Here is a 68,793-nt window from a genome sequence, read left to right on the forward strand (position 1 = left end):
ACTTGCATGGCAATGGCAATGGCAATGGCAATGGCAATGGCATTGCCAGAAGAGTCTTGACTGGTGAGTCATGTGGGTCGTTTTCTTTCCGCGTACACTAAGGTATCGAAGGATGTTGTTGGATTGACTTTGACAGATTTAATTAGAAGGTTGACAGAGTCATTTGCCTGATGATTGATCGTGTCTTTTCAATGTATTTCAAAGGAAGGGAAGTGGTAACCGGTAAGGGACAGGACAGGACGCTCCTCTCGCCTCTATTCACGGGGACCCCTTAACGTGAATGCCGGTGTCACGCTGTGCTGGTGTCTTTTCAACCTTTTAATTGACAACGTTTAAGCCTGTTTATTAATCATTAGCCGCTTTAAGCTTCCCCCAACCAAATTTTGACTTAAACAACATGCACCAAAGTAACTTGTACTTGAAAAATGATGTTTAGTTACCACTTTGCAGGAACTCTTCTGTTAATTTACAATTAGTCAAAACACTAATCCATACAATACAAGAAAATATATGTTGAAATTGGTATGTTTATTTCAAATATATATAATTCAATAATTCAATAATTGCCTTAAATTATCGTTATTAATAGGAGTTATTTTCTATTAATATGGGCTGATTTTCTCAACTGATGTATATGCTATCTTTAAAGTCCATCAACGTCTCTTTGTGCTATATATGATATAGCTAGGAGAGAAAGGATATACATACAACAGTTGTTGCCTTCTTCTTCTTCATCTCATGAAATTCTATCTTTCTCCTATTTCCTAAACTAAGTTTTCTGAGCAACATAGAAACGTGTTTGTATTCAGGTCCTTCCTCAATTCAAGGAAGAACCAAGACAGAGGAGATTCTAGGGTTGTTTTATCCAAGGGATGTAGTGGCATTCTCTGAACTGCTAGCACAAATTTGGCAGAGCCGCGAAACGTCTAAAGAGAGCGACTTAGTACGCAACTCATCCCAAGAATCGTTCACAACTTCACATCAAATTTTTCTAGGTAATATTGTTCTTTTAACTTTCTCTGCTTTAACAATATATCTGAGAACTTTTAGGTTCTCGTAGAAAACTATATCCCCCTACATTTAAACCCTGCACTTTTCTTTGTTCACCCCAATACTTAAATCATTAAGTCTTAAGTTATATTATTGTGTAAAAAGACCAAAAAAGTCATCCAACTTAATACTTCACTCTAGTACATCTATACACACACCCCACCACTTTTCATATTAAGTTTTAGAAAAACACAAACTCCTCTACACCTTATTTCTATATTACTCCTCTTTTAATTCATTAAACCTACTACACTCATATTCTTTTCACAAAACCTCTTAGTTCATTCTTAATGCTGCTACACATTTGACAACAGTGTTTTTATTTCTTTAAGTATGTGAGATTGATATGAACTTAGAGTGATGAGAGGCAAGATAGCAGGGTGTGAGGTCGATGAGTTTTTTTTTTTTCATTTTTTTTCTTTATGCTGAGTGTATATATGGGGTGAACTAACATTTCTTTTGCCCTAAACCAAAAAAAAAGAAACAAAGATTGAATATGAATATTACTCTTATTCAATAATATCACTCAAATTAATATATCCCACAAACTTATATATGTTGTAAATGCATGAGTTGGTGGATGACCACCATACCTCTTAATATTCCACCGTTGGATTTTATGTAACCTATGCACTAAGTATTTGTAATTAATGCTTGTAACCTATAGGTATATTGTAAATGATGGTATTCAATCTCCTATCTTGTAAGCCTATAAATAGGTGGTTCTACCAAAGATTTAGTAATGAATAAACATGGTGAAGCTTTATCTTTAGCATATCACTTCTCTCTATATTTTCTCCCTCTAGTTTTATAACACGTTATCAGCACGACATTGCTCTTGGTATGTTTTCTTTCTCTGAATTTTCTTTCTTCTTATATGAGCTAGAGTCATCACATGGTATAGAGTTTCTTTGTACTCACCATCAGACTTCATCATGCTTGTTTAAGAAAAAAAATTCTTATTCTTATTACACATGAATATAATGCCATGTTTTTATTTTTATTTGTTTGTTTATTTAATTTTAAGTATGATCTTAATTATTATGATGAGTTTGAATTATACAAAAGATCAGGGGCCCGAAGTTCCGTGATCCTCATCATATAACTAGATTAGGATATAGAGTCCTTTTGATTGAATCAGAACCTGAAGTTCTTTGATTCCAAATAATTGAGGGCGTGAAGTTCCGCGAATTTAAAGAGCACATAAGGACATAAAACTCCTCGATTTTGTATTAATCAAAATCGGAATTCCATGAGGCCTACATATGTCAAGAACTTGAACCAGAAGTTTCGAGTGCATATACATCGATTTGAGTATGAAGTTCAAAGCACAACTATTAATTCAATTTATTTAGATCTACGTATTCGTACCTGAAGTTTCGAATATATATTGATATGAACCTGAAGTTCATAGTTTTTCATGGATCTTAATACTATATATGAACTTGAAGTTCATTACTTATTTGTGCCTATATGAACCTGAATTGGTTGGAAATCCAATTCTTAAACTTGTAGTTTTATCTACATATTGAATCCACATTAATATTGGATTATCTTGGAATTTCATAATCATTAATTGATTTATTTTATTCCTTGTTTATACCACTTTACTTATTTTATTTTATTATATTTTATTTATGTTAGGTTATTAATTAATTTCGTTTTACAATGGTAATGTTTTGTATTACCGCCCCAATATTGATAGCCAGAGGAGTCTATTGGAGAAACTTCCTACTTTCTTTTGTGGGTAGGAAGTTTATGATGTTATGAACCAAAAGTTCTTGAGGCCCCAATATTACACAACTATTATAGTTGAAGATTTTGATGTCATGAACTAGAAGTTCATTGACCGAATAACTTTTATGTTGTGACATGACTATCTTGGCAATCCATGTCCCACAATGATGCATAAGATTTTTATAAATTTGTAAGGACATCGTTTAAAGACTCGAATTATTGTCTTGTCCAACAATATCATTACAAAGAACGCTCACAAATAAAAGCTGTCATAAGATCATCTCAGTCAAAAATTGACTTTGAGCCATCTTTCCTGAAATAATTCAAGGGGATATTTGTGAGCCTATACAACATCTAATTATGGATCACTTCACCAGTTTTACTGAATGTGCCTACTAAAATGGTCACATATTTGATAACGACTGTGAGTTTATTTTCCTACATTTTGAGACAATTTTCCCGCCGTTAGGGGGAGAAATGACAATTCCTAAAGAACGTCGTGAAATAGTGTTGAATCAATCCACTTTTGTCTCATCAAGATAATTCATATATAAGTTGTACATATGCTAACATGGATTGATATTCTCGTATCACAATCCATTAACATGGTGACTATATATATAATGCATGCCTGAAGCATGTCAGGAATATAGGTTCTAAAGACTTAACTCCTCAGAAATGGAGATTATTTGAAAAATTCAAGCCCTATAAAAAATAACGCTCTATAGGAGGTTATGATCCACATATTCTAAATAATTCATTGTAAAAGAGATGTTTGTCCCATAAGTGACAACATAAACCCCTGAAGAGGCATTGGTACCCCAAAGCAATGAGATGATTATAAATTATGCATGCGCATGCACATAAGAATTGTGGGATCATAAAATTGATGATACATTTGGTTTATTAGTAGCTACTATAATCATCAAGGGCTATGATTATATTAAATCACGTTTCATGAATGTCGACAAGTTAAGTGATTGGCCAAAAATGGAAATAGGCAATTCCATTTATCACTAAATAAGAAGAGTTGGATATTGAACCTATAACTCAAACACCAAATTACAAATGTTCAGTATGAAGGTTACGAATTGGTGTTTGTGAAGTGAAATAAGATCACTAATATGACATAAGGTTTCCTGGGAGAGACATGTGGTTTTAGTCTCCAATTTCATCGTAAATGCATCCACATTTCTATAAGTGCGGTTGTTACTTTAACGCAAAACTTATAGTATGTGTTAAATGCATATTTATTAAGACTATATGGTACATGGAAATCCTCAAAGCTCATGAAATATTTGAGATATATCGGATGAAGCAACCTCTTGAAAGATATAAAGTACCACAATATTCTTAATTAAGAGTTAACACTAAGAGTTTGAGTATTTTGAATTCAAATTTGATATTGTTGTAACATATTCTAACTACTAAATTAGTTGTTGATACTCCTAAAGATTTCAATTTTGAAAAGTGAAAAGCAGGTTGAATAGTGTGATAGATGATCATGTATGAAGACAATGTTGCTTGTATTGCTCAAATCAGAGAAGGAGAGATATTAATCAGGGGGAGATATCAATCAGGGGGAGCATCCCAATTCTACTACATTCAAGGCAGATGCGTGTTGTACTCTTTTTCCCTTCGACTAGGTTTTTGTCCCACTGGGTTTTTCCTAGCAAGGTTTTAACGAGGCAATATAAGCTCATCCATCACCATATCAATGATTCAGAAGAAAGTTTCACTCTTTTTCCCTTCGCTTTGGTTTTGTCCCACTGGGTTTTCCAAGCAAGGTTTTTAATGAGGAAACAATGTCATTGTATGGTGGACATCCAAGGGGGAGTGTTGTAAATGCATGAGTTGGTGGATGACCACCATACCTCTTAATATTCCACCGTTGGATTTTATGTAACCTATGCACTAAGTATTTGTAATTAATGCTTGTAACCTATAGGTATATTGTAAATGATGGTATTCAATCTCCTATCTTGTAAGCCTATAAATAGGTGGTTCTACCAAAGATTTAGTAATGAATAAACATGGTGAAGCTTTATCTTTAGCATATCACTTCTCTCTACATTTTCTCCTTCTAATTTTATAACAATATACAAATTTTCTCCTATGCATACATTATGTATTTTCTACTACTCGTCTTTTTTTTCCTTCGTTTTTACAATGACACCCTATGCGGACCCATATATATGCACAAAGATTTGAAGATGAGACATATTTTAACATTGAGTATTGAGAAGAGAAATATAATATTGTAGAGCTAAAGTTCCTTTCATTAGTCGTTTAGAGTTTGTGAGTTTTTCAACATCGTTAACATAAATATCTATATTTATACGTCATCTGCTGTTAATATTTCAGTGCCAACAAAATCCAATTTTGAAAGAATTTCAGTATAGATATTTTTGCAATTTTAACTTATACAAACAAAAACCGGGAAAAACTTTTGAGATAGAAAAAAAGACGATAAGATATTATTAGCATGACTATCTTGTCTTTGGCATATGTCCTTTTCTTGAGTGACAAACAAACTATATTATATATATACAATCCCTTTTTATAAAGGAATTTTTCAAATAATTTTATTTGAGGGACGTCTTTTAGAGTCCTCTACGAATTTTTTTTCAACGATCCAAACAATCTATTTTTTAAGTTTATATTTATGGATCATCTTTGCAAAAAATTAGACAAATCGGAAACCGTTTTGATATCCAATTGTATTCTACAAAATCAATAAATATGGTGCTTTAAGAAAGTATAAAATTTCAATAATTTCAATTGAGTGGTCAAATGATATTGGATTCAAGTGATTTTTTTGTAGATATGATATTTGAATGAGTATCTACAAAATACACAGTTTGGATTAGTGAAATACATTATAGAGTGGGCCTTACAAGAGTGTCCCTTAATGAAAGCTCTGTGTGTATATATATATATATATATATTTCTGAAATAAATTAAATAACAATTTATCCAATTACCAACTAAATAAAAAAATTAATATTTGTTAAATTTAAGTTTAAAGTTGCTATGTTAAAGAATAAAGGAGAAAGGGACGTTGGTGATGATGGCCATTGGCCATGTGCTTGAAAGCGGCGCAATATAATTTTATAGCAGAAAAGCTCAGCCTTTGAATTTTTTAATGGATGGCTGGCTTGCTCTTGTTCACGTCAACTCTGGATTCTGCACTTCTACTCTATTATACATGTCGTTTACCACCGCTGCTGTATGAACTATATGACTATTACCCACGTAAAACGCGCACATATTAATGTCGTCCACATTTTAAAACTGGATTAAATCTTAGTCATGATTTATCCCTCACACGTGCACTGTTTCGCACGCACACACTTAAAAATTCTAATTAAATTCTGTGTAGTTGGAGAGAGATAAATTTTGTTGATGAACTTTGATATGTAATTTCAATTTTGTTCTTCAACTTTGAAAAGTATGTTAAGCTTTCAACGTAAGTGCGGAGCCAGATTTAGGCGAGAGATGGAAGGAAAATTGATATATTTTATAGCTCTCTTTGTGGAAGGAAATTGATATAATCCTGCTTTTAATATAAATGGCTGCCAAATTTCCGTAACAACACGAATATATAACAGTAAATTTGTACTATATATATATATATATATTACTTTATAAGAATTTTTTTTTTTGCATATCGCGTGATAACACTTCCACATGTCATAGTATTATTGGTCGGAAGATAGCAAAATAATATTATTCCCGTATTTATTTATTTATTTTTGAGAAATGGAATTCATTTATAGAATCAAAGTAGCGTACATAGAACGATATGAAATAGTAGCCTCGTTAAAATCTTCCTGAGGGACAAATCCTAGGGTAGGAAGGAGTACCACACATGTCATTGACTAACAGGAGAATATGAAAGAGTCACACAAGACCAATGCTAGAGCAAGATAAAATAAAACTGCAAACTGACACATAGACCTCTGATGCATGGGCCTCCAACGAGAACACTACAACACAATCCAACTGTCAAAAGAGTCCTGCTATGAAATCATAGTCTTTTGCTTAGCCACAAGACATTGAGAGCATCTGACAGAAAACACGATACGTCAAGAAGAAAGAAAACATCCACTAAGCACACCATCTCCAGCCACCTCCAATAGCAATTGGCGATGAAAGAAGAGAAATCTGCGAGGAACAACGCAAAGAAGAAACTAACCCTACAGATAGGCTAAGAAAGAAAATAAAATAAAAAAGCCTCCATGCACGCCATATCATCTCCACACTGACAAAGAAACCTCCTATAAAAACATAGTCCTTGAGACATGCGGAGAATCAAAGATCAGCTAAGGGGAAAAAGAAGAAAACACCACACAACAATAACAAAACTGGCCTAGCCACTTAACTTGAACACGGGGATCAGGAGTAAGAGCATTCGTCTGATACCAAGCCCACGAATGCTCCAAGAACACATTAAGGAAGGCACCTCGGCAATTGGGCCAATCTCCGTAGGTTTGTTAGGAGGGACACCAACATCACCCGGATTCGCAGTCCCCATCACAGAGTAACCAGCCAAACCCGTAAAGATGGGTAAAAGGAGGGTACCCAACAACCCTAGTAGTTGTTGACTTGGAGACTATCGGCACAATAGCAGTAGCAGACCCGTTGAAACCATCACACTAAGGCAACCACCAAAAATGTCGACGCACTGAGGAGAAAGTGAACGGCCAAACCAACACCCATGATCTGAGAGAGACAACAACGAGATTAGCACCCCAGAGTCAAAGAGAGGAGTGACAGTGGCAACTCGACGTAGAAGAAAAGTGACTCGACATTGTCAAGTCAAGGAGGGTGACGACGGTTGAACATGGATGAAAACGAGCGTTCTTAGGCCGAGAAGGGGATGCCGGCCAAACGTGAAAACCTAAACCTTAATATTTGATGAACGTCTCTCCTCGCATAGCGAGGGAGCACCCATATGAAAAATTACAATAATTTGAGAATTATAATATTGATTACTAATATAACATTCCATTATCCCATTTTAATTAAGTTTTTCTCCTCGTGTAGGTAATGGTTACTCAGTAAGTGAAAATGATTATATAATTAAACTTTGTATTTCATATTTTGGTCTCCACCGCTACTCCTACTACTGTTCTCTTAAATTAGTTTTGCAAGATGATCGATAAGGCTGGAAGGTCTCGGTCTAAAATGATAGTTGCTTAGTTAGTTTTGGCCTTTTCCACCATGTAGATGCAGCCGAAAGCAAAACATAGCTAGCAACCGAACAACAACACAGTTTTCACCAACAAAAGAGAGCATATAAATTTCCACTTGTAGTTTGTCTTCTTAGACTTATTTTCTTTAGAGTGTTGGAAACAAATGTTGAATTTGAACTACAATATGATGAATAATTAGGAGAGTGAATAACAACTAGCTAAAACAACTAAGGTCTCATTTGATGGCCTATTTGGATTTTATTGGAGTTGAGTCTAAATCAGTCTTTATCAGTCATATTCTTCTAGGTGCGGAATTTGTAAGATACAATATGTTGAACTGTTATCTATTTTAACAAGTCCAGTTCGAGCGCACCAAACAACGGCCAAAACTCTTGTCCATTTTAATTGAAATAGTGTAGTCCAGTCTCACCCACCAAACATTACCTAAAGGAAATAGGGTATGGTAGCTAAATATAGTTTCACTTGACTTATCATATTTCATTAAAATTTTAGGTGGAATCCTTCACAAATAGAAAATTAGGTGGAATCTTACAATTTGGTAAGTCAGTTTCCTATGATTAATTTCAATTCATACTTGTCAGTATGATTCAATGGTGAGGCCCATTATGCATGTGATACAGTTGTATAAAGACACAAACGGTAATCAAATAAAAGATTGACAATCCTCTATATAACACGGTTTGCCAATGACACCGCATGCATTTATTTTATTTGTCATTTGGCGATTTTTATATGTCCTATCGAAGAATAAAACCAAATTATAAATAAATCATCTCTAATCTTTCGTTAAATTCTAACTCAAGTTTAACTATAAGATAATATCGCTTAAAACCTAGCTTCACGTCTCCAAGTTGTCTAAACTCTTTTCTAATCCTAAGCCTAATCTAATCTTCTCCAAGAATTAAGATACCAACTATTTGCCGTATGTAAGAATATAAAAGCATCTCTAATATTTCGTTAAATTCTAACTCAAGTTTAAGTATAAGATAATATTGCTTAAAACCCAGCTTCAAGTCTCCAAGTTTTCTAAATTCTCAAAAAAATTAATATAATTATTTTGGGGTTCTCTGGATTTAATTCAACCACTGAAATGTTCTTTCTCAAAATTTGAATTTTCACTCGAGTGTGTATTCATATTTGAAAAAAGAAAAAAATTTGTTTGGAGGCTTACATGGCTTTCTCTCATGCTTGACATAAGAGGATATTAATTTTCTCTATGACAATTTGCATAAGGCATTAGTGTTCATATAAGGTGTCGCATGATTGGTAATGGAAAATGAATTTAATTGTAAGATATGTCAATAATTTATACCCACTTTTCATCAATAGAAACTTTAAAACTTATTACAAATTTGGCCAAAAGTTCATAATTTTTTTTGGTGAAGCAAATCAATACTAAGAGAACTAGTTCTAGTTCTTAGCAGAGCTATACAATTGTGGCATAATTGGACTGGGAAATCACATAACTTGTGAAGCCTAGAACTTGTCGAAAAGCTAAAGCCAAGAGTTTTTGTTACCATTGGGTTTGAACTATTTGTGTGTATATACTTTTTTTAGAAGGAGAGTAGTTTTACACACATATGATGTTATGGGAGTTCGAATATGAGTTTGAAGTATTTCTGTTGAATGTTGAGTGTGTGTTATATTAACCGAAAATAGCTCTTTTTTCTGAAGTAAATTAATATATTTGAGTTTTGAAATATATAAGCCAAAAACAATACATTTTTCAATATAAGTGCTTAAAATTTTCTTTTTAAAAAAGTATCCAATTTTCGTGATCTGAAAAAAGTACCCAATTTTCGTGATCTCACGCTGTTAAAACGCCGTCAGAGAAGAACACAGCCGCACCAAACGGTCCAGTGAACTTTTATCAACTCTGCCTCCTCTTCATCTCAAAGCCGCGTAAGTGCGGGTCCCAGTGACTCTTTGGTCCCAGCAGAGCAACCATTCTGTTCAAAGTAAATATTAGGTTATCAGACAAAAGAAATCTCTTGCATATTTATGAACCTTCAAAAAATAGAAAAAGAAAAAGAAAGAGAAATAAGTTGACAGTGCCAAGGCTCAGTTACAGAATTTTCATGGCGTTTTCTGTTATATTATATTCCAATCTTTCTAAAGATTCTGAGCATCAAAATCAAACTACAATATCTATTAACACAGCTGGTTTCATGGGAGGGATATGAATTTTTGAAGTTTCATATCCATTTTTCTTCTTTGTGGGGTCCTCCTCCATATTTTGGCACTGTAATTGACAGCCTAATCAACAGCCTGGAAAGGGTGGTTATAACCGCACTAAAAGGCTCGAGCTTGATGGGTTTTTGTGGTGGGGTTCACGTATTCTCAACTGGGTTTCTCTTTGGCACAGACCCAATTCACTCTGCAGCAAATTGTTTCCATTTTGCTCTCCCATTGAGGTAAGAGCTCTCAGAAGGCTCAAATCTTTGTCTGTTTATGTTGGAGAATTTGAGGGGCGAGTTCAACTTTGCTCTGCACTTGAGCAATGTTGGTGTTTATGACTTTTTTGGTAATGCTAGGATTTTACTACTCGGTTTTTAATTGGGTTTTTGTGTATTGAGTTGGATAGATCTGGGGTAGCTCAGTTTTTGGGGTTTTGGGTTTGAGTCATTGGAGAACTGGGTTTTCGGCATTTGGGATTGTGAGGACTTGCTTTTGGTGAATTGAGTATTGTAGGATTTGAGTTTTTAGATCTTGGTTGATTGATTGGGTTTGATTGTGGCAGCTTTTCGATTGCTGCTTGAGAAAGTTGGCATTCTTTTCCTTCATTTGCCATTGAGGATCTGGTTTATTTGACATGGTGAAGATGAAACTAGTAAAGTTGGTACCTTTGGTTCTTGCTCTTGTATTGCTTATGAGTCTTAGATCATCTGCTTCATTCACTCCTATCGATAACTACTTAATTGCTTGCGGTTCTTCGAAAAGTATCACATTTCAAGGTCGAACCTTTGTTCCTGATACACAACAATCTTCCCTTGTACTAAAAAGTGCAAATTCTGTAGTTGCTAGCTCCAATTCTACTGTCCCTTCTCCAATTTACCAATCTGCTCGAGTTTTCAAGGCAGCAGCTTCTTACAAATTCAAAATCCAGCAAGAAGGCCGGCATTGGGTCCGCCTTTATTTTTACCCTCTTACAAGTCCTGGCCAAAACTTGGAGTCTGCTCAATTAACTGTGGTTACTGATAATTTTGTACTCTTGACCAACTTCACTTTCAAGAACTATAATGGTTCTTATCTGTTCAAGGAGTATGCAATCAATGTAACTTCAGATACCTTGACTCTCACCCTCATTCCTTCAAACAATTCAGTTGCTTTTGTTAATGCAATTGAAGTTGTATCTATCCCGGATGCACTGCTCCCTGACCAGGCATATGCTGTGAATCCATCCGCTCCTTTTAGTGGCCTTTCTGACCTTTCCCTTCAAACAGTTTACCGGTTAAACATGGGGGGTCCTTTGATCACTGCTCAAAACGATACCCTTGGAAGAACTTGGGAGAATGATATGAAATACCTTCATGTGGACAGTTCTGCAGTAAATGTATCAGTCAACCCTGCGAGCATTAAATATCCACAGGCTGTCACAGCCGAAATCGCACCAAATTGGGTCTATGCGACTGCCGAAGCCATGGGAAATGCAAATGTGCCCAATGTGAACTTCAACATAACTTGGGTCCTTACGGTTGATCCAAATTTCTTGTATCTTGTTCGGGTGCATTTCTGTGATATTGTCAGCAAGGCTCTGAATAGTCTTGTTTTCAATGTTTTCGTGAATTCTGACAATGTGCTCTCGAGTCTTGACCTCTCTTCCATTACTGGTGACTTGGGTGTGCCTTATTACAAAGATTTTGTGTCCAACTCCTCAGCAGGAACTTTGACTGTCAGTGTTGGTCCAGATTCAATGGCGGATATCACTAATGCAATTCTGAATGGGTTGGAGGTCATGAAGATCAGCAATGAGTTGGGGAGCTTGGATGGGTCTCTATCAGTGGGGAATATCCTTCCTAGTTCACCCTCGAAGAAGAATAATATAGGAATCATAGTTGGTTCTGCTGTAGGAGCTGTATCTGTTATGGCAATTATTGGTCTCTTTTATTGCTGCTTGGCATTCCGCAAGTCAAAGAGTACTAACCAAGGGACATGGCTGCCTTTGCCTTTGTATGGAAATTCTCAAACCATGACAAAAATGTCTACAACTTCACAAAAGAGTAACACAGCAAGCTGCATTTCATTAGTTTCCTCCAATCTTGGCCGCTTCTTCATGTTCCAGGAAATTCTGGATGCAACCAACAAGTTTGATGAGAGCCTACTTCTTGGAGTTGGTGGTTTTGGTAGGGTTTACCAGGGAACACTTGAAGACGGGACAAAAGTAGCTGTTAAAAGAGGAAACCCAAGATCTGAACAAGGTCTTGCTGAATTCCGAACTGAAATTGAAATGTTATCTAAGCTCCGCCATCGCCACCTTGTGTCTCTGATTGGCTACTGTGATGAAAGGTCAGAAATGATTCTGGTCTATGAGTACATGGCCAATGGACCCCTCAGGAGCCATTTGTATGGAACAGATCTCCCAACCCTATCATGGAAGCTACGGCTCGAAATCTGCATTGGGGCTGCAAAGGGTCTCCATTATCTCCACACTGGTGCAGCTCAAAGCATAATTCACCGAGATGTGAAGACAACCAATATTCTCTTGGATGAGAACTTTGTAGCCAAAGTTGCTGATTTTGGCCTCTCAAAAACAGGTCCAGCTCTAGATCAGACCCATGTGAGTACAGCTGTTAAGGGTAGTTTTGGTTACCTTGATCCTGAATACTTTAGAAGGCAACAGCTCACGGAAAAATCAGATGTGTATTCATTTGGGGTAGTTCTAATGGAAGTTCTGTGCACAAGACCTGCTTTGAATCCTGTTCTTCCCAGGGAGCAGGTCAACATAGCAGAATGGGCGATGACCTGGCAAAAGAAGGGCATGCTAGACCAAATCATGGACCCAAATCTGGTAGGGAAGGTAAATCCAGCTTCTCTTAAGAAGTTTGGGGAGACAGCTGAGAAGTGCCTTGCTGAGTATGGTGTTGACAGGCCATCAATGGGAGATGTCTTGTGGAATCTTGAATATGCTCTTCAGCTTGAGGAAACGTCATCTGCACTCATGGAACCTGAAGATAATAGCACAAACCACATACCTGGTATCCAATTAACCCCACTTGAGCCATTTGATAACAGTGTGAGCATGATTGATGGGGGGCACTCCGGCACAGATGAAGATGCAGAAGATGCTGCCACAAGTGCTGTGTTTTCTCAGCTTGTTAATCCTCGCGGAAGATGAGAAGACAGATCATTTGCCTGTCTGAGTCTTGGTCCCATTAAAAGATACTAGTCATCTTGGCCTTGAGAGTGCTCAGTGAGGGAACAAGGTTCTTTCTTAGTTCATTATTCTTGTTGTTGCCACAATTTTCTGTCTACGATTTATTTTGTAATATAGTTTTGGTGGGTGCCAATTAATCCATCAGCAGGTAAGGTGCCAAAGGATTTTATTATTGTCTTCATATATAAATCCATCTGGGTTTCAGAGCTTCCCATGTTTTTACAAAAGTAAATGATGTCTTTGTATTCACATATTTTATTGTTCATAAGATATAGAGAATAAGCAGAGTATGTGACCTCTGTATACTTACAAGTTCCAGAACTCGTTATTATTTCCTTCATACAAAATTTCTGATATTATATTAAATTATTTTCACATTATTATTACCAGAATCTTGTTCCGGGGGGAAACACTAAAAATATCCTGAAGGATTATCTAAGAAATGACTACAAATTTGGCATGCTCTCAGATAACTACTGGGAAACAATTTCTTCTAGTTATGTAATAGACGAAAATTTCTTTGCCGGCTAGCTGAGCAGATCTAAGATGGGAAGAGAACAATTTGAAATTGTTTTTAGGTCTTGGTATGTAGGACTTCGTAGATAGGGGTTTGAAGAATGCAATTATAGGTCAGATTAAGTGCTGAAAAGTTGCCACACCCACAGGTAATGCTTCTGTCTTTCTCAGCATATATTTAGGCCTGCCGGACTTTAAGTAAATTTAGGTTTTACCCATAAAAAAACTTTCACTTTTGGAAAAAGTCAAAGCTTTTTCAAAAAAGACAGAATAACCTCTCAACTTTCAAACCAAAGACATGCAAATGTAAAGGATTTCTTAGGAAATCAAAAAATAAATAAGGGCAATTTTGTCCATTTTTGCTTCTTTTAAAAAATTTCTCTCTCCTTTGGGCTTTTCCAAAGTCTCCCCGGACTTTATTACTTGACATGTTTGAAATTCAATGTCCCTGAAGCCTCCTTGAGTTCCTAAAGAATCAAATCCCTCTTTGCCTGAGACCTCAAGCTAGTTGTTGCACCGGTGGTCCACGAGCAGTATAACTCCTAAACCATGAAGTACCTTTTCCTCTAAACTTTGAGTTCTTGGCAAAGACAATTAGAGTGCTGTAAGAGCAGCCTTGGGTAGAAAGTTAAACTGTACTACTTTAGGAACTATGAACACTATTCACTTGCTTAACCAGGCCTGTATGCTATATTGCCTTTGTTTCCTCTGTTTTCTCATAAACCAAATGAGTGGTTGAAAGAAAGGTTTCTGAATTGTCTTGAAATGGAGTTTCCAACTTTGGTAGGCTTTTGGTTTCTCTTAACATCTTAAGAACCGATACTTCTCCTAACCCTTATTTTTATTTATTTATTATTGTTCCTCTCCCTTCCCAAAACTCAAGTTATAGACCGGATCTCCCAAAACCACGGTATTCTTCTCCGGCATTTAAAATTTTACATGTCATATATCTCCATTGTTGAATCTCAATTATAATACATGAGTTTACAAGTGAGTTATCATTCTTTCTAAAGGTATTTCCTATGCTGATAGAAAGCATGAAACTTAAATTTCTTCATCAACTGCACACTTTCATTTATTTGGGGAATGCAAAAATTTAACATAAAAGGCTCAGCCAAACTTACTGAAAAAACAAATTGTAGAAATTAACAGTACACACAAGAGAAACACTTAATTAAATCTTGACTATTATATGAAATCATCAATAAGCACCTCTTGACCACACAACTTTAATTATCATCTGAGAAGTTGAAACCTTCACTTATTCCTTGAGAATGTGACAATAGCAGTTATTTCCTGCAAACTATTCCATTTCCGCCGAAGGAATTACCAGTACAATCGAGCTTTCCGTAATCCATCACCCTTGAATCTGTTTGGTCCAGCTTCCCAGATTGAGCGAACACACAAGCAATGCAATCTGCTGAGACAAGTGATGTTGTTCTGTACTTTTGTTCACCACCAACCACTGGCATAGCTACTCCAGGCTTTGCTGGGTTCTTGAAATCTGGCTGGTAAGTCCTTCCAAGCACTCCTTCAACATTTGAGGATAGGCCATAGAATCTGAACTGTACTTCCAGGTGAGCAAAACAGTCATCTGATGGTATCTGATAATTGTGGATCCTGTCATCTTCCTTTGTCACAGGCACCACATTTACTGAAATCTCAGCAACTTCTGGGAGAGTGATTAAGACACTGTTCTTGCTTGATGTTCGCTCCACTCTAATGACATTGCCTGGAGATTGCCACACAGAGAGATGGGATTCTGGGATGACTAGCTCCTCTCCATTGTAAGTGAATGTCAAGAGGTCAATTTCATCATCCCATGCTGATGCTTTGGTGGCCTCAAGGGAGAAGCTGTTAGAGTCAAAAAGGAGTCCGAGGGCCTGAATCCAAGTATAGTCCCTGGTTCGTCCTTCAGGGCGGAGACCAATGAACCGGGCATTGATTTGGAGGTTGGGATCAGAAACTAAGCTGAAGTACTCATTTTTCTTGCCGTGGAAGTAAAAGACAATGCCATCTCCACCAATGAAGCGAGGGTCCATGCATGCTGATCCAGGGCCATCGCAATTAGGCTTGCGCTCTATGATTATCACCAACAACAACAACAACGACAACGAAACCCTTGTCAGCAATGATTTTAGCCCAGGTTTGTTGAATTTTAATACATTCCGAAACCAAAAAAGAAAACAGAGAGTGAGATTACATTATAAAGACATAACAGTAGGAGTAACTTACTTTTGCACTCAGCTTTGCATATGGGCGAGTCACAGTTGAGGTAGCAAATTTTAGCGTTCTTGTCTGTTGGTGAAGCAAATGGACATTCCTTTGGGCAGGGTATCTGCTTGAGAAAGCAGCGGCTTTTCCGGCCGTAGCAAACTTTGATATCTGAAGTTCCCTTACTCTGTGCTAGAACAGCAGCAGATACAAAGAGTAGCACAATGATCAGTGTCTTTTTGTTGCCTAAGAAATCCATGGCTTCTTTTTTCCCTATTCAATGGGAATGAAATGCTGATATATATAGCTCACACCCCTTTAAACTAATCTAACAAGTGGGTTTTATGGCATTATCTTTTTCGAATGTACACATTCCAAGTCTGGTAATACGAAGAACATGGGCTCTACGTGGTTCCCTTAAATACTTTGCGGGATGGTTAATCTTGGTCAATGCTTTGGGGCTGGTGATTGTGATTGAAGACATAGCTATTGTTGACAATTTGATGATTTTTTTATTTATATTTTTCTCTTTTGTTTTTGCTTTGGATCTGATTCAGAATATGAGTTTGCTGGTGATTTGACAATATCAATGCCATAATTTGCACCCGATAAAATGGCTCTGTATGCCTGCATTGTCTGCTGTTACTTTATTTTTTTCTTTCTTAATTGCTTGTGCTTTCTGTTGTACGGTATCAACAGAAACTAGAATTATATATTCTCAACCTTCTTGCAACTTGCCCAATTGGCCCATTATTATTGTACACTATATATCATTTGTTCACGAAATCAATCAAAAGAAATGCATTCATTCAATGAACATTTCTTATGGGTTTGGACCAAATTTGGGCATAAGCTGAATCTGGTAAGCCAACAGATAATTTTACGTACTTTTTTTTTTTCCTTTCTACTTTCTAGGTCAAAAGTTTAAGGTATTTTAGCCTTGGTTACACAAGTGCACCCAGGTTCGATTCTCGTAGGAGATAATCTTGAGGCAATCCAATATAATACTCCCCCCTCCCTCTTTCTAGTGAATGACCAAAAAAAAAAAGAAGGTATTTTAGTCATGGCCTGTATGAGATGAGTGCTTAGCATTGTTTGGATGTTCACCAAAGTTATAGAGGGTTTGAAGCTGTTTTTGCGTGTGCAATAACACCAACTTTGTGAGTTGACATTTTCTTGAAAATTGAAATGGCATACAATAAGAACATTTTGCACCCTTAATCTTCCTTGTTTTGAGGGAAAGAACTACAACTGGTAAAATTGCAGGCAAGATATCTAAATTTGACACAACCAGAATCAGAATAAAAGACTCTAAAACAGGACAATATTATTTTGATGGTATTGCCGTGGTTGCGAAGTAATTGAGAGCAAATGGAGAACAAGTCGTTGATTAGAGATTCGTTGACAAATTCTTAAAAGTATAACTAGGAAAATTTGAACATATTCTTAGGCTAGTACATGAGTTGTTTAAAAACAGAGAGCTTTCGAGAGAAGCAAACAAAGCTCATTAATATTAGAGATCTTATATATAGGTTGAGTACAATTAACTTAATTAACCATGATTAGAGTAATATTTACAACTAAGTGACTTGCTGCCTAACTAATGCGAAGTTGCCTAACCCCAGTCAATGTTCTTGAATTGGTGAGCCGGACTTCTAGATTGGTGACTTTGAGTACAAGTAGAGATCTGATTGGACTGCTGTATTGTATCACTCTTGAGCAACATTTTCTTGCAACTCAATTTTTAAAAGGGTAAGTTCCACCCATGAGTTCCTATCATGATATCAAAGCAGATTTCACTAGGAAACTGAGGTTGAGTTCATGGAAGGGCGGGTTATATAGGTTGCATTAAAATGAACGTTAGTTTTATGTGTGGTCATATTATGGAGTCATTAAATATTGGGTTATCGAGCTACCTCAAGGGAACGAAAGCGCTATGAGCTTAATTAGATTGAAACAATTTGATTCAACCTTGATGCAAGCAATATTGGAGGAAGGGGAATTCGAATTGATCAGGACCTCGGTTTAGAAGTAAATGCTCTTTATAATAACTTTCATAAAGCAACTATCGAAAAACAAAAAAAGAAAACAAAGGGGTCAGGTCAAATGTCACAATTGCTAGAAGTTTGGTCATTATGCATTATTATTATGTGACATATGGATTTCAAAATTTTCTTCATGGATTTCTCTGCAAAAATAAACTTCTGTAGTACGGTCATTGCATCAGAGCTTTTGGTTTTAGCATCTGAGTGGTACAATAATTACAATATCATAACATTTTTCTGGTCTAACAATATCATAATCTTTGCCTCCAAATGTTTAATATTAGTGAAATCAATAGGATTAGGGGGGACCATTTTCGTCACCATATAGTTTGGTATGAACTCAATGTCACACACTGGACTTATTGAACAACAGATGTTGGATTTAGTGGATAAAAGATGCTCCTGAACTTTTATAAATACTACTAATCTCACTCACCATGTACATAAAATCCCAGTTATATTTTCCAAAGCTCCATACCTGAAAGATTTTCGGGGTTCGGAGAGCTAGCCATGGCTGTCAAAGAGAAAAAGGATCAAAAAACAGTTGGTGTTGGAGTTGAAGCCCTGTGGAGAGCTATGGCTAAGGATACAGTTACTGTTATACCAAAGATAATGCCTAGTATTGTGCGCAGGATTGAAGTGATTGAGGGAGATGGTGGCCTTGGTTCTGTTTTGCTCTTCAATCTTGGCGATCGTGAGTACCGAAATTTTCTTTTTGCAATTGAAAGGTGGAATTTGATTAAATCAAGGATAGAATATCTCAGTTTTAGTTCGTGGAAGGAACTTATATTTCTATATGGAAAATTTTAAGATAAATTTATAATAAAACTAATTTCTTGCATTGAATTTATATATAAACACTGAAATTTATAAATTGATGAAACAAACCAAAAAAGGTCAACTTTAATTTTTGTTTAAAATTTGAATGATGTGTGAAATACTATTATTATCCTTACATTATGATTAAAAATATATATATAGTGATGTCATTGTTCTAAATTTTAGGTTTTTCAAAACTTGTATGATATATTTAGCCGTTTGAAAAGTCAAATGGGTTTGTTTCTACTCACATATATGATCACCGCCCTTGATGGGTTGAGAGAGAGAGAGAGAGAGAGAGAGAGAGAGAGAGAGAGATAGATAGATAGATGGTAGCCGGTATGACGGCTTGTGTGGTGCTAGGGTATGGGCTATCAATGGATCATAATTTGATCCGGATCCGATATAATTAATAGGACATGGATTTGGAGAGAGAGAGAGAGAGAGAGAGAGAGAGAGATGGTAGTTGGTATGGCGGCTTGTGTGGTGCTAGGGTATGGGCTGTTAATGGATCAAAATTTAATCTAGATTTGATATTTTTTAATAGGACATGGATTTGGAGAGAGAGAGAGAGAGAGAGAGAGAGAGAGAGATGGTAGCCGTTAAGGCGGCTTGTGTAGTGCTGGTATGGGCTGTCAAGGGATCATATTTTGATCCGGATCCGATGTAATTAATAGAAAATGGATTTGGTGGCAATTCAATAACTTGATTATGTTCCGAATCTATTCATAAATACGGTGAACTTTTGTAAATAAATAAAACTATTTTCAACTATTCGTAGATATGACATAAAAGAATTTGGACCGGGTTATCGTATAATTCAACAAATCGGATATGGATCTAATTGTGAATGATCCATTAGATTTTCGGATTAGATCAAGTTGAAATTATTTTGAAATCGGATCTAGTCGGATTTCATGTGCTCTGCTCAATCTCTGACCCATTTACATGTCTAGTATGGGTGGCGGGGGACAAGGGTGGGGTGGGGAAGTTATCTTGTGAAAATTTTAACCTCATTTTTTAATTTTAAATTGGACTTTCAGATGTTTTTAAAGTTACTAGTTTTTTTTTATATTTTTATTATTAGGATGGTGTAAATGTTGCGAAATGCGGGTAAATGCACAACTTCTAAATGTAGAAGCTCGGGATCCAACAAGTTGTTACATGTTTTTAAACAATAAGATGATGTTAATGGAAGTTTTTTCTTGTTCTTTTCTTTTTTCTGAAACAAAAATGCCAGATCATGTAGAGTCCAAGAGAAAACAGACAGAAAAAATTGTGGAACTTGACGACTCTGAGTATCGATTTGCACTGAAAGTATTGGAAGGTCCGGCGCTAACACTGCGCAATTTTTCTGCATTGACAACTTCTTTCCAACTTAGCAAAATCGGAGAGCAGGAGACCTTGGTTGATATGAAAGTGGTGTATGAGACTGAAAAAGAGGAAGCTAATACCGGAGATATAGCATTGCAGCCTGCGATTTCTTACATTCAGTTCCTGGAGAAATATGTATTGGAATCATAGTGGGAGGATAGCTTAGCATCATCCTAGTACTGAAATGTGTTTGATCGATCAGTTCAAGCCAACTAGCTGAGTTAGGTTCATCTTGTCAGATTAAATAACAGTGGACTTTACCTTGAGCTAGCAAATAAGGTTTTTATTGTGAATAAATGGTAGCAGCTACAAAGTTGCTGCTGGTATCAGAAATTTGGCATCTCCTTGATTTGGATGATGCAGTGTTGTGGGCAGTAGCAGTTTCATGAATTGTTGTGTTGTGCATGCAGCCTCCCTACTTTCTTTTTATTGAATGAGACTTCTTTTGGTTGATAAGATTACTATTCAAATAGATTCATTGGATTTGATCATTAATATTAAATTTATAATGTTACATTGTGTTTAGTCATTTAAAATCCAATACCAATACTTTATATGTGACATTTTTATGATCCTTCCAACCCATACAAGCTTAGAGTCAAAATCCGAATTCATAATTTACCTTCAAATAAATGGAAACCAACATAACATAATATAACATATATAGTCTATCTTGTTATGGATATTACCAAATATGTGTAATAAGATTCGGGGAACTTATGGCAGATAGAAATGGGTTATAGAAAAGTTATTTTCAAGAATGATTGTCTTCAAATCGTTTAAGCTTTTCAAGTGGCTCAGGTCACTGAGTTTTACCCATGTATGTCATATTGTTATTTGGATGACTCTCTTTACGGTGCGTTTGGATGAGAAAATTTAAAAGTAATAAGGAATTCATAAATGATAAAATTTAAAATGAGGGAAATTAATGTCCTAAATTTGTGAAGTTTCTTGTTTGGTATGGTTTTAAACACGAAATTTAATGTTTATCATCTAGGAATTTTAGAATCGACAATTATTTAGATATAATTTCTAGATTTCTTTGTGTTTTTTAAATTCAAACATGAGAATTGGTTTATGTCAATTTAGAAATTTTGATTTTCGTCAAAATCTCAAGTTTATTTCTCTCATCCAAACACACCAAACAGTCTATCCTTTATACTATGTATTCCTCTTGATCTAATAAAATTATATCGCATTTTTATTAAAAGAAAAAAGAAAAAAAGAGAATTACCTAACTTTCATATACTTTATAAGGAATGCCATATGTAAATGAGCTTCTGTCCTTACAGAAACTATCCAATTGTGAAAGAAAACGGCATCTCGCATGCCAGTTTGTCAACATATGCAGAAGATGCTGCGTTTCCACTTGAAAATCATTTGTATATTTATGGCTTCGGTTATATCAGTCGATTATCTCTCTCTCTCTCAAAAACTACATTTGAGAGCCATGGTTAAGGAAATTAAAACTGAAGCAAAAGTAAGTGTTGGGATTGAAGCCTTGTGGAAAGCTTTGGCAAAAGATGTGGCATTTGTGACAGAAAAAGTCATCCCAAATTTGGTCAAGAATGCCGAAGTGATAGAAGGAGATGGTGGCATTGGCACAGTCTTCCTCTTCAATTTTGGTTCCGGTAAGTCCCCAACTCTTTTTGACACTTTCAAATTTCAATATTTGAATATGAACTTCTTTGCCAACAAGGTCTAGCCCAGTGGTCTCATGTTCGAGAAAATCCCCCTCTCCTTTTCCAACTTTGGCAACAAAAATAAAAAGCTTCTTCCTCCACCATATAACATGCAACAATGAATTTTATGTTTTCCTTTTCTTTTGTGAACAATGTTGTTCAGATGTACCAAAGATGAGTTATCAGAAGGAAAAGATTGTGGAGCTTGATGAGGCTGTGCATAAAATTGGGCTGCAAGTCATTGAAGGAGGACACTTGAACTTTGGGTTTTCTTCATACAAAACAACCTTCCAACTCACTCGAATTCAGGAAGAGGAGACCATGGTCAGTGTTGAGGTCACATATGAGTCTCAAGTGGAAGATAGTAGCATGCCATCAAAGACAGCAAAGTCTGTTTTAGCATTCATAAGGAGCTTAGAATGTTATTTGTTGAATGGTGCTATCTAGAATTTTGATATTGTTTTTGTTTGAATGCACCATGAGATGAGTCCTAGTCAACTCATAATGGGCTTTGACTGTTTCTGTTCTACATTTTGATGAGCAAATTTGGGCCATTTTATTGAGCTGGAGAAGCCCATTGTGTGAATTACCTCAAATTCAATTACCTAGAATGAAAAATAACAATTGAAGAAAAAGAAACTATCCATTGGTTGGCTTTCTCGGAAAAAAAAAGGTTTGTGTTATAGAACTAGAATAATCAGAGAGTATGAGAAGAACCACTAAATATTGGGAGTATATTAGGAGTGGAATTATATTTGCTCTTTGTGGTGTTTACACTGACAGAATTTCTTCTCATATAGAACTCACTCTCTCTTTTCTTCTCTGACTCTGACTCTCTTCTCTTCTAATTGGTTGTGTATTTTACAACTTTAGAGGAAGCCTATTTATAGGCAATTAGAATGGCCTCCTGTGGATGCATCTTCAACATTTTCTACCAACATCATTATTCATCCCAACATCATAATTTCATCTTTTGACTAATACCCCCTTACTTTATTCATGTGGACTTCACTTCTTACTTTATAACAGTTTGAAGTTTTTTTTTCTTCCATTGCTTTGCCTTGCCCCTAGTTATAAGCGTGCTAGTGGAATCATCTTATAATGGACAAGCATAAGTGGTAGAAGGAAAGAGTAGGAAGGTTATATTGAATTTCAGACCGAAAAATTAAAGTGTTGCGTAATACGATACACATTGCCAATTAATTTTAGATTAGATGTTGCAATTCTATAAAAAAAAACACATTGAGAAAGATAAACTTCTAATCAAGTATACAATGTTAGTAAACATGGAATAAATCGCTTTCTATCCTCACAGAAATAGGTTATTGGTGAAAGCAAAAGGCATCTATCATGCCACCGATAGTGTCCTTGTGTGCAAAAGATGCTTTCTTTCCACTAATCAAAATACCATCTGCATATCTATGACCTGGGTTTTATCAGTCCAAAGTTCTCATCCCTTTCTCTAAAGTTACATTTGGGAGCCATGGTTAAGGAAATTAAAACTGAAGCAGTAGTGAAAGTTGGGATTGAAGCCTTGTGGAAAGCTTTGGTAAAATATGTGAGATTTGTGGCACCAAAACTCATCCCACTGGTCAAGAATGTACAAATGCTAGAAGGAGATGGTGGCCTTGGCACAGTCTTGCTCTCCAATTTTGGCTCTGGTGAGCAATTTGCCTTAACAACTTCTTTGAGCTTCCTCCTCCATAAGAGAAAATTATATGCATGATGCAATAAGATTTTAATTATTTGGGTGATGTTATATGTTAATAATAATGAATATTTTTGGTCAGATATACCAAAGATAAGTTCTTCCAAGGAGAAGATTGTGGAGCTTGATGAGTCTCTGCATAAAATTGGGCTGCAAGTCATAGAAGGGGGCCATTTGAATCTTGGGTTTTCTTCATACAGAACAACTTTCCAACTTACTGCAATTCGGGAGCAGCGCAGCCTGGTCAGTATCATGATCACCTATGAGTCTGAAGTGGAGGATAGTGGCATACCGTCAACGATAAACATGTCTTCTTTCAATTTCATCAGGAACCTAGAATCTTATTTGTTGAATGATGCTACCTAGATTTTATGTTATTATATATTTTTATTGTTTGGTTGGGGCTGGCTGTTTATGCAAAGCACCATGAGATTCAGTAGTTGTTCCCTTATTTTGTTAAGCAGTGCTTGTGGTAACTTATTTCTTGCAAACAATCCCGTATCCTCCTAAGGAGGATCTTCTGGTGCAGTAAAGTGTGACACAATCCACAACTGCTGATGACCCTTCTTTCTCTGCCACACATTTCTGTGGCGAGAACATACAAGAAACACAATCTGCCCATAGAAGTGATGAGGTTTGATACTCGTCTTCACCCCCCACAACTGGCATTGCCATCCAGGCTTTGCTAAGCACTCCCTCAACTTTTGGGGACAGAGCAAAGAACTTAAACTGGAATTCCAAGTGGGCAAAACAGTCTTCAGAAGGCACTTGATAGTTGTGGATCCAATCATCTTCTTTGGTCACTGGCACCACATTGATCATACTCTGAGCAACATGCTTAAGGGACACAATAACACTGTTCCTGCTTGATATTCTCTCAACTTTAACATCTTTTTCGGGAGAGTACCAAGTGGAGGGATAGGCCTCTTCTAAAACTACATCGTTTCCATTGTAAGTGAACTTTAGGTGGTCAATTTGGTTGTCCCAAGTACCCACTTTGGTGGCTTCTACAGAGAAACTGTGAGAGCTGAAAAGCATTCCCAGGGCTTGAATCCAAGTTTAGTCGCGTGTTCGATCCGCTGGCCTGTGGCCACTGAAGCGATCATTGATCTGGAGGTTTCTGTCTGAGACTAAGCTGAACTGTTGGTTGCTCTTGCCATGGAAATAGAAAACAATGCCATCACCACCAATGAAGCGGGGATCATAGCATGCTGATCCAGGGCTATTGCAGTTTGGCTTACGGTCTAAAATATCAAACACTTCATTAAGTTTGTATTCATTAACAGAAAGAATTATCAAAGAGCATGATTTCCATGGATTCACCACCCAGTCCTATATGAAACTATTGGGTAGATAAAAATACAAAAAATGTCTTTTTCATTTTAAAACAAAATGCCAAATAACGCGTCTCTGTGTACAAAACAAACTCATTTCTGAGCAACGTTCTTTTGCCGTACATCTTGGACTACATATTAAAGGGTAAAAAAAAAACTACTTCATAACTAATGATCTGAATTGATAATCTCATGATATAACATGTCAAATTGTGTGACAAGAGAACATGTAAGAGAAAGAGGCATTCTTGTGATAAGTATATAAATTTTGAGTACATTAACACAAACAAAATGAACAAAATGATATGAAGGAAAGAATGTGATCTTATGTTTGCATTGGGCCTTGGAAATAGGTGAATCACAGTCAACATAGCATCGGCTTGCTGGGTTGGTACAGTGGAGAGAAGTGTATGCTTTAGCTTGAAATGCTGCACCTGCAACAAATACTAGGACAATGATTAATGTGGAACTGCTTCTTAAGACATCTATAGTTCTTAATAGGTTAAAAGAATTCCAAACAAGGCCTTATGAAGCAGCTGATAGATGTAGCAACTTAACTGGTTTTCCCCGTGCTATTTATAAGTTTTTTCTTCTGTATTTAATTCTGCTTTACAGTTTAGATGCTTATTTTCGAAGCTTGGGGTAGAATCAAATCTCTGTAACTGGAGAAGTATGAACACGGGCTTTGCTGGTTAGTTTCCTATTTTGAAGATACGTGCAACTTGTTCACATATATATAGAAGAGGGATATGCCTTCAAAATACAAATTCGATCACCTCCTGGTTTGCTTGCAGATGATGAAGGATTGGACTTTTGGTATTAAAATCAGCCATGAGTATCTGCATGTACATACAGAAGGTATTGCCACACGCATGGCCTCCCCATTAGTTCTTGGATTGTGCCTGAGCCTTGTTTTTCTTGGGAAGTAGCAATTTAATTAGACAATCCTCAAGAGAATTGAGTTGTACAGTAATATTCTCTTGGAGAGCTATACACGTGGTCTACATACCTTCTTACAGTTATCCTAGATGATGATTTGTTCCTCCATTGTAATCTTTCCACATAATGTAGGTGGATTCGTAGGAATGAGAGAGTTAGATTGGCTAAGTAAAGGGTTAGGAAGTCCGAGAAAGAGGTGAAGTGAGTGTGTTAAAGTGGCGCGTAATAAGTCAACGGGGTTTAGCCGAGTGGAAAAGAGTCTTGACTTGTAGATAAGTGGTCTCAAGTTTGAAGCCCCATGACACATTGGTAGTGCATGTGTGCAGAACTCTTCTCCCTTTATAGTTTACACTCAGACTTTCGCTTGTATGAAAAAAAATGGTAGCACGTAATAATATACTTAGATTGTCTAGGAAATTGATAGTTTTCTATAAAAATAACTTCCTTAGTTCATTGTAGTAATTTTAAAAATAGATTGGTAGACGTGAGTTAGGCCAGTTGGTTAAGAAAATGTGTGCTCCTTGCACTCAAAGTTATATTCTCTTTCTCGTACAATAGAGTAGTTTAAAATACTGCTTTGTTAAAATCAAAGATCATGGTCATTTTATTTGGAAAAAATTTAATAGATGTCGAGACTCGAGAGAGAGAAATTTGGAGTCAACAAAATTCCTTAGGAAAAAGAGAGAGAAATTTGCTTTTAGGAACTCTCTTGGTGGGCCACTTCAGGCCCTAAACACTTCGTTAGCGGAGCTTTACTTTTTTGTCATTTCGAGTACTGCTCGTCCAAGGCCCACCACCATCCCTTCATTTCCCTCCAATCCCATTCAGTTAACTCGTCTCCAGAGCTTTCGTGCTCGCACCAGAAAAACCCTAACTCCTACTGAAAATTACCCGCTTGCGATTCAACTCCGTCCAACCAGGTGAGTCGCCCTTCACTCCCAATCCTGCAAGAACCTTTTGCTCAAACTTCTTGTGTATTTTACACACGCTGTCCACTCAAATTCTGACTTCAAAATCGGAAATTAAGCCACAAATTTAGATTTAGTTTAATTTCTGCTGTCACTCTGAGTGATGGAAACTGTGAGTTTCTTGGGCTAAATTACAGATTGAAGTTAGAAATAACATGGGTTTTGTGGGAAGTGATTGATTTATGTGAATTTGATGTTCAATTTGTGTGTAAAGATGATCAAAGTCTCAATGATTGATACGAGAATCCATAAAAGTATTGATAATGGATTGCGACGTAATTGTTTGAGATGATATACCCGTTTGATACTTTGCTTAAGATGATATACTGGTCGCGTTCAAGAAATGCGGGATTGTGTTCTTGATTTGTTTCTGAGCTGACTTATTGATTTGGGTTAAGAAGCTGTCACTGAGAGAACGCGGTATAGGGTAATGGAGACACCAGGTGCAGCTGGTTCTGTTACTAAGCGGTCTCTAAGGAAGAAAGCGGGTTTGCGAAATTATGATGAGAATTTGATGGATGATTTCATAGAGAAGCATTTGGGTGGTACTTTGAAGAAAAGGAATAGAACCAAGGAGGATTTGGAGAAAGAGACCGAAATTGAGGCCATGATAGCATTGTCCCTTGGATTCCCCATTGATGAGCTGCTTGAGGAGGAAAAGAAAGCTGGGGTGGTCAGTGAGTTGGGCGGGAAGCAGCAGAATGATTATATTGTTGTGAGGAATCATATTTTAGCAAGGTGGAGGGGTAATGTGCAAGTGTGGCTTTCAAAAGGACAGATTAAAGAAACTGTGAGTGGTGATTATGAGCATTTGATATCTTCAGCTTACGACTTTCTTTTATATAATGGATACATTAATTTTGGGGTTGCACCATCATTTGTGGCTAGTATGCCAGAGGAGGCAACCGAAGCGTCTGTCATTATTGTTGGTGCGGGACTTGCTGGGCTAGCGGCTGCAAGGCAGCTTCTGTCATTGGGTTTCAAGGTGGCTGTTTTAGAAGGTAGGAATCGACCTGGTGGAAGAGTTTACACCCAAAAGATGGGGCAGGATGACAAATTTTCTGCAGTGGATCTTGGCGGCAGTGTCATTACTGGCATCCATGCTAATCCTCTTGGAGTTCTGGCCAGGCAACTTTCCATTCCGCTTCATAAGGTCAGAGATAAGTGTCCTCTGTACAAGCCCGATGGGACACCTGTTGATAAGGACATTGATTCTAAGATTGAAGTCATCTTTAATAAGTTGCTTGACAAAGTCATGGAACTCAGACAAACTATGGGTGGGTTTGGAAATGATGTATCTTTGGGTTCAGTTTTGGAGACACTGAGGCAGTTGTATGGTGTTGCTAGAAGTACTGAGGAGAGGCAACTTCTTGATTGGCATTTGGCAAATTTGGAATATGCAAATGCTGGATGTCTATCGAATCTCTCAGCTAATTATTGGGATCAGGATGATCCTTATGAGATGGGTGGGGACCACTGCTTTCTTGCTGGAGGTAATTGGAGATTGATAAAAGCATTGTGTGAAGGGGTTCCCATATTCTATGGAAAGACTGTCAATACTATTATTTATGGAGATGAAGGGGTTGAAGTTATTGCCGGGGACCAAGTGTTTCGAGGGGATATGGTCCTATGCACTGTTCCTCTTGGAGTTCTGAAAAAGGGGGCTATCAGATTTGAACCTCAGTTGCCCCCAAAAAAGATTGCAGCAATTGAAAGGTTGGGATTTGGGCTGCTGAATAAAGTAGCAATGGTTTTTCCTCATGTTTTCTGGGGAGAAGACCTGGATACTTTTGGATGTCTAAATGAACACGGCCATAAACGTGGAGAGTTCTTTCTGTTCTATGGATACCATACTGTATCTGGAGGTCCAGTTCTCATTGCACTGGTGGCTGGAGAAGCTGCACAAACATTTGAAAGCACAGAACCGTCCATATTGCTCCATCGAGTTTTAAGCGTCCTCAGAGGTATGTATTATTTGTGGTTGCCTTCTTCTCATGTCTTTGTGTCTTGACGCTTGGGGTGACCTTAGAAAGCTTCCATCTGGGTCTAGTCTACCTTCTTGTCTTATAGATTTGTTTTATTTGTATTTCCCCCCTTCAGGTATATATACTCCTAAGGGGATTGATGTGCCTCGGCCGATACAAACCATATGTACAAGATGGGGTGGTGATCCCCTTTCCTATGGTTCATATTCTCATGTTAGAGTACAGTCCTCTGGCAATGACTACGATTTACTAGCAGAAAATGTTGGAAACCGGCTGTTCTTTGCAGGTGAGGCTACAAATAGGCAACATCCTGCTACTATGCATGGGGCCTTTCTGAGTGGCCTGAGAGAGGCTTCGTGCATGTATCGCGCCACAAGACGTAACCAAAATAATCTGAGGAAAGTCATGCAAAAGAATGTTGGACCAAGCAATGATATGCTGGAAGATTTATTCAAGAGGCCCGATTTAGCATTTGGGAATTTTTCGTTTGTATTTGATCCTTCAACAGAAGACCCAAAATCAGTAGGGCTTATGAGAGTTAGTGTTGGGAGTAGTGAAGACAGTTATAAACAAGAGTTACCAAACAACTTCCAACATTCCTTAACCATACCCTTGCAGCTTTATGCAGTCATATCTCGTGAGCAAGCATGTGGGTTAGAACTGGTGGCGGGAGGAGATGAAAATAGGTTATCATACTTGGTAAAAGATTTTGGCTTGAAGCTGATGGGACCTAGTGCCCTGGGAACTGTAGGTAACTCCTTGACAGTTAGCATTGCCAATGCTAGAAGAGGCAGGGGAAGGAATCGCACGTCTGCTGGACGCCAGTAGGTTGCTTACAGTTCCAAGGACTAAACGTTGTTTTTATTTTAAGTTGCACACCTTTTGTATATCATCGAGCCATGTAGGTAATTCATTAGCTTCAAGAGAAATTGATCCCTTGGAGTTGAACTGGGAAAGCCCATTTTGCGTCTTTCTGTAGAACATGTCTTAACTCATCTTGACCCGGGGTAGCGGCTAACTAAAGAGTCAGCCATTCATGCGGCTGTGAAATTTTTGATTAGGTTGAAGACCTTGTACACGCATCCCATATCAATATAGAGAGCAAAATATCCATAGACGTTTGAAGTCAATCCAATCTTTTGTCGAAGCATTGATGAGCTTGAGAGGTTCACTCAACCCTCAAAAGGATGATGGCAAAACATTTGTTGTAAATCATCTGACTTTGAGCCTGTAAGTAGCTTCATCAAAACTAAAATAGTAGTGAATGCTATTCTCAACCTTCAAACTTCAAGTACTTTCTATGTATCCACCTATTTTCTTCACCTCTAAAAATAAAGTATTAAACGCAATATAGGAAAAACAAACTCAACAGCATGAATATAAGTATCAGAAAAACGAAAAAACCATACCATTGGCATAAAAGGCCATCTTGTTCTGAAATCCAAGGAAATTTTAGAAGATCCAAAATTACTACTCGAATAAAATTCACAAAATCTCGAACAAGGAGGGATGAGATGAGATTGAGTGGGGGTCATGGTTGGGCATTTTGCATGAAATCAACACAGATGCGGCAGTTGCAGTCCAAGTAGCGGCATCTGAGACACCCAAGACACACACAACATGTGCAACCCTTGCATGTTGATGTACGAGGACAACCCCTACAGCTTTTTCGACTTGCTCTTTCTTCTTCATCACCACATTTTATTCTGAAACATGGAAAAAAAAAAAAAGTCATTTAATTATAGTGCAATATAATGTCTAGAAATATTAACATATGTCCAACGGCGGAGTCACGTGCAAGACTAAGGTGGTCATGCCCTCCAACCTATGTGTAGTTCCTTGTGAATTTAAAGACATTTTCTAGCATTTCATGAAAGAATTTGCAAAAGATTTATGTAATAGCCTACTAAGCTATTCAAACTCCGCCTCTGATTAAAGAAAGAAACATGAAAATAAATCAAAGAGTGTGTATATAAAAAATGAAAGTGAAGATGAGGAGATAGAGGAACTCACTTGTCGTATGGATGATCAGAGCATTTCCACTTCTTAATCATGGAGGCATAATGGAAGGCTTTGCACTCTTGTTTCGTTCGCAGGCGAAACCTGCGTTCTTTCTTACACTTGGAGCAAAGTAGAAATTCATCCCTGTGAAAAGTCCCTCTACGCCGACTGCTTGAACCCAATTTGCCTTCATTGGAGGCATGCTTGTAGTATCTCATCAGCCCTGATTTCCAAAGTGGGACTTTCTTGCCCTTGATTGTTACCCAAATATTGCTCTTCCACTTTCTAGGTCCCCCCTCTTTCTCCCTTGAATGCTTCTCGAATTCCTCTGGTGTCAATTTGCCAATTTCTTCTAACACCCCCACTGCATTAATTTGTATATAGCTTAATTAGCTCTCAGAGAATACGCCAACAATGTAAACTTTATCAAGTTAGTCGTATGACATGCAGCCTCGTAAAACCACAAGTGTAGGAAATACAGATTAATTCGAGATTTCGAGATATTCGAAATAGAACATCCTGCAACCAAAGTTCTAAAACCATGTTACAGAATAAAATTTGAAGGGCTTTGTGGGTTCATGGATGTGGATCCATGGCTTTAGAAAAAAGAACTTTATAAGTTTCCATGGCTTTAGAAAATAAGCTGATAAGGACTAGTAACATATTCAAAGGAAGAAAGTGTCAAGAAAAATAAAAAAATAAAAAAATAAAGTTAGCATAAATTAGAAAATAACCATACTCTTTACATGAAAACTATAGAATTAAATTGTATTTAGAGCAAGTAGTACCTTCCTCGCAAGTTGAAGGTGCAGAGCATTCACAATTTATTTGGAATTGGCCGGTAGAAGAAATCTTAAGCTTGCCGACTTGATCCCCATATTTCTTGCTTGTGCAACCACAAATCACTTCAACGTAATTTGGCCCTCGCACGAGCTCATGTATGTTCTCCAGTTGCTTAATATCTTCATCTCTGAACATTATTTCATTGCTCTCATCTTTAATCCCAATGTTGTGTCTGGCAGCTGATGATCGAGATCTCCTTGCACCTGTGACTCCAAAGAAAAAAAAAAACACCAATTCAATGAAAAGAATTAGAAAAGATGCTCTGGACAATTTGTATAAAAATTAAACAACAAAAAACTCATTAGAAATAGCATGTAGATTTTTGTGCAATATTAATTAGCGCCAGCATTTATTGGGAAACTTTTTATGGCAGGGTTTTGTGTTCAAAACCTTGTCAAATTGTAATGAAGCCGAAATGCACTCATCAAGGACATCTAAACAACCATGCAGAGATAGAAAAACGAGGAGAAGAGAGAAGATGTATGAGAGAGAGAGAGAGAGAGAGAGAGAGAGAGAGAGAGAGAGAGAGAGAGAGAGGTGGCTAAGGTGCATGTTGACAAATGTATGAGGGTTTGCTATATATGTAAGGCTTATTAGAAGTCTAATGGTTTCCACAAATGCTAATGATGGGAGACCAAGAGAGAGAGAGAGAGGTGCTAAGGTGCATGTTGACAGATACTGCACCATGATCCCTGTGTTGGTTTTGGTTAATGGTACCTGAATATTCACATCGCTATACACACATCCTTCTTCTATTAAAACCAAAACCCAAAAGAGAGAGAGAGAAAGAGAAAGGAAGAAGAAAGAAGAGAGAAACAAGTACCACAGGTGATAATAAATTGCAATACCATACTCAACAGGTGAATTAATATATAAAATAAAATATAAAACTTAAAAATGAGCTTGCTTAATAATAACCAAATAAAGACCTGTTTGGATGTGCATAAAAGTTTTGAATAAAAACTTGAGTATTCTTGCATATATATATATATATATATATATATATATATCCAAGCTGAAGTGCTCTTAGTAAAAACATCCAAGGAAACATTTGACAAATAAATAAATTATTCCATCCAAACATTACAAAATTAAAGTGTGTTTTCACTAAACTTGTTGAAGTGCTTTTACACTGTCAAGAACACTCCAAAACTGATCCTTAATTAATTATTGAAATCGCGCATAATCTTGAGTTTAAATATCATTAGATGATAATTGTTGAATCAAAGAAAGAAAAATATACTAAGTGATTATTTAACATATGCGATCTCAAACAAACACATACAATATTTGTCACGATAATAAACTCTCAAAACATTAAACGCTAGCTCGAATCTATTAGATCAAGAAATAGTATTATAGCAAATAATGCGAGATCATAAACTAAAAATATTAATTTAGCTGAAAACATTATTTGATTATCCTAATATCTCGTACCTAAGATGGGGCAAAATTAAGGTATGTGTATTGATCAATTATCGTAATGAAAGAAACAGTTAATAAGTACTAGCCAGGAGTGTGGGAAAGCAAACAGTAAAATAATCACATCACATCGCCCTGAAAAAAAACTATAGATGATATAGATAAAAACATCACAATGAATTCTTACCAAAACTTGGTCTAGCCCAAAGGCATGCACTTTAAAACACGACCATGGATTAATAGATCATATGATTAGACATGCATGACATTTCATCTTCAACAATGTTTCTAACAGAGCACAAAAACGAAAACATGAAAACATGAATAGATCAGAGTTACCTTGAGCCATTTTCAGCTGTTGTCTTTGGTCACTGTAAATCAGAGTTAGCTCAGGCTATCTTATCTATGATTCTCTCTAAGGTTGTTTGGGTATAAAAAGCCTATGTATAGCTGTTGTTTTTCGTCACTGTCGATGCTTGGCTTAGTGGTTGGTGCTCAAGAGCCAAAATACACAAATGGAGAGAAGAATTGAAGCCCTTGCACATATATATAACAACAATTAATTTCATATCTATGAGATGACCAATATATGCTCTCATAGCCAGGATAGTACAACAAATTTACACACTTTTCTAAGTGTACATAAATGGACAAATGAGAAGAGGAATTGCTTATCTGTGTCGCACTATACGATACACGCTCTACGTACCCAAGTTATATATGTTAGATAAGTCTTAAGAAAATGAGAAATACTATAAAGAAATGAAAATTAAATAACTCCCAATCATTTCTCATCACGTGTAATGTTTTACTTAATAATTCATGTGCTTGAATACCTCTAATCAAAATCGAAATATAAGGTAAGTAGTAGTACTTTTAACCTGGTCATCAAAACCCTAGCCTCCTTTCTCTTTCCCAAACCTCTTTAGTTGTGTTTCAGGGAGGCGGGAGGAGGCCACTTCTCCTCCTTTCTCCCTCTCTCTCTTTTCCTTACCTCCCCACTTATTTTCTCATTCCCCATCAACTGGATTCGGGGTTTTAATTGTGGGGAGGTTACTTGTGTCTAGATCTGTTTGGATTTGTGGTTTTGTTGGTTGGTGTTTTAGTTGTAAGGTGACTGGCTGCAATCTCGGTGGTGTTCTTTGTCTCCGTGGTGGCAGTGGCAACAACGGCAATAGTGGCTCTATAGTTTTTGGTTGTTTGTTTGCAGGTTTCTTATTTTGTAATAATTGCATCAACTTCTTATGAGTTGGGTCAACTCCTGGTGACTTGGGTGTTTGATTGTTTTCTAGTCTCTTCTTGTATTTTGTACTTGTGAGAGTTAAACGTTGTAGTTGTATTGGTAGATTTGGGCGATGTGATTCATGGTTGGTTTGTTCAGGCATGCGACTTTTATGACGAAATTTCTGTGGCCTGTATTTGGATTAACCCTATGTGGTTACTATGTTTCTATATTTGTATTACCCCTTTGTGAGCATTTATATTTATCTTTATGGATGATGATCTTTGTATCTAATTTATGAATATAATTATCGCTTCTCTTAAAAATAAAAATAAAAACCTGGTCATCAATGCCAACAAAGAATATCAAACAAATTTTTTGTCATTGACCAACTTGGAAAACCAAAAGGACATATGGCATTACCCAATATACTATGTTGGTTAAGACCTCTAGACTAGACTGACCAAGTGGGGAAAAAAAAAAAAAAAAACAACCTCTCTTGTAGTACATGGAGGCATTTGCTTCTGTGCTTGCGAGATGTTTTTTTTTTCAAAAAAATAATTTTATTTTAGAATTAAAAAAAATAATGGGTAGTTGTGTTTCATAAAAATAGGATTCATTATTTGATTTTTCTTTTAATTTTAATTTTTTTAAAATATGAAAAAGTGTGAATTTATCATATTATCCTTATTTAATTAAAATTTTCAATTCTTAATATTTGCATTAACCAAAAGTTTTTTTTTGTATTTTGAATATTTCACAATTCTCTGTCTTTTGCTATATATATATAATTTTCATTTTGTTAATGCCACTCAGTAACAATATTTGTTACTGTTACTCAGTAACTTTGGACAAGTACAAACGTAAACATAAGATCTACACAAATGTCTTTTTATTACATATTGCATGTGAGAGTTAAATGCACAAATCTCGAACGAAAAATAACAAGCACCTGTTGTAAAAAATGTGGAACCTGTAAGTGAAGGTGAAAAGAAAGAAGAGTAATGGAGGTGAAGACTTTGTGTCTAGCCTACGAGATAGATGCAACAAACGCAGTTGAAACGTTTACTTCTGAAGTAAATAAATACAATTCCACTCCTATATACTTCGTTTATTTTACAACACCGCCCAAAAATTTTAAGCTTATCTTCGTCATCCATAAGCCAAGGAGGGTCATCCTCCAGCTAGAAGAGAAAGGACATATCTCGCAAACTAAAACAAGCTAGCGTATATGAGTCGTCTTATTTCATTCCCTCATAACATGCATAATAGAATGATCACCGAAACTGTGAAATTCTATAACGAGGCTTTTATATACGAACTTTAGAAGTGGACTACACATCTCCAAAAAAGTATATTTGACAGTTAAAGAATTTGACAAAATCAAAATAATTTAACGATTAAATTTAAGTCCTTACTTGAAGACCATATATACATAGACCTTATTATAGAACGACTCCACATAAACTATGCATAACCTCCCGCACATCATTTACAAGACCACCTTTCTCTAACAACCAAATTTGAAGTCCACAAGAAAGTAGCACTCATGGATCCTTTTTTCATTAAAAAAAATTTGGTTGAAACTTATTTTAATCATTGGTTTTTCTCACAAGAAAAGTGTTAATATCATTATAAATTTAAATTTAAAAGTTTTATGTAAATTTAAAAAAAGAAGTTAAATTACGATGGGATTTCTCATAGACACACTTGGAGATGCGAACCAAAAACTTTGGTGTGCAATTGGCTGTCCGAGGAGAATTTTATATGCTAAGTTAACGAGTGAAATGCTCATATGAAGCGCTCAAAGTATACGAGACCAGAAAGACACACCCACAGGCCCAGTCGTCTCCTTCAAACTGCTCGATGATGTGGGCCTTATCCTGCGCCACGTCTGCTTATCCTATGCTCACTCTCCGAGCTTCTTTACCCATGGCTACTACTCGTTCATGCTCTCCAGTCTCAGTCCCTACCAATCACCATTATCATCAGAAAGACTCTCCTTTTGTTCCAGAGGTAAATCGCTTTAAGTTCATGCTATTTTCAAAATATCTAGAACGTTAATAAGATGGTTAGTTTTCTGTTTGGTTGCTGGGAAAGTGCAAACATTTACTCGAAATCGAACTTTTAAATTAATTTAGCTTTTAAATTCAACGCTGCTCATGTTCTCTCAAAACCCAGTTATTTTAATAGCCATTCTTTAATTTGCTTGCTTAGAAAATTTGGGAATTGCAGAGAAAGATTATTTCTTTTCTTTCAATCTATAATTATATCGGATAAAATAATGGGTCAAGCATATTGTGGCTTATTACAGGTGGGTTACCCCCCCTTTTATTTTTGTTGATAAACGAAGCAGCTTAAGCCACAAGGCACATCATGTTTCCTTGAGTTTCAGAGCAACCAGACTGACCCATCTTCCATTTATTAATAGGGTTTGGGGCACATAATTCTTAAATTAACATATATATGATTTCAATTACTAAGTATATATTCGGGATTTGGATGGAGCTGATATGGAGCTGGATATTTGCGTTAAGCTCTAAAAGTTTCATTATGATAATACCCCAAGTGGTTCAATTTCTGTGCAATGCAGGTTGCGGAAGCAGTGGACTCCTTGTATTCAGAGTTCAGAGCCGTGGATAATTTGGTGGCACACAATACAACCCGTGTTCTCAAAGCTTTCCAGAATGCTCGAGTTGGATCTCATGTAAGTTTTTTTTTTGTTATTTGGATATAATGTTCGAGATGGTTATCGTATATATAATTGGATGCCAATATTTTTTTTGGTGATACTGTGACAGCCATAGTTCTAATGCTTTTCATGTAATCCTGCAGAAGGAAGAATGTATATAGATTGCCCGTCCACTAGTTATTAGAAGCAGATATCTATGCAGTCTCATTCTATTGTATATCTATGCGTTTGTTCTTTGTTCAAAGGCCTTTTATGTGGTTATGTTAGTTGTTATAATACATGCATTGAAACAATTACTTTAGTAACTAATACATGCACTGATTCTGTAAGAAAAGCCCATAATTCTCCTTTTTGGGTCTCTTGAAGTCATGAAATTGCCGCCCTTCAGTGATAATTATGGGATCATTGAATTTATCATATATGGTTTTCAACATGGTTCTCATGATTATGTCTTCAATCAGCACTTCGCCGGATGCACTGGCTATGGTCATGATGAAGCCGGGGGACGTGAAGCGCTTGACCAAGCTTTTGCAGAAATTGTTGGGGCTGAATCTTCTATAGTTCGCTCACAGGTTTGTCATATAGTGTGTTGTGTTTACTTTATGGGGTTATTTACAAGGCTTAGTTAATCCTCTTTATATTCAGTTTTTTTCAGGAACTCATGCTATAACCTGTGCTTTATTTGCTTTTCTAAGGCCGGGGGATGAGGTAAGCTATTACTTTGATCTTGGGTGCACTTTGTGTTGAAAGTTTTTCCTCCACTTTGTCCTTTGAATATGATTAGACTTTCGACTAATCTAAATGTCAGCTTTTGGCAGTTGCTGGTCCTCCCTATGACACGCTAGAGGAAGTTATTGGAAAGAGAGACTCTCATGGGATGGGATCCTTGATAGATTTTGGTGTGAAATACCGTGAAGTTCCAGTATGTTATTAGTTATACTAAAAGATTTCTTTTTTTTTTTTTTAGATTTCTTGTTGTGCTTTGTGAACTATCTCATATCTGATGTCATTTTAGCTTGCTGAAAATGGTGGCCTTGACTGGGATGCGCTTATGCATGCTTTGAGACCTGAAACAAAATGTGCACTCATACAGAGGTCATGTGGTTATTCATGGCGTCAGAGTTTAAGTGTAGATGAGATAAAGCGAGCAATTAAGATAATTAAGGTGACTTTCTCAATGCCCATTATGGAATCATTACATGGATCTGGCTTTCTAACCAGAATAAGAGTGCCAATCGGAATCTTTGTAACATTAAAGTGGTGTCATTCAATATTAAATAGCATGACGTTTTAACAAATGGTATGTTCTATGTTAATTGTTTGCTCCTTGAGTAGCCATATTACTGGGGTACCCATCTGGGAAGATTTTCTTTCACACCGCGACTGTTGTTAATATATATTAATCTAATTATTATTTTTTAATTCTGGAGTAGCCTGAAGCTGATATATTCTGACTTGTTATTGTTAACTCTCGCCACTTCGTTTTTTCCTGTGAATTCTTTTGTCGTGGAAAATTTATTGTTGTTCATCTTATATTTAAACAGACGCAGAATCCTAATTGCTTGGTCCTGGTTGATAATTGTTATGGTGAATTTGTGGAAAGCATTGAACCTCCAATGGTGGTATGTGTCATATTGTATCCCTTTTTATTTCTTCTGGAGAAAGGCAATAAAATGTCGTTGTTGGTGTTCAGGGTGCAGATTTAATTGCTGGCAGTTTGATAAAAAATCCTGGTGGAACTATATCACCATGCGGTGGATATGTTGCAGGGAAAGAAAAATGGGTAAAAGCAGCAGCAGCTCGTTTATCTGCACCTGGCCTTGGAGTTGATTGCGGCTCAACTCCTGGTGACATTATGCGAGCATTTTTCCAGGGTTTGTTCCTCTCACCTCAAATGGTAGGCGAAGCTATCAAGGTATTGAAATATGCATTTCCTAGTTTACATTTAATTTCCGTTATTCAACTTGGAGCTCATTTTTTTCCCTGGTTTCCTCTACAATAGGGTACACTCCTAGTTGCTGAAGTTATGGCATCCAAAGGGTATAAGGTGCAGCCACTTCCTCGTGTTCCTCGTCATGACACAGTACAGGTAATTTACCCTTTTTTATTATTATTTATATTCTTTCCTAATTCCAAGTGAACCTCCAAAACATTATATTGTTTGTTAAGAGATTTAGGTCTGTCTGAATCACATGGTCCGGAGAAAGATATGCAGCAAGCAGCTGCTTATTTCATTCATTCTAATTATTAGTATTCCATATAATTTAGCCTTTTAAACAGATAGCATCTCTGTCGATCAATGTAAGATGATAATGTTGTTCTGCTTGTGCAGTTTTGGTTAGCTGATTGACAATGTTAGTTGAGAAACATGCTCTGCTACAGACACAAGAAAATCTCAAATATTTTAATAATTCTTTTCAGGCCATACAGCTTGGAAGCCGGGAGCGTCTTCTTGCTTTCTGTGAGGCTGTACAGAGAAGCTCCCCAGTAGGTTCATTTACTAGACCAATTGCCGGTACAACTCCTGGATATGCATCAGAGGTCTGGTCGCATTTAGTTCTACATCTTAGTTAATGTTTTATTATTATTTTCATCTCTTACAACAAAAGAAGCAGGCAGCTGCAGCTTCTATTATTATGATCTGTTCCTAACCAAATCTATGAGTCTGGTTCTGATGAAGTGCTAATTGTGTGCGTTAGAAGCCTCATAAATCTTAAGCGCACATCAGGATAGTTGAGAATATAAAGTCCCACATTGGACATTTTAAACCTAACATCTCAATATAAAATTTTTGGGGCCTCTCGATCCATTGTTAATTGGTCTGGGTTTCTTTTTCCTGGACTGAACTGGTTTTGTATCGGATGCTTCAACTTAACATGGTAATGAAACAGACTATTTATCCACAATTGAATGCTTTGCATCTCATTTTTTGGGCCTCTCCACTTATTATTACCGATTGATTTGGGTTGGATGCTAACTTAACCAATAATTTTACACATACATTAACTACTGGCTCATTCAAACTTTCACTGACTTCAGTTGCCTTTGATGTCAATTCATATAAAGGAAGCAATGTAGTGTTCTTGGAGATTGAAATCCATGCTTGAGGCGTTATTGAAGGACAGGTTCTAGTGGCAATTATCTGGATATTAGGTCTTATAATTTAGTTTCAACTTGAGAATTTTTTTTCTATGTGAAAACTGGTCGAGAAGTCATTTCTAGTTCTTCCTAGTTTCATTATATCTAGACAGCTAAGCACCATAATAGCATTACTGAAGTCTTTGTCAATATAAAGTTTAAACAGCTAAGCATGCATAATAGCATTGCTGCGATCTTTATCATCTGTGAAATTGGGTGTTACTATGCACAACTTTTGTCGAGAGTGGTGCCAATCTTGCATTAACAAGTCGCAGTGGTACTTGTAAATTTGCAGTAAGGCTTTCAATCACTCTTTAGTTGTCATGTATCAGGTGATCTTTGCTGATGGGACCTTCATTGATGGGAGTACAAGTGAGCTTTCATGTGATGGACCATTAAGAGAGCCATTTGCTGTATTTTGCCAGGTAAGTGCTTGTTTTATATCGTTTAGTGTCCCAGTTGAGACTTGACCCTATCCTGGAATTATGAAGTATCCTGAACTTCATTTTGTGTTGGATTTCTAATGCAGGGCGGCTCCCATTGGACTCAGTGGGGACTAGTTCTTGGAGAGGTTTTAAAAGCCATATGATGTAGAACCAAATTTTTGCAAAGAGGACAGCAAGGTTGTATAGAATGGAATGTTTTCAGGGATGCCATTAATGTCTATTTATCGTGCAAGAAATACGTGTTATGGCAGCTTTAAGATATACCCTTTCCCCGATTGCTGTAGCCTGTATAACAGAAGTGACATCAAACTCACCTCAATTTTTTGATACAAGGTACAACGGACTCTTCTGCTACCAAGTTCTGGGTTTTTGTGTTTTATATGAGAGTTCCTTACACATACATTAACTACCTGGTTTATAATTGTCAGACTAACTTTTGCGTACTTCTGCCACCATTATAATCAGCTTGGCGGATCAGTTTATTGTAACGGGAGCTACTACTCAAACCCAAGGGGACAAGTGAGGATACTGTCTGAGGAAGTTTTTACTCCATATGGTTTTCTTTGATTTGGGACGCGATGCAAGAAAATCAGTCACTGAAGTGTAGCTTGGAAATGAGTTGAATCTTACAATTTTTGCCTTAATATTATACATTGATATTTGCCACTCATTTTGCAATTTTTCTCATTAACTCATTACATCGATTGGTGAAACAGAGTGGAGCTGATCAGAGTGAAAAATTTATATTTGGGAGAGATGAATAGTTTGCTGAATTTTGCTTGTCATTAAACACGTTGTTAGCAAAACTTATGCTCTACAAATTATTGAAAAAGATGAATGATTGAATCATAATAACTAGGTGGAAACCAAAACTACAACCATTGTTATAGCATAAATAAATGAGATTTTGCAATTGCTGGTGGTATGCATATTGATGAACACATGATCCATCAACGACAAATTAAAATAACAAACTGTTTTTTTAAAAAAAAAAAATTAAGTAAAGAGCACAACGAATAAAAGTAAATGCTTCATGATGGGGTTGTTTTCGAGCCGTGGGATAAAAAAAAATATTTTAAAAAAGGGAAAAACACTAAAATGCGGTGAGCGTGGATCGAACACGCGACCTTCAGATCTTCAGTCTGACGCTCTCCCAACTGAGCTATCCCCGCTGTGGATGTTAAACATCATATAAATTTTTATATATCATTTTACAAAGATGCTATCTCCTATTCCGCCAGATTTCTGCAATAAATTGGAGTTCAAAGCATGGCAGAGGCGCTTGACCAAAAAAAAAAGCATGGCAGAGGAGCTTCAGTCGCTACCATCTCTCACTATCTACCCTTACAGTAAAATAAATCTCATTCTGAGCAACAAACCAAACCAAGCTACCATCTCTCACTATCTATCCTTATAGTATAAATCTCATTCTGAGCAACAAACCAAACCAACCAGTCACGCATACCAGATATTCAAAACTAGCCATCTTTTCTGAGCTTCCTTTACTCTCGATAAAGCTAAGGAAATATCGCAGAAAACGCAGAAGCAAGCGTTTCTCTCTGCAAACCAAGAGACAGTTAGTCCATTTTCTGAACTTATTAGCTTATGAGTGGTTCACTTGACTTCTACCTGTAGCCTTACTTTACAGTTGACTTCAGCTTGACTTTTTTAATAGTGTTTCTAAATCTTTGACTTTTCATATGAATTTATGCTTCTGCTATGGGTTTGCAACTTTTACTTCATAAATTTGTGTTTTTGTCATCTGGGTTGTCACAAATTTATGATTTTTGTTTGGATGTTTCATCGATATAAGACTTATAATTTGCTCTCCCAGACTGTTGGGTTTAGTGCTTCAGTTTAATCCTAGCTGAAACCGTTGACACTTTATTGCAGGTCCTAGTTCTTGAATCACCACCTCTGTGGTTAAAAACACAATAGGAAAAATGGGAAATCCGGCACAAATTACTCTTCTGGCTTCCACTTTCTGCGTGATGGTTACAATGCATTTCTCAGTACAGCTTCTCTCAGAACATTTTTTCTACTGGAAGAAGCCAAAGGAGCAACAAGCCATCATAATTATTATACTTATGGCCCCCTTATATGCTCTAGATTCTTTTGTGGGCTTGTTCGATTTTCAGGGAAGCAATGTTTTCTTTACGTTTTTGGACTCGATCAAGGAGTGCTATGAGGCTTTGGTAAGATTTCAACATTGGGAGATAAAGTTTTTCATGTATATTATTTTGGTATGAGTCTTCAATTTGTTAGTGCTGAGTTTCTAAGTTCATTATGTGCAGGTGATAGCTAAGTTTTTGGGTTTGCTGTACAGCTACTTGAACATATCTATAAGTAAAAACATAGTGCCAGATGAAATCAAAGGACGGGAGATTCACCATTCATTTCCCATGACTCTTTTTCTGGTAAATGAATTTTCGTCTCCGATTCTCGTTGTGTTAATCAAGTTAACAATTGAAAAATGTGTATGTTTCCTGATATCACTTCAATTTTATGCATAAAGAACTCATATTTATAGGCAAGAAATTGCATATTTTCTTTGGGATGAGAACAATAGAAAGATTCCTTGCAATGACAAGGACCTTCGTGCTATCTGAATTCTTAGTCTTTTCACATTCTCAGTAGAGTGTGAAAATGTATATGTGTAACTAATTTTCCTTGGATTTATTGGAACTAGCTAATTTTGTTAGCCTTGACATGTTGAGGTATATTGACTTGTATCTATAAAAAAAATGCAGCCTCGCACTGTTCGTTTGAACCATCATACATTGAAGCTTCTCAAGTACTGGACATGGCAATTTGTTGTGATTCGCCCCGTGTGCTCCATCTTGATGATAACTCTTCAACTCCTTGGAGTATATCCCAGCTGGGTTAGCTGGACATTCACAATAATTCTGAATATTTCAGTGACACTGGCTCTGTATTCTCTTATTGTTTTCTATCATGTGTTTGCTAAAGAGCTGGCACCACACAAACCTCTTGCTAAGTTCTTATGTATCAAAGGGATTGTCTTCTTCTGCTTTTGGCAGGTAATTATCATTCCATCTCCCCCTTCATGTTGAGCCAGAAACTGACAAGTTCATAGTTCTGTCAAATGTGGATTGTTAGAGAATGCCATTGTGGATAAAGGATTTTGTAAACATTATAAACTCTGACTAGGTAATGTAAACTTCCATAGCTTTTAGGCGTACCACTGGATAGTGGTGTAGGTATTGGTCTTGCTGATTCTGAATCTCGAGCAGGATAGACCTCTGGTATAGCTTCTTGAGCAGTAGTCAAAATGTGCAATGTGCATATTGCATTCTTCCTTCTAGATTTATTTCATGTCATACAGCAGCAAGATATATCATATTGGTGATGTTATGGTGCTTGTGGTATCAGACCCTATGTAAAACGATTTTTAATGCTTTCCAAGATATAGATTGTTATGAGTTAAGGACACTGTATACTTTCTTGTCCATCCTGATTGTTGGGCAGGTCATGCTGGTGCTAACACCAGTGTCCATGTCTCAAACTGTGTTTCATGCTAGTTTCAAGATGTCCAAAACCATATCAAATACCTTTGTTTCTGCATTGAATTTTGAGAACCATGTCTGTCCGGTAGCCTTACTTTAAAATGCACACAAGAAATCATTTTTTTGCTGAAATGTCAAAACTGATATTCCCATGTTGGTTTGCAAAAAATTTCCATAAAATGTATTTTCTTGAACATTTCCATTTAGTAGATTTGGATTTGGTTCAGTTCGGAGCCGGTCTAATCCTTATTTCTTGTTCTATAAAATGAAATTTGTTGTGTGTTTTGAGAAAGTAGTTCAATGGATTTTGCAGGGAGTTGTTCTTGACATACTTGCAGCATTGAAAATAATTCGATCTCATCATATCTGGCTAGACGTGGAGCATATTGAGGAAGCTCTTCAAAACATATTGGTGTGTGTGGAGATGGTTTTATTTTCAGTTTTTCAGAAGTATGCGTACAGTGTTGAACCGTATAGAGACGATGGTATACCAAGTAAGACAAGGGAAAATAAGAAAGAATGATTTGGGGGCCAAGAGTGTGGTTCAGAATGTTATGTAATGGTATGTGTTCAATTCTTCTAGCTGTTTTACGAGGAACATTGGCAAATGTAGCCATCACACTGAAGAGATGCAGATATGGTGCTTGTTGTACCTTATTTATATGATAATGAATAATGATCTACCGTTTTCCTTTACAAAATACTTCAAAGCAAACCTTCGGTTAGTTTCTTTTATGATCTCATGTAAATGGGTTAATACATGAAGAAACCTTTTTGTCTGTCATTGTAACAAAAAATATCTGTTCACACTAGTTACTACCTGGTAGTTTGGGGTTTTATGTTGAGCATGTTCTCAAATCGACCACTCCCTCCTTTTATTTGGGGATGATCCAAATCTGAGAGTATTTATCACATGTTTACTTATTGCTCGCACCTTGAATTGAAAATAACTCATATGTACGCTTTACACAAAGTGATATTTTGTTTAATTGCTATATTTTATGCGTGTCAAATTTGAATATTATTCACCACAAAATGACAACATGAACATCCAATCTAACACAAACTGTCACTTTTTTTTTACTTACTAAATTGTCACCCTTTCTTTCTTGGACCATATTTTGGGAACGAAAAGAAAAGAAACATAAAGATGTGATCCATACATCAAAAAAAAAAATTTAAGATGTGATCCATACAACCTTATACAATCATGTCAATATTATTTTATTTTCTGCCCCCTTAAATTTCTAAGTACACTAGTCTTGGCCACATGGGTCACATATCTGGTAAGAAACAACATGGTTGTTGGGCTACGTATCTTATCTGTAATAAAATACTGAGTAATGCTGAGAATAGAAAAACTAAGCGACATCATAGAAAGTAGAAAAGCCGAAGCTAGGGAAAACAGATAATACATCTTCCCATCTTATTAAGCCAAGCCCACCATGAAATCCCCTATGAACAATGCAAAACCAGTGTTTTAGATATTGGGTCGTTTATGCTTAAACTTCCATCTTTTCCATGACAACCGTTGTTCAAATCTCTATCAATTCCTTAGCTTTCAGGCTGAGCAGTTTGCATAATGACATATACAAGAAACCCATCAAATATTACTCTCTGTCGAGGACAAAGATTGGTTGTTTGAAGCAGAACAGGTTCAAGGTGAGGGCATATTGGGAGAGGTGGTCTTCCTTGGGAGGAGGTAGTGTTAAAGATGAGATGTTGGGGAGAGATGAGGGATGGAAGAAGAAGAAGAAAAGAGAGGTTGTGGTGAGGTTCAATCAGGGGTTTGGGTTTAATGGTGATGGAGGTGGTGGTGGGAAAGATGATGGAGCCACTGCTAGAGTTCTGGGTAATTTAGCCTTGGCTATTGGATTGACTTATCTTTCATTTACTGGGCAGCTTGGTTGGATTTTGGATGCAATTGTTTCCATTTGGGTACTCTTTCTCATTTAGCAACTGATTTGGGGTTCTTCTCACAAATCTTAGTTCCTTTACATTTCTGAAGAATACTGGTAGCTTTGTTGACTCTGACATCAGCATGTAGGATTATATCTCTAATGAAATTGATGCCTTTTCACATCCAGCTCCTTGCAGTGCTTGTACCAATTGTTGGTGTGGGTGCTTTTCTATGGTGGGCAAGGCAGGATATGGTTCAAGACAGCGTAAGGCTACTAAATTTTTTTTATTTTCTCTTGCTCACTTCTTAAAGCTCATAGTTTTCTTCAACTGTGGTATCAAACATCTGTTGTTGCTTGGTGAAACACAACTGAAGATGTTGCTACCAGTTTGACACCTACAAGGACTAGTAAAACCTTTTTAATTATTTATGTCAGCTTCAATTATTTTTTAACAATAGATTAGGTCTTACATGATGTTTTGGCATGTGTGGACAGTTAAGTTATCAATCTACAGATCTGCTAGTGGATGGTGTACCAAAACGCTCTATGATTTTCTTTTATTTGGAGTTGACAATTAAGTAATTTTGCATTGGTCGCAAGCTCTTGATTTCAAAAAACTGTATCACAGGTGCTATATAAACAGATCATCTGGATTGGTGTTGGATAGTTTCCATGGATAGGCATGTAGAAATCTAGTGTGTGATAATGAGTTCATTCTTTCCCATGTGAGATGTATTAGATAAATGCATGACATGTATAGGATGTTTGAAAAAAGGTTGAGTACGCAAGTGATACTCTTTCATGTAACAATTCGCAAACGCTTCATCCACATCTTGTAATCAAGTAATTTCGGAGTAACATCCTGAGGGTCATTTTCAATTGTGAAGGTTTATATATTTCTTACTCTGGTGTCTTCTGCCTGTAATGATTTTTTCTTTATGTACTTGCAGTGCCCAAACTGCGGAAACGATTTTCAGATTTTCAAGTAAGACCAGTTGAATTCTGTTATAGTTCAAGCTAACGTATGGGGACCTGTATTGGTTCTTCTTCTCTAGTTTCATTAAGGATTGTCATCTATGATAATTTGCGTAACTTGGGCGAGGATAACCTCTTGCAGATCTGCTTTAAATGATGATTTGCAGCAGTGCCCCTTCTGCACCCAACCTTTCTCAGGTATTCTAATATTTTTGTTTCTTGATTTTTTGAGTTCCAAATTCTACTTGCTGCTTTTTTTTTCCTCTTACCAGTCTGTTGCGTTACCACTTCTAATTATATTACATGAGATGTTGGTGAACCCATATTGTCTGTGTATCTGTTAAATTTTGGATTTCATATTTTTATGAGTTCCAAAAATTCCTCAAGCAACTTTCTCCTGTTAGTTGACTGAAGACGTATTTCTAAATTATGAATAAGTTGTAGTATCTGATGGAAAAGTAGTTTCCACGGCCCCTCATGTTTTAGGACTTATTTTTGTTAATTTCAGTGGTGGACAACAAGTTTGTAATGGACTCTGTGAAATACTCCAATCAGTCTACAACATTTGGACAGGCATTCAACGACTACACCCGTTCCACAAGAGGTTATCCCTGAAAAGCCTCTTGCCATGTTGCCATTTTCTCTTCATGGTCATAATACCAATATTTATCGATTTGTTTTCTGAGCTTGAGACTGGTTTCAGGGAAGGAGTCTTCTAAGGCAGTTGTTGATATTGAAGCAGAAGTAAAAGATGCAGACTGAGAGGCTGCTTGGGAGACACACTGTTGATGAAAATGGTGGAAAACTATTATGCTTGAAATATGATCTAATATTACTCGTAGATTATTGAAAATGGTAATATAGAATAGAGCATAGAATAGTTTCCTAGAAAATCTGGAAATAACATTGTAAGCAGCGTCGTCTTAAAGGGTAATCCGATGTTAAACTGGTGACATGGTGAAAGAGCAAGACGGAACATGCGAGAAAGGGAAATGGTTACCAAAGTGGCCTCCTAAGTGTAGATTATGTTTTTGAAAATGAAGACTTTGCTTCATACTTTGTATATTATTTATGGATGCAAAGTGTTCAATTGCAATTTGGGTTGAGTTGTAAGGTTTTTCTCGGTTACATGACTAAACTTGCTGCCAAGGATGAGAGATAAATTTTGGCCAATTTGTTTGTAGATACTGTTTCTCTGGTGCTTTGAGGTGTAAAGCTATTTGCAAAGTTGTTCTCAAATTACTTTTCCCCTTGACCTTGAGGCAACAGATTTCTTTTAAACTACCTTCCCACCTATCCAGGTTTCTTGGCAATGATGGATTTCTAAAATCATCAACCAAGAATGTTCAAGGTCCACTAGTTTAGTAGTAAAAAGAAAAGGGTTTGCTAGAATGCACGAGTGCTAAAACAACCATGACCATTAGATAAGATGATCATAAAAAGAGAAGGCACCATGTATAAATCCAGTCATGTTAAACAACAGTCATGTACAAACTGGAACTGCCTAAAAACTGTGGTGTCTTGTATCATGGAAGATCATGCTCATTGTAGATATTCTGAAGACGGGACACTGATTTATTTATTTGTACATATATTCAGGAGCTTGAAAAGCTAGTGTGATGGTTCTCCAACTTTCTGCAACCAAAGACAACAGAAGGCTTAGCTAATGGAGATTGATTTCATAAGTTTGGAAATATGTGTAGGTCATCCAGCAAGAATGGCAAATACTCAAATGCTTCACGTTCATGAAGCTGGGAAATATAAGCATCATCATACATAAACACCTCTAGCAGGTGAAAACTACATCAAGCCATCGCATACATAAACAATCAGCCCAATTCTTACAACTTAAATCATTTTATGAGGCCAAGTTCTCAGCTCTGGATAGATCTGATCGAAGACTATAATGCAAGAGTTAAGAACTGATGGTTCAGAAAGCACATGGATAATGGAAAGGAACACAAGAATTTCACTATGAAATCCATATATACATCCCCAACACTGCTGAATTATTCTTTTATAGTAACAAATGTAGGAGATACTTGTGCCCAATCTTGTCACACTAAAAATTAGATACAGTCATGTAACAGAGTATGAGAAGGTACTTCACATATTTAGCTTCATGAGGTCATGAGATTAATGAAAATAGACAAAGCTCATAATCAAAAGCTTTAACAAAGTACCTCGTCCTTCTTGTCCTTTTTGTCTTTGGTGAAGAACTTGTAACCCCCGTACAGGAGTGTCCCCCATCCAGCTAAAGAGACAATCACAAACTGTACCAAGTGAAGCAACACATGAGATATAAGAGTCTTGACTCTAAATCACTAAAGCCATATGAATATCTCATGCAGCACTATTGCAGGCAATCCAAAAGTATTTTGGCATGAGGATTTCACTCAACACGATCATTTTGTCCCTTTAGTTCAACAGACAATTAAAGACGTCCTCAAACGCATCCACTTCTCTCCCACATTCTCATCCGAGACTCGATATACATATACAATAATAGCATTGAAATCAACTTTCTTTGCCTGCTTGGACAAGTGAAAAAGATTAAGGCCGTTTCTCTCACTCACACACACCACAACATAACACGACCTACGTTCCTCAACATCACCATGAGACTGAAAGCTGTCAATTGCAGATTTTGATTTCACCTTGGAGGTACAACTTTTTTATTTGACAAGAAAAAACCTAACACCCCAAACATAGCCCAAGCATCCATTCACTATAAACTTTGACACAATATGGAACTTGTCTTCATGTAAAAATAGGAAATTTCTCTAGCATTGTTAAAAGACAATCAAAATAATCTCAACAGTGATCTAACAACAACATTATAAAGATGTCTTCGAAAACAAATTATAATAAAACTCACATGTTCTTGCTTCCATTTAGATGGGTGCATTGGGTCCTCCCAAAAGTTCACCTTTAGAGGTCCATGATGATCTGCAACACAGTCAAAGCAAGTAAAACAGCCAGAAACGAACAAAATAAAATAAATATAGATATAAATCGACCACAACCCATTTGACTTCTGGTTAAGTAGGAGAAAGAAAAACAAAACAAAAGTTCATTAAACAGAAAAAAGCCCAGCTCCGCCACTACCACTATCCCAGAGGTGTTACACCCATGTTGATATAAGTGAAATTCATAAGTATTTTCTCACACTTTCTGATCAACCAAACAGAACCAATAAAGGAAAAAGATTAAACGAGGAGATATTGATTAAATGAAAAACGTTAAAAGGTGAGTGAATTACCACCACCGCCGGCAAGACCGCGCCGATGGACAAGAGAAGCCGCTTGGGCTGTACAAGCCGACTTGGGAGAGGAGATCCGAGCCATATTCGCGGCTTGCCGAGCCGCCGCTGTCCATACCGCCATTGTTCGGTGCTGAGTGACAGAGTGAGTCTGAGACACAGAGAGAGACTATGTGGAAACACGGAGAAGCTACACGAGGAGAAAAACATGCACAAACGAAAAATGGTTTTCTAATTTCCAGAAATGCCCTTGTTTTTGTTTTTTCTTGGTTTTGCTGGACTGGCAATACCAAACTGAAAATAACAGCCCACTTGGGTGGAAACATGATCCTCGAGTCATTTATAGTGAGAGCCTTATAGAATTCTTACATGATCCTCTCATGAGTCATGATCTCTACTCTTTTTGTGAAGTTCATAATACATAAATATAATACATATCATACATATCAAATATCAACTCTATATGAAATAGTAAATTTTGACACATTTCACATTATTTATAACCCCAATACTATACGCCATTACATTTGGTTTTTCTTTTTACTGGGATTACAGTCGTTTATTTTTGACTTGCTGTTATGGTCATCTACACCAGCCTCATTTTCTAATTTATAGACGCGATCGAATGAAGATCCTCTTCTTATTGTTCTGCAGAAGATCCGCCCCCTGAATGCCTCTTCCGTCTGGCATCTTCTTTGGATCCGCTGATCCCATGACATGTTCTGCTGATATGTTATGTTGTTGCTTTACAATGTTCGTGTCTTCCTGCATATTCTCCATTTTTGCATTCATGTCCTCCATTGCCAACTTAAGATCTTCTGGTTTCTTGGTGTCATCAGGAGAAACTGAAAGGGGTTGATCCTTTAATCCCTCCTGCACAATCTGATACCCCCGCTTCCTACCTGCAGTAGTCAAAATGGTGGAGAAAAAAAAAAAAAGTTCAAAAAACATGGGGAAAGAGAAACGGTGGCTGATGCATCTGTAGTTTACCAAAGTGGAAAGTATGGAAGTAGCTAAATACAACGAATCAACTCTGTTATTTAAGGACGACATAAAGAAATATAGTTCTGACCAAAAAAGATGTCCGATAAATTCAAGAGTATATTTGAGGTCATCATTATTCTATATACACTGGCTCAAATGTTTTTTTTAATTTAAATAAATAAAAAAACAGAAATGATAGCAAATGCAACCTTTCAGGCATGAGATGGGATGCTTAATGCATCACAAGTTGAGGTCCAGGTGCAGCCTGTCCAATTAGTGAGTTTAAACAAAACCCAGGTTCTTAACAATGTAATGCTATTTAAAAATAGCTTTGAGAATTGTGGAAAAAGGGGCTATTATGCTGCAAAGACATAGGATATAATTTGCGTGAATGGGATGCCAAAATGATGACTATGACTGAGAAAATACTATAAGCCATCATCTCTATAGGATTGAGGATTTCAAAAGAAATTCTGTTAAAGCATCAAAAGGACAATGACAATGTCGGAATTCGTGACAAATTAAACAATACCCTGGAGATGAAGAATTTTGCACCTGAAAGAGAGAAAATATCCAGAGACAAATGCATATCTGGAACAAAATTCTAAAACCCCATCCTCATCCCTTTTATTATTTAGGAATTGAGCCCAAAATAAAATAAATTTAACAAACTTCGAAAAAATAAAATATTGGCAGCTCTGCTATTGACCAAAAAAAGGTGGGAATTGCGTCCAAAACTCTTGTTCCTTAGCAGCAATACCAATAACTTCACTGACTAATCTATGTGCTCCTTAGGTACCATTTTGAAAATGGAGTGAACTTATAACCCAAGCAAAGCCAGATTCATCTTTGAGCTTTAACTCCACGACTAGTGAGCTTTCTTGGCTTGCCAAAGCCTCCATCAATTCTGCATTCGATATCCATCAACTTTCCGCAATACACCGTTATTATTTCACTCATTATTTCTAAGTATTTACTAGTGGCGCTAAAGTTTACCTCAACATACATTAGCGGGCCACTTGACATTCTCTACCTACGTCTTTATAGCTTGAATTTTCTGACAAATTTTGAAGGATCTATTTAGTACCTTGTTTGCTGCTTCAACAAGTCTTCAAGTAATCAGTTTAAAGACACAACCATTCAAAGCTTCCCATATTTTATGTCTACAGAAACTCATTTTTCTCTCAGATAGTTTCCATAGCTCAAATCCAGGGAAAGCTTCGCCTTTAAGGCCTGAAAAATAATACTAAAACAACAATCCAATCCTCTTTGTATTTTCCACAGCGTCATAGGCATTTCCAGTGAGCCCTTCACTTACAAATTGATAAAGGTGCAAAATTTGGGCATTTCACAGAAAGTGCACTTGAAATTTAAGAACATGGGCACAGAGAGAGAGAGAGAGAGAGAGAGAGAGAGAGAGAATTAAACGATTCCAGAATGCAACATGAATAGGGTTCAACAAGAATCATGTGTTCTTGCAAAAATCTCACTACTTCTGAACAATATGACGAACCAAAAATCCTATCCATAATTAACAAAATGATCCCAGACTACCAATTTCAATCAAACAATAAAAACCCAAAAATCATCTAACACTTTGCATAGTGAGATAGATAAGAAACTAACCGGGGAGGGCTTTGAGAGAGAAGTTGATGGTGGAGTCAATAGCAAATTTGGCGATGTGACCCAGAAGCCCGCCAATGTTTTCTCGGCGGTTGGGGTTTGATTTGTGCTCTTTCAGCTTATCAGAGGCTCTCTCAATTCTAATTTCAGCCATTTCGGCAGCGACGTGTCGTTCTGGTACCCAATACGCGTCTGTGAATATCGCTAGCGTTTCGGTTTAATGGAACTCAAAAGACCCCAGCTTTGTATTTGTCAACTGAAGATAATGGTCTAGGAAGAAGACTCACAACGTTAAGTCGGTGCTTTTCTCGTTTAATTATCTGAAAGAGGAGTGCTTCTTTTCTCATGTAATTTTTTCCTGGAAAAAAAATATATTTTTAACGTTCCAATTACCTATAAAAGATTCTCTTAAGGTAAACGAAGTAATAGACTCAAGTCACATTTGTCTCTTTTTTTTTTTTAACATATGTCGAGGAGAGATTCAAACACAGTACCTTGAGTGCATGAGTAACTTTAAACCTTTTTATTTTTGTACTTTCAAACCGAGGAAATTATTTACATAGGATGAGTGAACAAATTATATAAGATTTGTTCAATGGTTTTCATGATAATGCAAGTTAGAGGTGTACAAATTTTTGAGTATACCTTAAGTGAAAGAGAAAGAAAGTGCAATGAAAGCATCTTTTTGTTTTCCAATCAAATCAATACAGAGAATAAAATGTGAAGAAACAGAATTAAAATCCAGGGCACACATAGCAATCTGTTCAAGTGCAGGAACAAAACCAACTCATTGAAATCCCAAGCCATCAATTCAATTTTATACATGGTATCTAGAGTTCCAGTCAAGCAATGAAATAACCCTCCTTTTTCAGTTGATCCAAATACTCAGCTGGAGGTTGGACCCTAGCCATTGTGGCAATAGCCTTGTTTTCTTCATCTGTCCCTCCCTCTAAAAACACTCCCACAATCTTCCCATTCTTGATCCATGCTGTTCCAAACTTTGGCTTTCCGGATGCTGGGTTTTTGTCTCCAAACATCAATGGATCACCAACATTGTCTCCGTAAAACTTCCACGAAAGATCAAAGGCACGCGAATAGAAGTATGGAAGGTAGTCATACACTTCAATGGATTTCCCTTCTTCACTTGCCCTGATAGCTTTCACAGCTTGCTCAGCTGATTTCCTGGCATGGTCAACATGCTCAATTCTTCTCATGTCATTGTACAATTTCAGAGGGAAAGTAGTCACATCACCTACAGCATATACATCCGGGACATTTGTTTCAAGCATTCCATCAGTTCTGATGCCACCTTTCTCTTCATCAACTTGCCCTTTGAATAACTCAGTGAGAGGCTTTGCCCCAACCCCAACAACTACAATATCAGCTTGCAGTACCCTGTCATCGTTGAGTTTCACTGCCTTTACCTCTCCATTCGTATCAGCATCGAACGCAACTGCAACTGTACCCTTGATGATTTTAATTCCTTTGTTAGCATAGTAAGCCTCATAGAAAGCAGCTATCTCTTTAGTGAAAAGCCGAGGCATGCACCATGGCTCCGGAAAAACCATGGTAACGTCAAATTGGTTGATTCTCATAGCTGCTCCGACTTCAAGACCTATGTATCCTCCTCCAACAATCACTACCTTTCCCTTTTTCTTAGCTCTAATTGCTTCTACAAGTTCATCAGCATCACTGATTTCTCTCAAGTAGAAAATATTTTTGGCATCAGCTCCTTGTACACCAAAATCTGTCAACCTTATAACTCTGGAGCCAGTTGCAATGATCAAAGTTTGAAATTCGAAGGTTCTCCCGGTGGTACTAGTGAGGGTCTTCGAATGAAGATCTACTTCAGCTATTTCTGTGCTGAGAATTAACTCAATACCTTTCTTCACATACCACTCAGGAAGCAGCCTCTCTCCTCCACTTCCAACACAGACATGGAAGCCTGGAAGTCTGGCAGCTCCCTCAGGAAACAGATAGGCCTTACTAAGTGTTGGGCGTTCATAAGGTGCCACTGCTTCTTTTGATATGATTGCTAACTCACCTGGTTTCAGGCCTTGTTTAACAAACTCCCTTGCTGCATATCCAGCTGCAACTCCACCACCAATGATCACGTACTTGAACTGCTTCTTCATCGAAATCTCACTATACAAACTACCTTTCTGAAGCAATTCCTTAACTTCTCCAATTTTTTCATCAACAAGTCTTACAAAATGTGCACATGAGAGATATTTCCTTTCGCCAAGTTGTTCGATAATTTGTATTCTAATTTTGATCCTTTCCACATTCTCTAACCACTCATAGACTTCATCTTCGTGTCTTCTAATCGGAAGGGGAGGCTCAGCCTCTAATTTTTTACCTATATCTTCAGTTTGGCTATCTAGCTCTTCTAACATTCTTTTCAGAGTATTCATATTAACTTCAAGGTTTCTCTGATATCTGAACCATCTAGTAACCAGAGCCCATATGAACATTATTCTTTCACAAATTGGCGCAAGAAATCCCATCGGCGAGTTCCTACTTCCTAAACATATTTGTCAACATAAATTGGATGAAAAGAGGATCATTAATCTGGTAATAAGAAATCCGAAACTGATAGTATAATTGAAGCTTAATTGGACTAGTAACTTCAATCAAATTAAGTAATGTTTTATTGTGCTTTCAAGTTAATTTTATTTAACCCTGGATTACTGTTAGCCACACATATCCACCAACAGCTATAGCAACTGTGGTTGAATAATTTCTACCATATTATATACAATCACTAGCAACATGTTGTCTGTTTATGTATTGGTTTTTAATCTCTGTTTTAGTGAAACTCCTCCACCAGATTCTTGCCAAGAAATTTTAGAGTTGCAGCATATGAAACCATTAGAACAGACCTAATGAAATCAACTGATCTTAAAAGCATTCTCTTCTTGATTCTGTTTTCAAATAATTGTACCAACTATAAGGATGCTAAAAAGACTATCTATAAGGATGTTCAAAGGTATTAATATTGAGAAAAACCTTGGAATATATAAGAAATTAGCAGCACATGCTTTTCAGAAAGAAAAAAAAGATAGTGTACCTGGCTTCACTGAATGGTAAAAACCTTGGAACAAACTGACAGCCACTGCCAATTAAGCCATTGCCTTTAAAAGCTTGCCCCTTTATAAGAGAACTGAAATTGGAAAACTGGGAGTTGTTGAAGCAAAGTATCTGCTGGGGGCTTGGTAATTAGGGAAGTAAAGAATGTGAGATCCTGGATAAGGTCTTTTCTGAGGTTCAAATGATTTTAAAATATTTTGTGATACTAAGCCTTTTCTTGAAACAAGGACAAGAACAAATTAGGTTAGAGTATTCCATGCACTTAACAATCATATGTAGAGCATAAGAACACAGCAAAGGGAAAGGAACAACTTACCTCTTTACACTTCCAGCTCTGCATTCAACTAGGAGGGTGAGCAAAATTCACGGAGTACGATAGCATCCTCTGATACCATATTAGAATGAGGTCGTCCAAGCCAAAGTTAATTGACAATTGGTGAAGAGGCCCATCATCTTTTAAGGTCTCATGTCCCATGTACCTCCCAACTCTCATACGACCTCCTTGCAATCATTCACCCGGTCTGAGACTAGAGCCATTTTTATTCTGCAACATTTTTTTCATTAACTACTCAAGATTCTTTCATTTATTGGTCAATTTCATAAGGAGTACTGTTTTTTAACCACACCTTGCCTCCCCGGAATGTTCTATGAACGGACATAGTCACATAGTTTGTCTCAAAGACTCTGCCATGTCAAGTGGCCATGATTTTTTAGTGTTTTTGTTTCAGTTTTCAAATTTGAAAAGAAATTCCTAAGAAAAATTAATCGGAAAAGAAAATGTTTGTTGAGAGATTTAAAAATAGGGAGATTCCCTATTATACCCAATATAGGAGCCCAAATTATAAATAAATAAATAAATAAAAACCCTATATGAAATGGACTTTAAAAACACACTTAAAACCTATTTATAACATAACAAAAATGCTTTTTAACTTCTTGTAAATTACAAAACTGCCATTGATTTCATAAAACAAACTAACCCCAAAACTTTATAAAAAAGCTCAAAACACTCAATAGGGTATCAAAGTAATTTAATAATCAAAATTAAATTCAATAGGGCCAGCTGTCATTTTTTGAATTTTTTTTGGGTATGTTTATAGAAATTAAATGGCGTAGGGTTTATCTATATTATTAGTGCTAAGAATGAGTATATGACTAAATATCTCTTAAAGATATGAGGCCAGCAGCCCACTTAATGTCCATTTGCTCCTATTAGTTTATTGGAAATAGTCATATAGGAGCATCTCCAAGGGAGGATACAAAAGAGTAGGCAAATCTCATTTGCCTTACCACATCAGCATTTTCATGCTCATGGAAGAGACAAATAGGTACTTCAAAGTGAAGAGATATATTGGACCCCACATATTTTTATTATTATAAAATACAACTTTCTTTTGCTTTTGTGGTTGGCAAATGTACAAGATGAAAATAAATAAAAAATATAATATTGCATTGCCTAGTTCATTTGCCTGGTCCATTAGAGTGATCAATTTTTTCCAAATTGAATAGGCAACATGCCACATCAGTCTATATAGTACACTTTTGCCTACTTCATTTACATATACCCTTGGCGATGCTCCCATTTGATAATTTTTCACATTTTTCTTAAAATTGGAGAGGAATTATATGGAGGAAAATAGAGTGGAGAAGTGTGGTGGAAGGAGAATGACCCTTCCTCCACCATCCTTCATCCCTCCCTTTCCTTCCCTCCATACATTTTCATATGTCTCTTACAAAAGATAAAAATAAAAACTAAAAACGAAAAAAGAAAAAAGTACTAAAAATGCCCTAACTTTTTATTAGAATGCAATGTTGTACGGTTTGTACATCTGTCTGTAGTGATGTAAAACTTGTTAAATGGATGGATTCAAATCCATGAGCTACTTCTCACTACTTGGGCTAGCAGAAGAGTTTCAGTCAAGGTGGATTCTCAAACATTCATCGGATTAGCAGATTATGAAAGTTAAAAAGTATTGCTTGCCATTGGGTATCCACATTCTATTTCCATAGGAATGTATACTTTCGCAAAAGCGCTAATCAACCATATAAAACCAGTTAGCTTCAGTTTATAAAAACCATCCTTAAAACCAACGGGGTCTAACCCAATTAAAAAGGGTATTGTCTTGCAAATCAGTTGTCTCATGTTCGAATCTCCATAGCACCTTAGCAGTATGTGTGAGAAAATCCCCTTCCCCACTAATTTGGCCAAATAAAACCCATCCTTAAAACCAGACTTGGAATCTCCAAATTGCCTTTAATTTACAAACAAGGCTAATGGATTTGAGTCTCGACAATGTAAAAGACCACTTTCTTACGACTTCCATCCCTAATACACCAGAGAGAATAATTACACACAGCAATCAAGACCTAACCACAAAGCTTTAAACAAGGTCAAATCATGATTAACAATGATCATTGCTCCACCTTATCTTATGCACTGCCTTCTACTTCTTCCTAAGTGCTACCGAAGGAACCATTAGATCATCCAAGAACTTCCTGCCCATAAACTCATTCATCATAAAGACTCTGATCACAACTTCGGTTTCTGATTCCCAACTGCACTTGGCTTATCTGTCTGGACTTGCTCACGGGGTTTCCTGTATTCACTGAGTTCTTTCTCCAATCTGACTACATCAGCCTGCAATGCCTTCACATCCACCTCTGGCTCATGCTCGTTCCTGTATTCACTGAAATCTTTCTTCAATCTGCGTAGATCAGCCTGCAATGCCTTCACATCCACTTCTTGTTTATCGGACTCCTTCAACTCTCGGATTGAATTAGCAAAAATTTTGTAACCTACAAGTCTGCCTTAAAATTAGTAGAAAACAACTGCAGCTAGACTAGTAAAGAATTCCGTATCAACGCATTATACCAGCACTTTGAAGATTCATTAGAGCAACAATAATCTTTGTACAAAAGCGTATTTATATAACATTCATATCTCATTCTTTTAGGAGGAAAAAATAAATAAAATGACATAATTAGTTTAATTTCAGTTTAATTTGTCCTAATTTCAAATAAAAAAACACGACACTATTGGAAAAAAAAAAAAAAACTAAAAGTAATTTAACAAGTGATATGAGGAAGTAAACCTGGGATGGTTTTGAGGCCCTCGATGGTTGTGTGTTTAATGATGTTCGTGCCCAATTGGAGGATCCTGGAACGGGCTTCCTCGTCCTGAAGGTAGTGCTTCAAGTTACCCCCGACGGCGTTATCGATATGGGTAACGGTGGCTGATCCATAACCGTAAACTGTGGAGAACAAGTTCTTCGCAGCCGTTAGATCCGGAGCGTTGCGTTTTAGTAAATCGGTCGTCCCGAAAATGAAATCCCATATCCCCATTTTTCTCGGAAGATCAAAGCTCAGGTGAAGAGTTGGTTCAATTTTTTTTTTTTTTTAAATCTTTGGTAATTAAAAAGAATCTGGTTCAAACTTCAAAATAGTGGGGTGACAGGGTCCATAGTTCAATGAGCGCTTCAGAGTTACAGAGGGTAAATTAGCGGCAACATTGGAAAAGAAATGCTGAATTGTTGTAAAGTATAAAGTAGTGGAGCCCACTTACTATTTGTTTGTAAACTTTGGTGCATGAGTTTATTGCACATTCACGGGTGTCATTCACCTTTGCCTATAAAAGGCTTCTCTCTTATGCAAATGAAAAAGACTACTATCAGATAAGGAAGATAGAGAGCCCAGAGAGATAGAAGAGAAGGAAGAAAGAGGGTGAGTGAGTGGAGAGAAAAAGATAGCAGAGAGAAATTCTCCAAGAGAGAAAATTCAGTGAGCCACACATATTGTAACCACTAAAGTTGTAACCATATTATTTTATATAGTGGAAAAGTTACTGCTGCTGCTCTCCGAGAACGTAGGCATAGCAGAACCTCGTTAAATGTTGTGTCTCATCTACTTTACGTGCAGCTCAATCTTCTCGCATAATCCTGTCATTTTATAACATGAATTAATTATTGAGACCTTTTTTTCCGTTACAAAAAAACAAAAAAATAACCTCTATCTCCACTTTTAGATGCAAGATTGCATGAATCATTATAGGAGTTGGGTCATGTTTAAGGGGAAATATTTTACTCACTACTTCAACATAAAGTATATTTTTATTATTTTTTTTAATATTTGATATGTGTTTATTGACATAATTAAAAATACAGAGCAAATGTTTAATCAATGTTATGTCAATGGGCACGTGTAAATGTTGAGAAGGGTGAGGATACATCTTAGGTTAAAGTGGTGAGTAAAAATACTCTCATGTTTAAGGTTAATATTCATATTACATTGCAACCGAGTTGTGTGTTTGAATTCCCCTCGCACAACATACATTTCAAGCCTAATTTAAAGGTCAAATAGCCTATTACTATAGGCCAAATGTAGCCTCTGAAATGTGCAAAACCCAACTCTAGTTGTGGGCTAAAAATAAATTAGGCCAAATTTTGATGGCTACATTTAGCTCTTTAGCCCTTCTCTCATACCACATGTAGCCCAACTGCAGTTTGAGCCAAAAAAAATTTTATGGGCCCAGCGCATGTGCTGCCCAACATGAGTAAAAATCACACATGGGCGTGCAACTAGAAACTGCTATTTTTTTTTTTGAGAAATTCTATGATTGCATTCATAATTCAGCCAAAAAAGCCACTAGCCACAAAGGGCCAATACAAACTAGCCACAAAAGGGCCATTACAATAACGGAGCGGTCTAATATCAAAATTAAGAAAATCAGGTATGTCTCCACCAACGATCAGGCAAGATCGAAAAAACTCTGGCATAGGCATCCCAATTAAGATTGCAAACTTAGAATAATAAAAAAGAGATAAAGCTTGAAAAAACCAAGCCATAACAATACAAATAAAACTCTCACCAAGGAGAGATGAAAAGCTCTCACAAAGGAGAGATGAAAAACTCTCACAAAAGGAGATATGAAAACTACACAGAGAACCCAAAGAGTCTCTGCAACTTATTCCAAACATAAAGAAATTGCAAAAAAGATGGTGGTGGAGATCTGATGCCGAAATGCAGGTGAAGATCCGACGCTGAGCCGCAGCCGCCAATAATGGTTGGATGCAAATCATAATAAAACTAAGACAAATAGGGAAAACCCTTTGTCTTTGAAAATGGGGAAGAGGTGAAAGGAGGAAGAAAGGAAGAGAAGAGAGGAGAGGGGGGAAGAACAATGGCTTCTTCCCCCCTCAAGGTGAAAAAGGCTCTCTAGAAACTGCTATTAAAGGCGCGCTCACGTTAGCTAGTCGTAACCTTTTTTTTTTCTTTTAATATTTTAAATGTATTAAAAATCCTTTATATATATACTTTTGGAAAGTGAATCAATTTTTATAATTAAAAAAAAAAAAAAAGGCGTTGTGGCCTTTTTATTATTAAAAAAAAAAAACACCATTTATTGAAAATTTTAAATTGTAATTTTTTTTCTGGAGCAACTTACTTCTTTACGCTTCCAGATCCATATTCAACTAGGGAGGTTGAGAGCATTCTGCGGTTATCCAAGCCAAAGTTAAATTGTACTTTTTTCATACGATCTCCTTGTTGCAATCATTCATCCGGCCTTAGACTAGCCACTTTTTATTCTGCAACATTTTTTTCATTAATTACTTAAGATTCTTTCATTCCGTAAACCCTGAATAAGCAGATTATGAAAGTAAAAAAGTACTGCTTGCCATTGGGTATATGAATAGTCACGTCGCAAGTAATTTCCAACAGCACATAACATAACAGCCATACAAAACCAGTTGACTTCAGTTTATGAAAACCGTTCTTAAACCAGACTTGGCATTTTACATTTTGCCCTCAATTTACAAACAAGGCCAATGGATTTGAGTCTTGACAATGCAAAAGACCACTTTCTTCCCCAATACAGCCGAGAGAATAATTACACAGACAGAGCAATCAAGTTCAAGAACTGACCACAAAGCTTTAAACAAGGTCAAATCATGATTTCCACCTTATCTTATGCACTGGTACCTGGTACTGCCTTCTACTTCTTCCTAGGTGCAACCGGTTTCCGGCCCATAAACTCCTTCATCATAAAGACTCTGATCACATCTTCCAGTTTCTGCTTCACAGCTGAATAAATGTTGACAATTTGCTTATGTATCGGGACTTGCTCATGGAGTTTCCTGTATTTTCTGAGTTCTTTATCCAATCTGCGTAAATCAGCCTGCAATGCCTTCACATCCACTACTTGTTTATCGGAATCCTTCAAGCCTTTGATTGAATTATTAACAATATTGTAACCTACAAATCCGCCTAAAAAAATTTCAGTTTAATCTTTCCTAATTTCAAAGAAAATATTGAAAATTATAACAGAAAAACACGAATAATATTTTATTTTTTTTAACTAAAAGTGATGTAACAAGTGATACTGTTGGAAATTTAGAGAACTCAAATAATCTCAGATAGAAAGCTTTTGTTGAACTGAAGTAAATTCTGATTGACTGAAACACAGCTTAAATAACACGTACAAGGTAACTGACTCAGATAATGGAATGAACAACTAAACATCCCACTACAACCAATACTAACAGACGTCTCCCACTACTACCAATACTAACAGACTTATCCCACAACTAGAACACTCCTATTGAATAGGTAAACCACAACTGATTTCCTAAAACATATGAACCAACGTTTATTGAATTACAAATAACATAAATAATTTCTAACACCCTCCCTTAAACCGAACGTTCTTCAGACTTCAGTTTAGAAAGAGTCTCCAAGTAACTTTGTTGTTGCTGTTGCTGCTTCACCATTAAACAAGATCCTTCCTGGAACACACCCCTAACAAATTCCTCAACTTCACAAACACGGGTAACTTGAGTGGCTTGGTCATAATGTCTGCAATCTGATCTTCACTCTTGCAATAATTCAAATCAATGATTCCATCTTTGCAGAGATCACCCAAAAAATGAAATCTCACATGGATGTGCTTAGTTCTTCCATGTAGAACAGGATTCTTCCCAACTTTGATTGCTGAGATGTTGTCACAGTAAATAAGAGTAGGACCTTGCTGCTGGAAGTATAATTCTTCTAGTAACCTTCTCAACCATATGGCTTGACAAGCACATGTAGTTGAAGCCACAAATTCAGCTTCTGTGGTTGAGAGAGTAACAATTTGCTGCTTCTTGGAAAACCATGATATTGCTCCTGTCCCCATCATAAACACATAGCCTGATGTACTTTTACTATCATCTGGATCACCTGCATAATCACTATCAGTGTAACCCAACAAATTAGACATCTTCTCCTTCTTGTAGAAAATTCCGTACTCCTTAGTCCCTTGCAAATATCTGAATATCCTTTTTGCAGCCATAAGGTGAGACTCCATTGGACTTTCCATGTACCAACTAATAAGACTTACAGCATGCATTATGTCAGGTCTGGTTGCTGTGAGGTACATGAGGCTGCCAACAATTTGCTTGAAAAGCGTACCATCAACTTTCTTTCCTCCAGGATTCTTAGTCAGCTTCAATCCCAGTTCAGTTGGAGTACCAACTGAGTTGCAATTCTGCATTTCAAACCTGTCCAAAATACTCTGGACATATTTTTTCTGTGAAATAAAAATACCTGACATGTCAAATTCATTCATCATAGAATGCTTAAAATCATCAAACATGGCCTCATGGTTTCCTGTGTAGATCAAATCATCCACATATAAGCATACAATGAGTATCTTCCCCTCATCTCCAATTTTTATAAACAGTGTATGCTTATATGGGCATTTTTGAAAACCTTTCCTCAAAAAATAAGCATCTATACGACTGTACCAAGCTCGGGGTGCTTGTTTCAGTCCATATAATGCCTTTTTCAACTTATATACCTTATTTTCATGCCCTTGCTTCACATAACCAGGGGGTTGGTCTACATATACCTGTTCCTGCAGATCGCCATGAAGGAAGGCGGACTTCACATCTAACTAAAAGATGGGCCAAGCATTCTGTGCAGTAAGTGAAAGAACCAAACGAATGGTATCAAGTCTCACAACTGGAGCAAAGACTTCTTTATAATCAACACCATACTCTTGCTTGTAGCCTTTTGCAACTAGGCGTGCTTTGTACTTATCAACTTCTCCATTTTCATTGAACTTCGTCTTGTAGACCCACTTGACACCAATGGTTTTCTGTCCTTGGGGAAGATCTGTCAATTCCCACGTTTTATTTTTCTCAATGGCTTTGATCTCCTCGGCCATGGCTTTCTGCCATTTTGATTCTTGGACAGCATCTTGGAATGACACAGGATCACAATATGAAAATAAGGCATAGTGACTGAGTTCTTCTTCAGAATCACAATTAATTCCACTGACCTCATAATATTGCAGCCATGCAGGCCTTCTCCTTGTGCGTGATGGTCGTGGACTAGATGGTTGCACCACATTTAGTTCAGTGGCTGGAACGTTAGAGGATTGCAGTGGCTCTGCAATCCCTAAAGCGTCTTTTTCTTCATCAAAGCTTACAGGAATTTGCTTGTGTCCTGTGCCATTTTCAGTCCAATCCCACGCATTTTCTTCATCAAACACCACATCTCGACTAATGATGATCTTCTTTGTGATAGGATTTATCAACTTATAGGCTTTTGAGTGGTCACTGATCCCAAGAAATACACACTTCTCACCCTTGTCATCCAATTTCTTCCTCTTCTTGTCAGGGACATGAGCATAGGCTATGCAGCCAAAGATTTTAAAATGATCCACTGCTGGTTTGTGTCCCTTCCACGCTTCCTTAGGTGTCATATTCTTGACAACTAGTGTGGGACTTCGATTCAACACGTGAATACTCCAATTCACCGCCTCTGGCCAGAAAAGTTTTGGAATGTTTCTCTTGGCCAACATGCAGCGAACCATGTTTAGAATTGTGCGATTCTTCCTCTCACATACACCATTTTGTTATGGTGTGTACGCTGCAGTGAGCTGTCTTCGAATACCATTGACATCACAAAAAACAGAAAACTCTTGTGAGTTGAACTCTCCACCACGATCTATTCGAAACACTTTGATAGGCTTTCCCACATCATGCTCAACACGAGCTTTGAAGCTTTTGAATGTTGAAAATGCTTCTGATTTTTCCTGCAAGAAATATACCCACGTCTTCCGACTGTAGTCATCAATAAATGTTATGAAATACCTCTTTTTCCCATTTGATGCAGGATTTATGGGTCCACATATGTCGGAATGAACCAGCTGCAAAGGTTGCTGAGCTCTCCAGGCCTTCTCTTTTGGAAAGGACTCACGATGCTGCTTTCCGATCATACATTCTTCACAAATTTGAGCAGGAGAATCAATTTCTGGGAGACCAGTTACCATATTCTTCTTGTGCAATGTCTTCAGACCATTAAAATTGAGATGACCATATCGGAAATGCCAAAGCCACGCTATATTTTCCACCTTGGCAGACAGACAAGCTTGAACATCTTTTTGTATTGACAAAGGAAACAATCGATTCTTTGTCATCTCCACTTGAGAAATTGTTCCTCTTCTTGGATCACTGATCTCACAAGTGCCTTCTTTGATGGTGATCACATAGCCCTTCTCTTGCAGTTGGCCAATGCTAAGCAAATTGGTTTTTAAGGCATGAGCATAATACACATTAGAAATGGTCTGAAGAGAGTTATCCTTTGCTTTGATTTGGATATCATCCTTCCCCATCACTGAAATCAAAGAATCATCACCAAATTTCACAGTAGTATGAAATGAATCATCTAAATGATGAAAGTCATACTTACTCCCACACATATGATTGCTACACCCTGAGTCAATGTACCACCAATTGGAACGGGATTCCTCCTTTGTATCGCAAGCCATAAGAAGAGTTTCTTCATCTCCTTGAGTAAAGTTTGATGCCTCACCCTTTTCTTTAGACATGTTAGTGTAGCATTCAGAGCGATAGTGACCGTACTTGCCACACCTATAGCACTCAATTTGTCGTGTTTAGACTCATGATGGCTTTGTTGTCTATATTGACCTCTGCATCTGCCTCTGGAATCGGAATTTCCTTTACTGCCAAAATCATGATTTCCTCTGCCTCTTCCTCTTCCTTGGCCTCTACCTCGACTACGACCGGAACCTCTCCATGATGAGGATTCATTGCTGGTGGAGCTTTTCAAGGCTTTTTCCTCTGTTGTAGTATCCTGACTTTTAAATTTCTGCTCATGCACCAACAGTGAACTATGGAGTTCATCAATTGACATTGTTTCAATGTCATTTGCTTCCTCAATTGCACAAACAACATAGTTAAACTTTGGCGACATTGAACGCAAAAATTTTTCAATGATTGTGACATCATCCATCTTGTCACCATGAAGCCGCATCTTACTTGCAATTGCCATCGCCTTTGAGAAGTATTCATCAACAGAATCTTCTGGTTTCATGTGAAGAGTTTCAAAATCTCATCGAAGTGCTTGAAGCTGTGCACGCTTCACCTTAGTGGAACCTTGATACTTTTTCTGCATAGACTCCCATATCTGCTTGGAAGTGTCCTTCTGGAGAATAGTCTCCAAAATGGATCGATCAATCGCTTGGAAGAGGTAGTTTTTCAATTTCAGGTCCTTCAATTTCTGTTCATCAAGTCTTTTCTGTTGCGCTTCTGTCAACACCGCTCCTTCTGCTGGTTCAGTAATTCCATCTTCAATGAGAGTCCAATACTCTTTGGATCTCAGAAAATTCTCCATTAACATGCTCCAATGGTCATAATGACCATCAAAGCGAGGTATGGCTGGCTGCACGTAGTTCTCTTGAACCTTGTCGGATGCCATCAGTCCTTGCTGCTGCAAGACAAGAAAGCTGCTGCTTTTTGGAGAATTTTAATCAAGCCCAGTGGGGGCTCTGATACCAGACGTTGGAAATTTAGAGAACTCAAATAATCTCAGATAGAAAGCTTTTGTTGAACTGAAGTAAATTCTGATTGATTGAAACACAGCTTAAATAACACGTACAAGGTAACTGACTCAGATAATGGAATGAACAACTAAACATCCCACTACAACCAATACTAACAGACGTCTCCCACTACTACCAATACTAACAGACTTATCCCACAACTAAAACACTCCTATTGAATAGGTAAACCACAACTGATTTCCTAAAACATAGGAACCAACGTTTATTGAATTACAAATAACATAAATAATTTCTAACAGATACGAGGAAGTAACTGAACCTGGGATGGTTTTGAGGCCCTCGATGGCGGCGTGTGTAACGATGCTCTTGCCCAACTGGAGGATCTTGGACTGGGCTTTCTCGTCCTGAAGGTAGTGGTTCATGTTACCCCTGACGGCGCTATCGAAATGGATAACGGTGGCTGACCCATAACCGTAAGCGGTGGAGCACACGTTCTTCACAGCCGTTACATTTGGTGCGATCCGTTTGAGGGAACCGGGTGTGGGGAACTAGTTCTTCACGGCCGTTAGATTCAAAGCGTTGCGTTTTAGTGAATCGGGAGTCCCGGAAATGAAATCCCATATCCCCATTTTTCTCAGTAGATCAAAGCTCAAGTGAAGACTTGGTGCAAATTTTTTCTTTTAAAAGAAAAAGCTAGTTCGAACTTTAAAAAAGTGAGGTGACACGATACATAGTTCTTTTTCTTTTTCTTTTTTTCCAAGAATCAAATACTTTTGTTAAAGGGAAACTTTTTTTTTTTTCCCAAGAATCAAATACTTTTATTAAAGGTGAATACGAACATTATCATCTCCAGCTAAGGTATTAAACAACCAATTTGGAGGTACAAAATCCCAATAGTAACTACCACCAACCCTACACGCAAAAGTTGCAACTTCATGAGCAGCTTTGTTGCAACTGCGAGGTGCAAAAATAAAAATTACTTCCTGAAATTCTCGAATCGCAGTTTGGACATCGAAGAGAATATTATCTACCTCCACAACCACCACCCTCTCCCCCTTCACCATCTTGATGGCAACTTGGGAATCAGACTCCACCACCACCCGAGAGAAAACCCCTTGTTGACAAGCAAACATAACTGCCCTTATAGCGTCCATCTCTGTCATGAGAGCCGACCCATAAAGCATATCTCCTTGACCACCCGCTTGTATCATCCAACCTGTGAAGTCCCGAATTGCCCATCCACAACCTCCCCGCATTGTTTGCACGCTTTTTTTCTTTTTCTTTTTTGTAGGAAAGTTCAATGCGCATTAGATATTGTATATAATTATCCTTACTAATTAGTATTTGAGACAAACAGTATTTTTGTTTTGGTTTTAATACAAACAGTATTTACTATTTGATCCTCTATCATCTCTTCTTGGATGATTATTCTTAATCAAATAGCTGAAAATTACATCCATATAAAACCCAAACCAAGAATGACCCATCCAATAAAATGGGAAATGAAAATGCCAAATTGTTAGTATACTATTCTCTTCCATATACCACAATGGCGTACAGTTCAACCATGTCAAGACTCAACAGGCAAGGATCTGCATGAGGTTGAGAAAAAATGAAATTTGTATAGCAATAATGGACACTTGGAATTAACGGAATATGATTGGGATTGACGAAATATTATTGGAATTGATGGAATATCATTGGAATTGATGGATCATGAATGGGGGTACGCTTAGGTGGAAAGCATTTAAGTTTTGATATGTTTTAAACTAAAAATTGAGGATTCGACGAAAAAACTGGACAGTACTCGGTGATTAAAAAAGACAATGAAGGTTTCATAACAAGAACAATGTCTTCTAA

General features: G+C 37.0%; 12 protein-coding genes, 1 non-coding gene and 1 pseudogene across 13 annotated transcripts; 8 read left to right on the plus strand and 6 right to left on the minus strand.

The window, feature by feature from the left end:
- Positions 9,991–13,698, plus strand: LOC18780725 (receptor-like protein kinase THESEUS 1). The gene is made up of 2 exons (XM_007213591.2): positions 9,991–10,420; positions 10,747–13,698. The coding sequence occupies exon 2, from the start codon at positions 10,819–10,821 to the stop codon at positions 13,339–13,341; it is 2,523 nt and encodes an 840-aa protein (XP_007213653.2). The 5' UTR covers positions 9,991–10,420; positions 10,747–10,818; the 3' UTR covers positions 13,342–13,698.
- On the minus strand, positions 14,946–16,878 carry LOC18780399. Its single transcript, XM_007212648.2, has 2 exons — positions 16,132–16,878; positions 14,946–15,976 (listed from the first exon to the last, which is right to left on the minus strand). Exons 1-2 carry the CDS (start codon positions 16,367–16,369, stop codon positions 15,186–15,188), a joined length of 1,029 nt encoding a protein of 342 aa, XP_007212710.2. The 5' UTR covers positions 16,370–16,878; the 3' UTR covers positions 14,946–15,185.
- Positions 18,553–20,820, plus strand: LOC18779460 (phytohormone-binding protein). The gene is made up of 2 exons (XM_020561423.1): positions 18,553–18,849; positions 20,215–20,820. The coding sequence occupies exons 1-2, from the start codon at positions 18,666–18,668 to the stop codon at positions 20,496–20,498; spliced, it is 468 nt and encodes a 155-aa protein (XP_020417012.1). The 5' UTR covers positions 18,553–18,665; the 3' UTR covers positions 20,499–20,820.
- Positions 21,799–22,533, plus strand: LOC18779186 (phytohormone-binding protein). The gene is made up of 2 exons (XM_007212292.2): positions 21,799–21,979; positions 22,194–22,533. The coding sequence occupies exons 1-2, from the start codon at positions 21,799–21,801 to the stop codon at positions 22,475–22,477; spliced, it is 465 nt and encodes a 154-aa protein (XP_007212354.1). The 3' UTR covers positions 22,478–22,533.
- LOC18779104 (phytohormone-binding protein) lies at positions 23,421–24,170 on the plus strand. Its single transcript, XM_007213458.2, has 2 exons — positions 23,421–23,691; positions 23,821–24,170. Exons 1-2 carry the CDS (start codon positions 23,514–23,516, stop codon positions 24,102–24,104), a joined length of 462 nt encoding a protein of 153 aa, XP_007213520.1. The 5' UTR covers positions 23,421–23,513; the 3' UTR covers positions 24,105–24,170.
- Positions 24,216–25,946, minus strand: LOC18780268 (annotated as a pseudogene).
- LOC18781494 (lysine-specific histone demethylase 1 homolog 2) lies at positions 26,659–30,094 on the plus strand. Its single transcript, XM_007213568.2, has 2 exons — positions 26,659–28,943; positions 29,080–30,094. Exons 1-2 carry the CDS (start codon positions 27,410–27,412, stop codon positions 29,790–29,792), a joined length of 2,247 nt encoding a protein of 748 aa, XP_007213630.1. The 5' UTR covers positions 26,659–27,409; the 3' UTR covers positions 29,793–30,094.
- On the minus strand, positions 30,196–34,251 carry LOC18780377 (protein ULTRAPETALA 2). The gene is made up of 5 exons (XM_007212707.2): positions 34,225–34,251; positions 33,570–33,585; positions 31,754–32,011; positions 30,978–31,329; positions 30,196–30,670 (listed from the first exon to the last, which is right to left on the minus strand). Exons 1-5 carry the CDS (start codon positions 34,249–34,251, stop codon positions 30,496–30,498), a joined length of 828 nt encoding a protein of 275 aa, XP_007212769.2. The 3' UTR covers positions 30,196–30,495.
- Positions 36,183–41,501, plus strand: LOC18779519 (uncharacterized protein YnbB). The gene is made up of 13 exons (XM_007211562.2): positions 36,183–36,468; positions 37,046–37,159; positions 37,606–37,716; positions 37,790–37,852; positions 37,953–38,066; positions 38,160–38,309; positions 38,689–38,766; positions 38,838–39,059; positions 39,147–39,233; positions 39,566–39,685; positions 40,615–40,707; positions 40,812–41,061; positions 41,194–41,501. The coding sequence occupies exons 1-12, from the start codon at positions 36,319–36,321 to the stop codon at positions 40,869–40,871; spliced, it is 1,362 nt and encodes a 453-aa protein (XP_007211624.2). The 5' UTR covers positions 36,183–36,318; the 3' UTR covers positions 40,872–41,061; positions 41,194–41,501.
- Positions 41,828–41,900, minus strand: TRNAF-GAA. Its single transcript has one exon. It is a non-coding gene; the product is annotated as a tRNA-Phe (tRNA).
- On the plus strand, positions 41,988–45,035 carry LOC18780269 (transmembrane protein 184C). The gene is made up of 5 exons (XM_007211691.2): positions 41,988–42,304; positions 42,622–42,923; positions 43,023–43,145; positions 43,479–43,769; positions 44,569–45,035. The coding sequence occupies exons 2-5, from the start codon at positions 42,672–42,674 to the stop codon at positions 44,776–44,778; spliced, it is 876 nt and encodes a 291-aa protein (XP_007211753.1). The 5' UTR covers positions 41,988–42,304; positions 42,622–42,671; the 3' UTR covers positions 44,779–45,035.
- On the plus strand, positions 45,602–48,368 carry LOC109948499. The gene is made up of 6 exons (XM_020561627.1): positions 45,602–46,193; positions 46,343–46,420; positions 47,107–47,141; positions 47,274–47,329; positions 47,640–47,735; positions 47,835–48,368. The coding sequence occupies exons 1-6, from the start codon at positions 45,777–45,779 to the stop codon at positions 47,891–47,893; spliced, it is 741 nt and encodes a 246-aa protein (XP_020417216.1). The 5' UTR covers positions 45,602–45,776; the 3' UTR covers positions 47,894–48,368.
- Positions 48,562–56,107, minus strand: LOC18778537 (monodehydroascorbate reductase, seedling isozyme). Its single transcript, XM_020561626.1, has 6 exons — positions 56,071–56,107; positions 53,004–55,524; positions 50,394–51,295; positions 50,010–50,080; positions 49,315–49,404; positions 48,562–48,766 (listed from the first exon to the last, which is right to left on the minus strand). Exon 2 carries the CDS (start codon positions 55,505–55,507, stop codon positions 53,843–53,845), a length of 1,665 nt encoding a protein of 554 aa, XP_020417215.1. The 5' UTR covers positions 55,508–55,524; positions 56,071–56,107; the 3' UTR covers positions 48,562–48,766; positions 49,315–49,404; positions 50,010–50,080; positions 50,394–51,295; positions 53,004–53,842.
- Positions 58,313–59,671, minus strand: LOC18779173. The gene is made up of 2 exons (XM_020562182.1): positions 59,183–59,671; positions 58,313–58,886 (listed from the first exon to the last, which is right to left on the minus strand). Exons 1-2 carry the CDS (start codon positions 59,430–59,432, stop codon positions 58,621–58,623), a joined length of 516 nt encoding a protein of 171 aa, XP_020417771.1. The 5' UTR covers positions 59,433–59,671; the 3' UTR covers positions 58,313–58,620.

This window comes from Prunus persica, chromosome G4 (assembly GCF_000346465.2).
Source record: "Prunus persica cultivar Lovell chromosome G4, Prunus_persica_NCBIv2, whole genome shotgun sequence".
NCBI classification, from domain to species: domain Eukaryota; kingdom Viridiplantae; phylum Streptophyta; class Magnoliopsida; order Rosales; family Rosaceae; genus Prunus; species Prunus persica.

Excerpts from the sequence above, each read along its gene's own strand:
- LOC109948499 (XM_020561627.1), top strand. The coding sequence starts at position 45,777 with ATGACAACCGTTGTTCAAATCTCTATCAATTCCTTAGCTTTCAGGCTG. Across the intron at positions 46,194-46,342 it reads ATGCAATTGTTTCCATTTGG|CTCCTTGCAGTGCTTGTACC; the intron begins GTACTCTTTCTC and ends TTTCACATCCAG. Across the intron at positions 47,330-47,639 it reads CTGCACCCAACCTTTCTCAG|TGGTGGACAACAAGTTTGTA; the intron begins GTATTCTAATAT and ends TGTTAATTTCAG.
- LOC18779519 (XM_007211562.2), top strand. The coding sequence starts at position 36,319 with ATGATGTGGGCCTTATCCTGCGCCACGTCTGCTTATCCTATGCTCACT. Across the intron at positions 38,067-38,159 it reads TGAAATACCGTGAAGTTCCA|CTTGCTGAAAATGGTGGCCT; the intron begins GTATGTTATTAG and ends ATGTCATTTTAG. Across the intron at positions 39,686-40,614 it reads CTCCTGGATATGCATCAGAG|GTGATCTTTGCTGATGGGAC; the intron begins GTCTGGTCGCAT and ends GTCATGTATCAG.
- LOC18779460 (XM_020561423.1), top strand. The coding sequence starts at position 18,666 with ATGGCTGTCAAAGAGAAAAAGGATCAAAAAACAGTTGGTGTTGGAGTT. Across the intron at positions 18,850-20,214 it reads GCTCTTCAATCTTGGCGATC|ATCATGTAGAGTCCAAGAGA; the intron begins GTGAGTACCGAA and ends CAAAAATGCCAG.
- LOC18779186 (XM_007212292.2), top strand. The coding sequence starts at position 21,799 with ATGGTTAAGGAAATTAAAACTGAAGCAAAAGTAAGTGTTGGGATTGAA. Across the intron at positions 21,980-22,193 it reads CCTCTTCAATTTTGGTTCCG|ATGTACCAAAGATGAGTTAT; the intron begins GTAAGTCCCCAA and ends AATGTTGTTCAG.
- LOC18779173 (XM_020562182.1), bottom strand. The coding sequence starts at position 59,432 with ATGGGGATATGGGATTTCATTTTCGGGACGACCGATTTACTAAAACGC. Across the intron at positions 58,887-59,182 it reads GGGCCTCAAAACCATCCCAG|GTTACAAAATTTTTGCTAAT; the intron begins GTTTACTTCCTC and ends GCAGACTTGTAG.
- LOC18780269 (XM_007211691.2), top strand. The coding sequence starts at position 42,672 with ATGGGAAATCCGGCACAAATTACTCTTCTGGCTTCCACTTTCTGCGTG. Across the intron at positions 42,924-43,022 it reads AGGAGTGCTATGAGGCTTTG|GTGATAGCTAAGTTTTTGGG; the intron begins GTAAGATTTCAA and ends CATTATGTGCAG. Across the intron at positions 43,146-43,478 it reads TTCCCATGACTCTTTTTCTG|CCTCGCACTGTTCGTTTGAA; the intron begins GTAAATGAATTT and ends AAAAAAATGCAG.
- LOC18778537 (XM_020561626.1), bottom strand. The coding sequence starts at position 55,507 with ATGGGATTTCTTGCGCCAATTTGTGAAAGAATAATGTTCATATGGGCT.
- LOC18779104 (XM_007213458.2), top strand. The coding sequence starts at position 23,514 with ATGGTTAAGGAAATTAAAACTGAAGCAGTAGTGAAAGTTGGGATTGAA. Across the intron at positions 23,692-23,820 it reads GCTCTCCAATTTTGGCTCTG|ATATACCAAAGATAAGTTCT; the intron begins GTGAGCAATTTG and ends ATTTTTGGTCAG.
- LOC18780399 (XM_007212648.2), bottom strand. The coding sequence starts at position 16,369 with ATGGATTTCTTAGGCAACAAAAAGACACTGATCATTGTGCTACTCTTT. Across the intron at positions 15,977-16,131 it reads ATGCAAAGCTGAGTGCAAAA|AGCGCAAGCCTAATTGCGAT; the intron begins GTAAGTTACTCC and ends TGATAATCATAG.
- LOC18781494 (XM_007213568.2), top strand. The coding sequence starts at position 27,410 with ATGGAGACACCAGGTGCAGCTGGTTCTGTTACTAAGCGGTCTCTAAGG. Across the intron at positions 28,944-29,079 it reads AGTTTTAAGCGTCCTCAGAG|GTATATATACTCCTAAGGGG; the intron begins GTATGTATTATT and ends TCCCCCCTTCAG.
- LOC18780725 (XM_007213591.2), top strand. The coding sequence starts at position 10,819 with ATGGTGAAGATGAAACTAGTAAAGTTGGTACCTTTGGTTCTTGCTCTT.
- LOC18780377 (XM_007212707.2), bottom strand. The coding sequence starts at position 34,251 with ATGGGGAATGAGAAAATAAGTGGGGAG. Across the intron at positions 31,330-31,753 it reads ACCTTCAACTTGCGAGGAAG|TGGGGGTGTTAGAAGAAATT; the intron begins GTACTACTTGCT and ends AAATTAATGCAG. Across the intron at positions 30,671-30,977 it reads TCTGATCATCCATACGACAA|AATAAAATGTGGTGATGAAG; the intron begins GTGAGTTCCTCT and ends TCCATGTTTCAG.